The following is a 67,678-nucleotide window of genomic DNA, read 5'->3' as shown; positions in this document are numbered from 1 at the left end:
AATTGAAACAAAGATTTTGAGGAATATTATAATAAATAATAATATTGAGAATTATTTTCCTGCTTATGATCTGTGAATACTTTGCATATTTCAATACTTATATAAACACAAATTGTATACAATCTACACGTTGTTTGCTATAAAATAAAATGTTTAAAACCCGTATCATATATACTCCAAATCAGAAAGACTTAACTATTGATTAAAGGATAATGTAAAATTTGTTTAGTTATTGGGGTATTGATACTGTAGGTAGGTAGGTACGTATTATAATTTAAACAAAATTAGTAGAGATGGCTTAGATATTGTAATAGTTATTCCTGTAAATGCGAGCACGATAAAATAGTATAGTGAACTGTAAACTGTTTATACTTTGTGGTGGTTTAGTTGGTATGGATTAATGTTTATTTACCCTTATTATGATGTTATTTATCTTTGAAATTAAAAGCAAGTAGATATTTGAGAAGTTGGAAAACCTTCGAATATGAAATAATATTATATAAGTATATAATAATTTAATAATCTATAACAGCATTTTCCTTTGAATTAAAAAACAGTGTCTTGTTAATAAAATAATTGTATTTTAGTATTTGTCACGTAAAAAAAAAAAAATAAGTTTTCAATTATAACAAAATAGTCATAGAGTATATTTTATGTTTTATATTTGACTTTAACATTTATTTTTTAGCAACTTTATCAGAAATGGCGACAGCAATTCTACGAATTTTTCAGACATTTTAAGAATTTTTAGAGAAATTAGCCTAAAATGCTGATTCGTATAAAAAAAAGGAAATATTCCCATGTACCCAGTACATGAATAAATAAATGGTTGTATAGTTTAGTAACAATTATAAATTCGGTTAACTATTATATAGATTTAATATTATAAATAACACGTTGATTGTATTTGAATAGAAGTACCTATATAGATTCTTATAGTGATTACTATTTTCAAAAATGAAAAGCATTTTAACATTAATTTGAAAAGACAATCGTCTCACATTAATCACAATGTAAACGTTAAAAAATTCTAAAATTAATCAAACAAACAAATCAACTTATTTTAATTAATCGACTAACTGACGCGCGCATTGATTGATTGATCTATTTAAGGGTTAGGTGAGATGAGAGTAGCTTGGATGGCCTCAGATATCAAGAATGGTTCTTAAATTTATATAAATGAAGTCTCTATTGTAAATATATTATTATTTTTTAGAAAAATCACAATTTACGACAACTAATATGTGATAACTTGATAAATGACAACGCCTTTGGTCATATCTAAAACTAAATTTATTGTAATGTATAATTTTTTTATTTTTTACAGTAAATAAATATTATGCTCAATACCTAAATAAATATTAAAAATTATTGTTATTTATAAGTAAGATATATATATGTATTAATATAATTAATATATTTTATAAATCATATTTATATTTTAAAAGAATATGTTTTCTTAATTAGGTAATTAAAATGCCATCAATTTTTGTTCAATACATATTATAATATTTTGGGTGATTTTAAATTACGATGAGAGTATATGATTGCAGATAGCGTCATTTTGAATGTACCTATGTACCTTTTCTAGACAAATATAAACTGAATTACCTTTTTGTTGTGAGGCAATTAGACGTAACGAAAATGTCAATTTTAAACTCGATCTCGTAATAGTAAGTAATTATAATGTAGATTCGAATATTGATATCACAAATACACATTATTTAACTCATTTCAATATATTTCTTAATTAATAAACTACGAAAAATACAAACAGAAACTTAAATTAAGATAAACCATTGAAATATCAAACTAGTAACAATATAGTTATTAAAGCTAATGTGATAAAAACGCGTAGTCTTTAAAATAAAATATTATAATTATATACTTTAAACTACCTTACACCTTATTTTTATTATTATTTTATCCTTCAAATATAAATGCTGTATAAATATCACCGAAGATATAGTATGGGTAATGAGAATAGCTTCCTCCTTGATTTATTCTAAATAAACTTTTAGTAATAAAAATAGTTCATTCAATTAAAAAAAAAGAGGAGCCTACTTTATATATCTATAAGTAAATTCTATTTCAGTCACTTTTTGGTAAATTTTGGAAATATGTAAATTCTACTCGATATCAGCAAATAAAAAAGGCATTAATTATGGTAATTTGTAATCGATTATACTGACGATTAATAGCAGTGGCGTGTTCAGAGGTTTTAAAATATGGTATCAATGAGATACTAATTTTTTGCTGCATATAGATCCGTAATTATTTAGACATTTTAGACTAAAAACAATCCTTTGCATACACCACCTTTGTTGTTAAATACTCAAATGTAAGAATTTATCATTGGTTTAATATTTAAATAATAATATAATTTTATTGATAGTTTATTATTTTCATTTTTTCATGTTTTTTTAATAATAGTTTAATATGGGATATAATCACCATGAGTACATCATTTGTTAATAATAATAATATCATTAAAATATACAGTATAATGAGTATTATTGAGTGTCTATTGTACCTATATTATAGTTAAATAATAAAAGTTTAATTTAAACAATGGCAATGTTAATACAAAATTTATATCATAATTTTTTTTATTTTTATTTTCGAAATAATATTCCTCTGTCTAAACATAGTCATTAACTGAAATTGATTATTTTTATATTTTTAACATTATGTTTTACATGTGCTCATTATTCTATTTTTATTATTGTTAATTTATTTTTTGCATTATCTGTTGACTATTAGTCACCTGCGTGCTCCGTCTCCTTGGATAGTTGTTTGCAAATTGTGGATTTACTTCTTTATCTTATAGTTATTTCGCTTATAAAAATATGCTATAAAGTATACATACCTTATACCAACGCAAAATAATAATAATTTAAGGTGTTTATAAATTCTCATAAGTATACTTATAGATAATAAAAACAATTTTTTTCTCACATTAATGTCGTTATTCTTACACGCGAGAAATATATTATAATATATATAATATATATAATATATATAATATTATAACGTCGTTAAATGAATAACAATAATAATGATTATTAAACATCAGGCATGGCATTCTGTGGGTTTTCGCATCATACAGCCAATCAGCGCGCTACTAAATTACTATGCTACTTTTCTATTGGCTATTATTATTATTGGATGCGTTTTAACATATCTTAACTACTCGAGTCTCAAGATTAAGTACGTCAGTCGTAGTTAGAACGCAGTGATCTATACTTCAAATCCCATAGGACCGTTCAAAGCACCGAGCCGTTGTCACCTCATATGCGTCGACAGTAATAATTGATTCATCGTCGATTCTATGTACACATTTTTTGGTGAGTCGTGGGTGATAACTATACGCTTTAAAAAATTATTTTAATTTATCATAATATAATATAATACATACGTCAAAATTCAAATTTTACAGGGAAGACACAAAACTTATTTTGTGTAACACTTATTATGTTCCTTTTTCGAAATAAATGAAATAAATATGTACATATATTGTTAAATACTATAGGAATAAGTAAGTAGATGTGTTTTGTTTTCACAAAAAATAATGTGTACGGAGTGTATACACGCTGTGGATTTGTATGCGTGACAAAAAATCGGGACTTGCTTTTATAGTATTATAGATCTGTATAGACTATTTCGAATGGGATTTACACGTTTGAAATTGTGTGGGTAAATTAGAATCAGAATTATATATTTAAAAAATATATCTTAGTAAAAATAGTTTATTTCTGTGATTTAAAAACTAAATTTTGTATTTAGGAAATACTTGTTGAAACTTTTCATAATCTTCTCTTCAATTTACAAGTTAACCGAACTTTAATAATTGGCTTGCTTTATTAATTTAACAAGATGAGTTACACTGTGTTATAAATGTTTTACATCAAAAAAGAACATTTAAATTTATTTCATTTTGTTTCTTAACTATATACTATATACTATATACTATATAATAAAATTATTCAATATTGCGACTTGCATAATAAATAATAATCGATAAATTAAGAAATGACCTACGTTTAAATTTTGTTTATATGAAAAATGAATAAATAATGAATGTTTTTTTAATTAATACATTTTAGAAACAATGGTTATTATTTATATAAAAACTATATAACTAATAATTTAGTTTTTGGTTTTGTTTTTTTGGAACACATTTTTTAAATATTTTATTTATGTTTGATTATATATTATGTTACAGAGCCAACTGTTATCGGATACCAAGAGAAATTAAGAAAACATCAATCAATTTAAAATATTTTGAATGGACAGTTTGATATTTAAACATTATTTTAGATAACAATAGGTACTATAAGAAGTGCAATCTAACATTAGTCAATACCTAACTACTGTCTACTAATAATGTAACATTAATTTTTTAGAATGTGTCTATATGAAATACGTATTTAGTCCAAAAAATACTAATGTACCATAATATAATATAAACATTTATTATGATGATATCTTTTGGAAAACATCAAAATTATCAAGTCTTCTATAAAAACAGAACTACGTTTTTGCTTATTTAAAAGGTCTAAATACTAATCTTAAGCTTCCACACAATTTGATATAAACACTTATTAAATTTGTTGTATTATAAAAAAGTAAAAATTATTTGAAAATAGTATTTAATTGAAGTATAAATTAGGTACCTATTTCATTATATTATACTAAATTATCCTATCTATATAATCAATATTAATTTAGAAAAATAAATAAGTTATATATTTATGTATGACGTATAGTAATAAGTTGCTATAATCTTTAAATAAACATATTTAATAATTCTATGGAAAAAATAATGAAGTTAAATTAATAAATGAAGCGATAACAGCAGTTTTACGATAATTATGTGTTCTTATATTTTACATATATTTTTTTTAACTTTGATATAATATATTCTGTTAGAATGGAGATATTTAATTCTTACTTTGAGAAATAAAAAATAAAAATGTACAGTACTATTTTTTCGGAAAAATAATAAATAAATAAACTAAAGTTATAAAAGAATAAATGTAATATAGTAACATACTTATTTCAATACGTAAGCATAGTTTAACATAACTAATATTAATTTTATTAGGTTATACAATAAATAATTTATTTTTCATTAATAACATATTTTAGATAATATTATGCAAGGGCCTATCAATATTAGTTACTTTTACATTAAGAATACATTTTTATTCATTAATTCTTCGGATTAATAAATATAAAATTATAATATAGTTTTTCATGTAAATTTTGTTTCAATTAAATATGTATTTATATATATTTTTTTAAATTAACATAATTGATCAATAAAATATATTATTAACTAAAAACATTCCAATACAATATACTTTGAATGATTATTTAATATCAAGTTTCAATCATTTAAATAACGACGGACAAATAAATACTATCCAATAACTCTAAGATGAATGGAAAATAGAAAAAAATATATTACTTAAGACAGGGGAATTTATTAATGAACTTTATTAATATTTTAACAACTGAAACATTTATACTTTTCTTTATAGTTAATTTTCTTTCGTTTTATTGTTTTATTTTAATTATTATGATTTACACAGCATTATACAAAATTTGATGTATATGTTATGGTAGATGACAAAAATTGGTAAATGATGTAATTTATTAATATGATTCAACCATGCAAGTAAATTTTGTAAAAAAACACGTTTTAAACTTAAATTGACATCTTTAATCAGCTATTGGCGTAATTTATCAAGTTGACTACTGTCAATGATGTGATAAAATTCAAATAAAAAGTTAATTGTTTTGTAACCTAATTGATTATAAATTTTTTTTTTAAAAATTAGGTTAAAATTAACAAATATGCACAATATAATTATTTATTAATGCAATTAAAATAGTTATGATATTTCCAACTGCACAACATTTCCGCTGAATTGTAGCGCATTATTAGTGCTACAACTAGTTTTAAAGTTGCATCAACTGAAAACTCAATGACCAGCTATTCCTTGGCCTGTAGCTTAACGTAAAAGTTATTTTCCTATTTTTAATTTTTTATATTGTTTCAATGTTTCATCCTATTTTACAATTTTTTTTTGTTACATAAAGGAATTTGTGCTCTTAAAGTATATATTATATTTGTGTTTCAATACACATCATAATTCTGTAACTAATTCATATACATTCACGTACTTATTATTTTTATACACTTATCAATGGATATTTTTGAATGTCGTTCACAGCAATATAAATTAATTGAACATTATTCTCCAACTAAATTATAAATTCACATCAATGACCGGGGAATTTCTAAATGTATAACATTTACCACGCTTTGATCATTAATAGTAATATATACAAACTTGATTTGAATTTATATCGCATAAACCTAATAACTTTAAAATATTTTCGTAGTATTTAAGAATATCAGTTATAATATTGTAATTAAATAAATTATATAAAATATAAATTGCATAAGTAATTAATTTACGTATATAATGTAATTACAATGTTCTCAATAGTATTATATAGGTAATTTGGCTAGGGAAATATAATTTTATTACTCCCCCCCCTCCCCTAAAAAAAATAATAATAATGTATTTTATATATGTATTTTTAATAATAATAAGTTTTAGTTTCTCTCATTATATATTTCGAATTATTTATGTGTGATGTGAACATTATATTATTATGTACATACTCGTATAAGAATGTGGTGGAAAACCCTTTATTATTATATTTATAAGATGAACTCTACTTGAAATAAACATAGTACGAATATAACAAAAGGAAGTATGTATGCATTTATTGGTTGTCAAGAAAGGTATTACTTTGACAACAAAATATTTATTTCGTATTCCTTCATATTTATACGGTCTCGGTCGTTGTATCATTTAAATACGTAATTTTACATTTATATGTGTGCATATTTAAATGATGCAACGACACTGACTGCAAACACATGAAGGATAACAAAATTAATATTTTCTTGTCACAACATTACTATATGGACATTGGATAACCAACAAAAAACCCATGCTATAATGTTGTTTTCGTACTATGTGAACTCACAAAAAAATTTACACAAACAAAAATAAAATAAAAAAGTATTTTTCATCACCAATATTCATAAAAAGGTACGATAAATATTTTTGAATTAGGTCATTATTTACGGATGTCATTTTTTACATCTTCATCAAACTCCAATTCGAAACATTGATATTTCAAGAAAAATAATATATTTTCTAAAAAAAATAATACATACCTAATATCACAATCATATCAATATAAAATCATTTAGAACAGATGTTATACTTGTATATTACTCTAATTTCTAAATTTTTATCAGCACTTTGTTTAAGAAATAGCTCAGTAAGATAATTAACTATTATATTACCAGTGGCGAATGCTGACTCTGATGTATGGGCATGCTCATGTATCATAATGTATTATAGTTTTATTTAATTTATATTCAATAAATAATACACACGTTACTATTAATTTATAAATAAGATTTAAATTTAATATATATTATATACAATAGCACTTACTTAAATAATACTTTAATAATATTGTAATTGAGACTTGACTAACTCTTTTAACTAAAATAAAAAAATTGTCATTTACTCGTACATGTAAATTTTATAAATTACGTTGACGAAGCGCAACAGAATGAGTATGCCCCGGTGATTATACGCGGCTACTAGTAGAGGGGGTCTCGGAGTACTGTTTTTTTTTTTTTACAGCGATACCAATTAAGGGTCGTATAGCTTGCACACACATCTATCGCATGCTCACACAGATACCTAAGTATAACAGAAATAAATGAATTAATGTAACATATTTTATTTCTTTTAAAATACGTAATATATTATTGATTATATAATAATTTTTGTATTTTGATTAATAACGTTTTTATTTCTAAGCATGCGGCGCATGCTGAACATGCCAGGAGAATTCGCCACTGTATATTACCTAGTATACTTCATCAAACCAAAAAAATATCAATATTAATATTTTTGGCATAACATTCAAACTATATATGAAAATAAAAATTGAAATGCAAAAGCAATAATAAAGTTTCTTAGTGTTCAAATATTTAATCTTGTGGTTTAGCAAAAGCTATTGAACTGTGTCAAATACGATAAAATTCATCTCACTAAAATATGTAACATATTTCCTGATATTAACCTAACCATCATGCAAATTATAAAGAACTAGCTATATTACACTACTTAAACCAAAATAACAAATAAAAAATTATAAAAAAAAAATATAATTGATGTATTTTAATTTTAGTATACTTCACGTCTCCCTATTTTGCATTACTGTAGTTATTATATTTTTATTTTTATTTACTGATAGTCTAAATAATAATAATACATAATTGTTATGATTTTTTTTTTTTTTTTTGTGAACTGTATAAATATATGAATAAATAAAATAATAAATTACCTATCTTTATTTCTTATAATAAGCATATTAAAATAATATTTTTAGTATAAAATTTAAGAATCTGTACTAATTTGTTTCAAATTGTAAAAAGTTTTATAATTACACAGTTTCAAATGGGATAGTTTGATGTGAATATAATTATATTATACTAGTTCAAATATTTAACATCAGACAGATTTAAATCGATTGATATATTTTACATATATACTTACTTAATTAAAAGTTTTTTTTCCATATTATATAGGTCTTATTAAATTTAAAAAAGTAAAATAACCGTAATTTTTCATCACTTGATTATAAATATAATTGGATTTTCTTAGAATACCGTGTATAAACTTGATAGATAGTTCTATAATATAAACTCACTTGTTCTAGACATTTCTGAGAAAATAGATTTTATGATTTCAATGACTATGACGAAAAATTGTTACAAATTGATGCGGGTAACAATAGAGTAATCAATGTATGCAAAACTCCACAAATTCTTATGAATTTTAGTAAGACGAATTAATTGTGTAATGTACATATATTATTGTTTTGATAAATAATTCTTCTGTATAATTTATAAAATATATTTTATTCAATAATTTTATTTAAATTTTATTATAAAAGCTTATTCATACTATGAAATTTATAAAATATGAATCAATAAATATACTGTGTTTAACTAATACAATATTTTATGTATTATTATTATTATTATTAAATTTGTAAATAATAGAGAAAAATATTTTAAATGGGTAGTTTTATAGGAAATTTTTAATTACGTGATTACTTAAATTATATTTATCTACCTACCTTTAATCAACATACACTATTATACAGTTAGGTGTTCACTTCCTACAGCAATTGAATTGACGTATATTGATCAGTCGTGAACATCTCTGCGATGATTTATAATGAGGCTATTGTAATAACAACGATATAGTTGCACTGTAATTCAGTAGGAGGTTGATTGTCACGTGTCGTTCGTTTTCATTTATTATCATTCTCAACAAAAATTATTGTTTTGTCCTTAAAAAAAGTGTATGATCCTTTAATGTGTGCTAAAACAATAGGTACTCAAATTACTTACTCAGTTTTAAACGATTCCATATTTAAATTTCCAAACGCTTAAAATGCGCTCAACTCAGTTTTATCAAATTTAATGCTATAATTGACTATCATGTGTTATTAAAACATAACACAACGCATATTAATGTATAATTAACCTATGTAATGTGTCAGAAAAATTTAGAAACTCTGGCTTTATAATGACGTTATATTGATATATATTTTTTTAACATAAACTATAAGCTGACTTCTCTTTTTTTCCAAGTGTAAGTATACTATCAATTTTTGATTACCTTCTCATAGAAGTTATATGATACAACAGATAAATAAAAATGTATGACTAGTGTTATAAATGAGTAGGTAGTATAGGTAATATGTTTGGTAATATATGTGTATAGGTATATTACTTTTTGCAATATTCATATATTATATTAATTTCCAAACGTTTATCAAACAACAATTATGCCACATATAAAAAAAAAACATTTCGTAATACGTAATCGTTTAGACAAAAATAAATATTTTAAATGACATAGTATAAATCTTTTTTTTCATATAAATTAAAATTATGCTTTAGTAATTTTGTTTGAATATGTTTTGTTAGTTTATTGATTTTTATTTTTAATAACATTTTACGAATTCAAAAATAGGATTAAAAAATAACATTTACCGTATAATAGTAACCAAATTATATTTATAATATTATTTTACTAACATTTATTTCATGCAATGTTTTGATTTAATCGATAAAGATGTTAAAATATGAATATTTTTTAATACAATTTCATGAATTGAAATTATTCTATTCATATTTTAATGATAACGTTTTTTTTTTTTTAAAAATAATTCTTTATTAAATATCTGATATAATATAAAAAAAATAAGCCCAATTGATATAATAATATATAGTTTAAGAATAATAGATTGAAAAGACTTGGCAGAAAATTTAAAATTATTATTTTATATATTTATATGTATTTTCCTCTTATTTTAAAATTTTTTTTATTAAAAAAATCCAAGATTTAGTAATAATTAAACCTTTAAAGTAAGCATAATTTTTTAAATCCTTTATTTTTTTGAATTAACAATATTTAATTATTATTTTAAATTATTAACTGATGTACGGAAAGCATTGAATTAATAGGGTAAAGCATACATGTATGAAAATATACATCCATGAAATTTTTAATTAATTGGGTTATTATTGTTTTAAAAATTAATTAGTAATATGATTAATTTACATATATATCTATATTGTTTGTATTTACTTTCAATATTATAATATTAGCAAGATAAATTTATAAATATTTTAATATTTTTTCATGATTTATAACAGGAGAATTAATAATTTATTTTTAGTGATATTATACGAAATTATTCGTAATTATTCCCAACATAATTATTTCATCTTTTGTTCATAGCTCATGGTTTGATAACTACATAATTCACAATTCATAATGATCTATTATAGTCTGAATACTGAATATATAATATTATTTATACATAACTGATTACCGTGGAGACTCATAAGTCATAATAACCCAAGTTCTTAAACGAAAATCGTTCTAATTCTTAAGTACGTAAAGTATGTAATACCTAATGTGTATAGTAAAAATTTAAATATTCACAATGTGCTCTATATTCGTATTCAAAAATGTCCTTATACCTACCTATTTATGAGTTTTTGTGTGGACAAAAGGTAATTGGATAGTTCAAATGATTCAAAAGTATGGAAATGTTTTGTATGATGTATTAAGTGGTGCAAGAATATTTATATACACATATAATATACAGAGCAATGTCTATCAAAAGTTACATTTCGATTCAATACAATATTTAGATATTTAAAAGAAAAGTGTTGTGCTTAGGATCCATATCCATAATATTCATCTTATTATTTGAAGTTTGAATGATAAATATTAATTATTAAATTTTTAAAATCTATGATGACTTTGAACTTGACGTATATACTTTCTCATGGATAATATAATATAAAGTTGTATACATATTGTCAGAATCTACATTTGAAATAAGGAACAAATTCATTTTATCCTGAAAATTGTAATATTATAAATTATAATATGTATAAAATAAAAATACCAATTATTATCTTATTTAACTATAGAAACGTAAAGTAATTTGAAGTACCTGCTTATGAAAATGAAAATTAAGTGTACTACAAATTTAAAATATAACGTATTATTAAAGATTTATATATTTGAAAATACAAAAATATCTTATTATACACCTTATATTTAGATATACTACAATATAGACACTTCGTAAAAGTATAAATATAATCTGCATATTACGTGTTGTATTCTGTATAATAATGCAAACAAATTTAATATTAACGGTCGAATAAAACTGGAATGTAAATAAACGGTATTAAATCCTTAACCAGAATTACTTCAGTATTACGAATTAACAATAGAAGACATTTTATGAAAAATATTTTATACGCTTACAAATTTGATTTAACAATCAAAACAATTTTTAAATAATAAATAGTAACAATAATAACACAAGACCAGTGTGTTAAACGTTCGTAACAAACGGCGTTGATAGTTTTTAACTATATTAATAGCTACCGAAAATATAAAAAACAATTTATGTGTTCGTATTATTTAGTTATAAAAGTTAACTTAATTTGAATTACATTGAACTCTGTTTACATTAATTTTATTCGGTTAACAAAATGTACTGTACAACACATATTATGTAATGGTTTTTGTTTTTGATTTTTTTTTATGTTCCTCCGTAATTAATTTAAAAAACAAAAATAATAACAGAAAACAAAAACAAAACTTCAACAAAACACACACACATAAACGAACGCACGCACCTAATGTTGGAAGCATGTATTGCCGATTCCATTCTCTTGCGAGTGCATCTGTAAATAAAAGTCCTTAAAAAGAGTTCAGGACTTGCGCGGGGTTGTTGCAAGGCACCACAGTGCGATAGCACACGTTTAAGGTTGCCAGTCCGGTGTCGCCAAGCGGTTAACCAAAATGTTCAAAGCGTTTACATTCACGATCGCTTTTCTCGTTCCGTTTAATCATTTAAAATTACGAAGGTGTTTACTCGTCGAATTAATTTTTATTCATACATATGACATAGGAACAAAAGATTAATTGATATTTGATTTTAAAATGTTTGAGACAACAATCTACAGTCTACCAACGTAAGTAAATATAGATTTAAATTAAATTTATAGATAGTTGAACCATAGGTATTCTTATTTATAAAATCAATTGTATTAAGTTAACGTATCATGTTTTATTTCTTTAAAAATTAACAGTGTTTGAGAAATTTTAAAATTCAAGTTATGTGATTTTAAAAATTACATAAACTAAATATTTAAATGTTTTTAAATTGTCACCGATAACAAAATAATAAATTTAAACATCTGATTAAAAAAAAAAAAAAAAAATGTTAAAATACGGATAGTTTAAAATTTGTTTTCTGAATAAATCAATCTGCCAAACAATATTATAGTATTTAAATTAATACATATTTTTTAATACAATATTATTAGATAATTAATTTTTAGATTTGAAAAATCCATGAATTTCACTCTGGTATACAATAGGTTTTAAGTGTAGATACATAATCGTATTGAGTAGATCATTGAAAAATGTGTGTTTAACTCGTTATATTTGGTTATAAATCATAAAATATTATAAAAAAAAAAAAATTGAGCGGATATTGTATTTTGGCTTCTAGCGTTCGATAGATTAAAATCTTTTTGTAAAAAGTTATAACTAGATATTATCAATTTATTTTCTACTATTAATACGGCAGGTTCAACTATTTTTTCGGTAAAAAAATTTAGTAAAATATACCTATACAAATAATAATATTATGACATAACTTACCTAGATACCTATACTATTAATGGTATCGCTCATAAGTTTACGATCTTGCTGTAGCTTACAAATTTTATAAACACAATTTATTATGCACTATTTATTTTTGTCATCATTTTAAGTACAAATTTCAGAATTCACGAAATCTTAAATTTAAGTCTGCTATAACTTTATAACATGTATCATGTTTATATTCAACTATAAAACAAAAATTTATAATATTATACATTTAATTTTTTTTTTTTTTGTCTTAATAGAAAATTAAATTTTATTTGAAAATAATAAAAACTAATGAGTTATTTTTTTATTTTATTGATCATGTCGTTATTTAAAGCAATTACAGTTTTTAAATTTAACCAAAATAAAAATGCATTAAGTACGTAAGAAAAAAAATATAAAACTATCAAAAAACAGAAAAATAAAATATTAATAATATTTAAATATTTAACATAATATAATATCAAATATCTGGACTAGCATTGAGGTTATAATAAAGTCTATTAAATAAATGTTATTGTATGAGTGTTTTTGCGTTGTTAATTAATTTAATTGAATACTATAAATTATTATATGTATTTTATACTATAACTGTTAAAATAATTAATAAATCAGTAAATCTATGTTTTAAGTAACAGCTCTTATGTCATTAAATTATTTAGATAAAAATTATTTTGCAAAATGTACTTATCATATTTACATTTTTATTTTATATGTATTGACATTCATTATTAACGATCATATTATTTAATTTTAAATTTATTTGTAATCTAATAACATAAATACTTTAATATTTAATATCAAACTTAAATTCCTATTACTTTTATTACAATTATTGTATGCATTCAATTTAAATAATATAAGAATTACTCGTGAATTTCACGTGTCAACATGAATTCAACAAACTTTTATTAATTACATAATTTAATAAAATTCTTAATGTCATATCGTCTATTATTTTCTAATAAAAATTTATAATACCACTTAAAGTTAATTAATTCATTATATTCACTATTTTATTTAAAATATATTCATTTTTGACTAATCTACACTTAAATGTAATTTGGATAGAAAACTTTTTTGAAAAAAATTTAAAGGAATAATAATTAAAATAAAATAATTTAACAAAATAATTGTTATTTTAATTATTCACGTTTAACTATAATATGTCATACAATGTAAATTAAGCAAAAAAAAAAAACTATTATTATTTTTCTACTTAGAGCTTACTAAATTATTTTAGTAACTGTTTTTTTTTTTTCATCAACATTATTATAATTATACTATTGACATAATATTTGAGAAGCAGTAGATATTTTTTTTAAGACCTTTTTTTTCTATTTTTCATAATAATTTCACTGCATATAAGATTTTTATCCTTTATTTATTTTACGGTCAAACTACATATTTTATTTGTACTATATATTCATAAAAAAATACTGAATTGTAAACCATTCTAAATTATTTGAATTTATTTATTTCCAGATATATTATATAATAATGACATATTAAAACCTTAGTTATAAAATTGAAAAATATTTTTTTTAATTTTACGAATAATATTAATAAGAATAATATTTATAAGAATGTGAAACAAAAGACATATTTTTAAATAAGCTTTATCTCCAATATTTTAATAAAATAATAAATTATACTTTCAAAACGTTTACATATTTTAAATAAATATTGTACGTTTCCGAATATTTAATATTAATTTGTTCGGCTTTCGGGCATATTTGAAACATAGTATTATGTATCGACGCAACATTTGTAAAGTCAATATATATTATGTTATTTTGTTGATAATTGTGCTAATTTGGCATCATTTTAATATGTAATTTAAGGGAACAAGAAAGGCATTTTTAAAATTCTGAAACCATTACACATTAGTTATGAATATTGTCCTAAAAACAAAAATTGGTTTTTGTTGATTACTATTACAAACATAATACTCATACTGTTATCTATTATAATACTTATACTATGTTAATTTATAATTAAATAAATAATTTGTATTAAATTTATAATACTAGATAAATATTTCATAATCTCAATGTTTATTTAAATTAATATGTTATAGATTTATACATTCCCATTATATTTGAAAATAATTTTGTTACAATAATTTTTATGTTGAGTTTAAGATGTGTGACTAGAATTAAAAATAACCGATCAATATACTATTTATTTTTTTGTTATTGAGTTATCTTGACTTTTGAGCTCTTATAATGGATGAAAATTGTGAATCTTTTGACAGATAATTTTAAACTATCTAATCTACAATATTAACTAAATAAAACATAAAACAACTTTTAAAATTTATTTTTTTTATCGCCGTTTGAAAATATTTAGCAAAAAAAAATTTAAATCAAGATTAGTTTTCATTATTTTTATATTATTTTTCATTAAAGTATTTATTATTTATCCAGCAAACTTTATACCAACATCATTTAAAACTATTTGTTACTGAGTATACATTTTAAACAAGCCCACGCCTAATTTTGAAAACCAAACAGAATTAATTCTTAATGTAATAATTTACTGAGAAATTATCAATAATATTTTTCACTTTGGTAGTTGAAAAAATATTGAATTTACTTTAATTTTTCCAATTATTATAATGGTTTGTAATAAAAACTTTTATAAATAATATATTGTATATTTTATAATTTAATAATGACTTAATATAAATGTAAATATGAATGAAATCAATTGTTTTTATAAAACAAATTTATTTGTAATACCAAGTCTACAGTATTTTTTAGTTACTATGAATCATTTCGTATAATTCCTTGTTCAAAATTTTGTATTTTTTTCTTACAATAAAAATTAATTTTCTATTGAAAAGATTATTATAGGATGAGGATTATCATTATTTAGATTATTATTTATTGAAAAATAATTTATCTGAAATAGCTTTCTTTGATTTTTAATAAGAAAAAATATGAATATAACATGATATAATACATAAATATTAAATACAAATTATATGTAGTATACTGGGGACTATGAGTAATAATTTTTGTTATTTTGTGGTTGGTTGCGGGGATAGGCTAACGATTTTAATTTAATTTTCTTTTTTTTTTTTTTTGATAAATTAAATGATCATATGTTTCAAAATATAGTCAAGTTGCTCTTATAGAAATTTAAAAATATCAAAATATGTGGGAACAACATTTTTTCAACATTTTTTCTTAAAGTATGTGAAGTATTTTGACAATTGAACTACCTTGTATTCATTGACCGTCGTGATATATTGCCTATACAGAGAAGAAGCGAGGTTTCATCTTAAAAATATACATACTCAAAGGAATGCATGCTTTTATACCTGTTTCATATACCATTCAATAAGTTTTTTTTTTTATTAGAGTTGCCACTGCTTTGAAAACTAAATTGGTATCATCATTTTAATTTATTGAGTTATAGAAGGTTAAATCCTATGAGAATTTATTGTCAAGGTGTTGGAACTTAAAATCTATACATTTTTATCCGAATTTTGATCAAAAGCTGTTTGAATTATCTCTTATGACTAATAAAAATTATAATTTTAGGACACGTTTCATATATATTCTAAATAAGGAACAAAATATAATTTGCTTGTTTGTGTTTTATTAAAAAAAATTGATTTGTTTAACCAAAAAAAAAAAATTTAATGTAAGTGATTATTTTGAAAAATATTGTCAAATCAATACATTTTAAAAATGGCAGGTTTTTATATCCTCAGTTATTAAAATGATTTATTTTTATATAAAATGTAAATCAATAATAATTATAAGCAGATATTTAACCACTGAAACTTAAATATTTTTTGTTTCAAAAATGTATTAAATAATTTTTTTGGTTATTTGAAATGGGCATTTGTTATTTTTTAAATAGTACATTTTATATACTGAAATCATTGTTTAAAAGTGTAAATTGAATTTATCATAGATTTTAAATGTATTAGAAAGTTTATAGATGATAGTAAATATTGAGTAAATTTTAATTTTGTTTTATTCTCCCTGTTAGATTGGCTTATTCAAAAGTTTAAAAAAAGAGGATATTTTGATACTAATCAAAATACTATTTTTGAACTTAAAGATGCTTAATATATTTATATTTTGGAAATTTTGAAAAATCAGTACGATAATTCTCAAAACAATCATAAATACACGAAACCCTTTTTTTCTTAGATTTGTGAATTAAAATACATATATTTTTTTTCCTATAATCCATCCAATAAAATTAATATTTATAAACTATAATATTATGTGTATAATAACAACTAAATTATTTATTTTACCGTTATCTTCACAGCTCAGGTACATATTTTAAATTAGGGTGAATGAAGTAGATATTTTATTTTTATCTATGCACACGAGTTTATAGTAACTTGTTATCTATTATTTAATTATTATTCACCGATTTTTTATTGTTACAAAATAAGTTTTTTTTATTGTTATTAGACAGCATTAAAACGTGATTTTTGATTTAAATACATTCAATTATATACCTTATAGTACAGGGGTCTCAAACATTATTAGGTATCATTAGCAATAAAAAGATGAATTAAACGATTAAAATTGTATCATAAATATATGCAGTTCTAAACTAATGAATTTATGGATCAAAATAAATACATATATGGGGGGATGTGGGTTAAAGATCATTGTTGTAGTACCTACCTAGAGTCTAAGTGATAGGACAGGTAATTAATAATCAAACTTCAGAGTGTTTCTTCTCCTCAGAAGTATAATATTTTCTTAGAAATACTGTGTTCCTGTACAACATCCCCTCTATATTAACGAGATATTCTTTGTGATAGTTTGAGGTAGTGAATTTTTTTTAAAAATTAAGTGACATTTCAATCACAGTTGATGAGTGTCTAAATTAGTATGGCATTATAGAACATCCACTTATTACAGTGTATATATTTTATAAACATCATTTTGAATATTTTTCCATAAATTATAATTTAATATTTTTGGTAGATTGAATATTTGTAAATAATATGATTTCATAAATAATTTAAAATGCACTTATCATATTATTATCAATATATAGTTTTCATTTATTAGAAATCAATTTAATTGTTTGAATGTTAAATATTGTATTTTTATTATTTAATTATTTGTTTATTTTGATAAAAATAGTCATTATAATATCATGAAAAAAATTTAGACTATTTGTTTTACTTTTATTCTTTTTTAAATAATAATTTTATTTTATATTTTGATACCATTGTATACCATTTTTTTTGCTACTTTGTTTTTAGCTCAATTATAATAAGTTATTAAAATTGTAATTGTATCTGAATATTATAAGATATACAAACAAGTTAATTATAACTTATAACTTTACATTTTAAGTGACAATATGTGTGTACAATTTATTATTGTTGTATAAGTATACTCGTATTATATTGATTATATTATTTTTACTTATTATTATATTATACTTTTTCACTTTTATATTATTTTCTTATAACGGTTCTATAATAACAACACACTATTAAAATAATATTTTATAGTTTTATAAAATTTATTATTGTAGTTATAATAACTCAATTATAATTATTTTCAAACAAAATATGTAAAGAATTTACTTAATTCATTCAACAACAACTGTTTAACCAAATTACTTAAAATGAATTGACTAATAACAAAGTACCAAGAGATTGTAATTAAAACATCATTAAACAACGATTAAAATAATTATAATACCTTAACTTACGTTTTCATCAAAAGCCACTACAAAATAATGGTATAAAGATAATATGAGTAATGAGATCATATAAAAAATAAAATAATAATATTAGTTATTAATTCAACATTAAAATCAATTTTAAGTTATTTTTTAAACAATGTGTTTGTCAAACATATTTATTTTTTCTAATAAAGGTGTGTAGAAAATTTTTTCTTTAATGAAACAAAATATTTGAACTAAAAAATACTTAAAGTATTAAACATTTTTTAAAAAAAAATTCATTTTTCACACAACATTACATAGTCATCTCAAAATCATAAAAATATGACGAAACTGAAAAATGTGTCGTATTAGAACAAATATCTTTTTAAAACATTGGTTTATATATAACACCTGAGACTTGAGTTAAATAACTTTTACAAACAAATAATTCACTTCAATAGAATTCATAAATTTGATGAATCATTTTTTAGATGGATTTAACAGTGAAAACTTGACTATTCAACACATTTTCCCATTAACTTTCGCATTAATTTCATCCATAAGTTAACCTATAATGGGTAAATACTTAATTTCTCTTAATATTCCCCATAGAGGGCATATTTGAATTTATTCATAAATTTAAAATAATTAATTAGGTATGGACGAATATTGTTTGTCATGGGCACCTACATAATGACGTACTTTCATGTTTTTCAATTACAAATATTTAAGCGTGTAATTATATTATAATTTAAAATTAAATACCTACAATAACTAGAAACAAATTTTCTCAACTTGTTTAATAATATGATTTTTTTTTTAAAATTGAAGTAAAATATATTTTCATAAAATATAAATAGAAAGTACAACATTATCAGGGTTCACTAGTTTTTAATTTTTTTCTTACGGCTGAAATGACTGAAATTAAAAATTTCATAAAATATTAAAATTATAGTTCTATAAAAAAAAAAAATGTAAGTTTTATTAAAAATTAAAATTAAAGTACGTTGATTATGGTATATTTTTTTAATAATTGAAAGATAAAAGGTAAATTACTAATATATTTATAAATACGAATTATTTTATTTTATGTATATTAAGAATATGATTTTAGAGGGATTTATCATAAGACAAACACGAATACTTAAAATGGATATCTTTTAAATATTTTAAAAATTATATTATACAGCATACATAACATGTATTGAACTTTACTTCAAAATATTATGATGTAGTGTGTAGTACTGTAATCTTAAGGATCTATTAAGTTTAAAATTATTGAATATTGCATGAAATATAACATGCTGGAAAAAGATTTCAAGTGTAAAGTAGTAAAATATAAACATTTACTTTACTTAACATAATTTTCACAATTAATAATGTTATTAAAATATTTTGAATTTCAAGCAGAGCGATGAATGTATGGTTTTACAATGAGTAGTAAATAAAATTCTTCAATGTTCAACTTCCAAAGTTGTTTTGGATAGCCAGATGTATCTAGCTTATACTAAACAATTAAAAATCAAAAATTTCCATTCCTTTTTTTTAGGATCAAGAAAAAAAACAAACAAAAATTTAAGGGAAAACAGCAATTCTTACACTAAAACAATTTTAAGCTTAATTTATTTTTAAACTTTGTCTAAAATTAATAATCACAGAATGATGGAATTTTTATCAAATGTTTATGTATTATCATTATTTACAATGTATTATGGTAGTTTGTCAAAATATTTTGAATTTTTTGAGCTATCTATAGATTATTTTATAAACATTTTTGATTTCTTTTTGTTGTAATTCAAAAACAAATAATCTTAAATACTTGAAATTTTCTTCAATATTTATTTAAAATTTTTTTTAAATGAATTCAACATGCCAAATAAATCTTTATGTACAATAAATTAAAATTATTAACAATTCGGTCATAATTTTTTTCACAGTAACAAATTTAATTCTTTTAGCTAAGATTTGCATAAGTAATTTAATATTAATTCTTATACGTATTTTTATACTGAAACTAAAATATATGAAAAATACACAAACATATATTTTTTAGACTTTTAAAGAAAATAATGAAAAACGATGATAATTATTTATTATAAATCATTAACATTTTTTGTATAATTTTAAACTTTAACATTTATAATGCTATTAAGGATTTTACTATATGTAATTACAAAAAAATGTTATTCGATTTTAAGTTATATAAGTTAGTACAATAATATGGTATACATTCATATTTTTATAATAATTAAATACAAAAAATATAATAAATTACTGAATTAGCTTATTTAGGTATAAAAATATATATCATATAACCTAAAATTGTATATAACCTACTTAGTGATGTTGCAGGCTGTCAGAATGTTTTCGCTCAGAATTGTTTTTCGTGTTTAATGATATATGATTGAATTTAAATTTAACACACCTATAACAGTGACCCACTTGACACCTATTATAAAGTAGAGTGATACCCACTTGCTTAACGTTTTTATTTTGATAATGCAGTTTATAACGTTTTTGGTAACCAAACTGTAATTTCTTTATAATTGAATATAAGTTTTGTATTTTAAAATACATGGAAAAAATTATTTATTTACATAATATCCACATCAAATACACTTTAAAATAATTGTGAAATACCATAAAGGGCAAAGATATAATTTTCCGTAGGTACTTATATATAAATATATTTTTTTTTTATAAATAAAATTCCATTAAACAGTTCCCTTTTTTATGAGCTTATAATTTGTAAAATTGTATTTCTTATAATATCATGTTTAGTCTTACGTATTTTGAAGAATAAAGGTTCAATAGTCCCATTCATTTATGAAATGCTTCATGAACAATATATATATATATATGCCATTATACCATTATAAATTGTATGCAACCTTATTGTACAAAACACGTTAAACAGTAATACATTTCTGTTTTTCCTGATTATGTAATATTATCATACAAAATTCTTCATTATACTACATATTATATCAAATAAAAGTATTAATTTTTACAATAAAATATACATTTATGTATTGGTGTAATTAATAATATTAAAACTTAACAACTATAATGTTTCTAGACTATAATTATATGAAAAAAAATCTTTTTACCCAAAATCAAAAATTGTTTATTACATAAATCGAAAAAATATATATATATATACAATGTACATACAAGCATGGAAGGAGCCAAAACTGTTTCACAAACAAAAAATAAATTGATTTTGTTTAATTTTCGGTACCTAATATCTTTTATTGTTATCTATTTAGAAAAATATTTAAAATAACTATTATTTTGTTAAAATAAGCACATTTTTCTAAAAACATCAATATTTTTTGAAAAAATCAGTTTTTTCCTTTTAATTAATTTACCCACAGATACATTTAAAAAATATATACTACGGATTATTTATTATATTATCATAATAGTCCCTAAACTATTTGTAGACTTGAAGGAAGATATAGCTAAATAATTTGGAAAACAATAAATCATAAACAAGTTTTCTTTAAGTTTAACCCCAATCAAACGAATCACGTATTTTGTTTGAGTAGAACATATTATACCTTGAGACAATTTCTAAATGAGATAAGTCAAATACATGTAATTATAATGGTTATTTAAACGGAAGTCATATTTTTATTATCTTATTTATCATCTCTATGTGTGTAGCTATTAGATAATATAAGTTATTACTATAAAAACACGAAAACTAAGCTATTGAACTTTTTTTCCACATACTTACAAGTTTTTTGGCCAGTTACGACACAAGGCAAAATAGGTATTCAATACCAGGCTCTATACAATACGTACCAATTTAAAATCCAAACTTTCGATTCACACAAACTAATGTTATATAAATCTCTGTTAAGGTTCATTTGAAAAGATGGTGTACACATCTGGGATCGTATCAAACCATCTCAACGCTATGCTTGTACTCAGACTTCTATCTAACTTATTGCTTCTATCTCTAGCAAAATGTATAATGATTCTCAAGAGACTTAAAATATATAAAATTATAGAAACTGTTCACCGACTAGTAATAAAATATCGCAGAATATAATTTATATAACTTCAATCTCACTTTAATTAATTCATTAGCAATAGACAATAGTATTTTCGTGTTTAAATAATCGCATACACAGTTCTAGATATAATGAATTTTAAAAATAGTGCGTTCCAATTTATTGTGATTATTTGTTAAGTAGATATTTTAAACTTCAATAATAAATAAAAAAAAATAATTCAACTACAATTATTATAATGTTTGCATATTTTTCAGATTAATACAGACAAATAAAACTATTGATAGTAGAAGGAAACGTCAAAAGAACAATGAATAAAGTCTACATCGCGAGTCACTAAAGAGAGGTAATTCGTTACAAAATAACTAAAAATAATAATAATAATATACAATACGTAATTAAAAATTTCATTTATAACTTAAAAATATAATAGTTTAATAAATACATATGTAATTATTGTTAATGTATAAAATAATTCAAAAATAATACTCAACAAAACACAATCAGAGTATTTTAAATGTGTGAAATTTCGTAAATATTTTATTTTATTTATAAACACACAGACAATCAAATATACATATATGGAATATAGATATTAGATATGAATTTATTAATATGTTATTTTAGATTCTAACCAGAGCAATCGCTCTGTGGTTTTGATACATTTAGTGTATATGTGCTGTTTTTTTTTTTTTTTTTTTTTTGGTCAGTGGTTACATTAAATTCAGCTTTAATTCTTAACGAAGGAGGTTTTTAGGTCTCACAATGCACATAAGTTGTATTAAGTGAAATTAAAAAAATATATATATATTTATCTTACAGTCTGAAACTTGTTATAATTACATAGGCAAACTATTATTTTATATATACAATGGAGTTTTTAAAATGTTTGGGCTCATTAATTATGTTCATATGATATCACGATGTATCATTGAATTAAAACTTAATACATTTGTTAATCGTTAAAGTAACTTACTAAATAATGTGATATAATTAAGACTTATTAAACTACACTGTAGAACAACAACTGTTTTTTATTATTTTATAATGAAAATATCAAAAACGTAAATAAATATACAGTAAAATGTGTAAAAAATTAAATGACTCTGCAATAAAATAGGAATATGTTTTACAAAAATATAATTATTTTTTCAATTCTAGATAATGTAATATACCTAATATATTATTATAGGTAAGGTTAGGTTACTAACATCTATACTGATAATATAGTATGATTTGTTTATGAAAATAATTTTATACCGTTTCAAATTCGTGGAATATGTTAGCCTTTGTGAATACAGTTAGAAAATTACATTGGTTTTATAAGCATACATTTTTATTGTTGTAAAACACTTATTGGTGAAAAATGTTCAAAACTTCACGTAATATGCGATTGAAAAAAGTAGGTACAGGTATAAACATAGGAAATGTATGTTTGAATTATTGTAAAATAATGTGTAACTTTTCTATTAAATTTTAGATTTATATTATGTATTTTATATTTTATTATTGAGTAGTTTTACAACAATAAAACTCAATTATTCACATATTTATAAGATATATGAATTTATTCTTGTATTATATTTTTTTTTAAAAAAAAAGGAAAAACATTTAAAACTATTAGTAAATTATAATATGATAATAATCTTTAACAAATTCAAAATTATAAACATCTATAATACATCATCTGAATCAGTTATAAAATAGTTTTCTTGCTCAAAGTACTTACATTTAGAATAATATATATAAATATTTTTAATTTTTATTAAATATTACATCAATGGTAATTAATTTAACATAATTAAATGATTAGGAGGTACTCATTTGATGAATAAACACATGTTATTCATTATACGATATAATATAAAATATACGGAAAACTATAATAGTGTAAACAATAGCTTTAAAACTAATATAACTGATTTATTTCAATCTTTTTAACTTTCAAAATAATACAGGTATTTAGTGTTATTGTTATGCAAATAAATATTTATAGTAAAAAAGATACTTTTGTATTTTCAAAAAATTATTAAATAATTTTAATGAACATTAAATATATTAGTTAATTGTATCATACATATAAATAATTTGATTTTGACATAATATAAAATATTATTATTATTATAATATTAACATTTTGAAAATTTCATTGTAAAAAAAAAATAATTATATAAAAAATTTATGATTATTTCAAGTATCTATTTATTCGTTTTTAAGTAATTATTCCAAAACAACAAAATTGATTTTATCGGAAATTAGATTTATGTAAATATCCTAGTTCCTCTATTTTTTTTATGTTTTTCCATTATAAAATTAATTATTTAGAGAAATTTTTACTCCTGACTTCCCAATGTATCGAATAAATCCAGTTTTTTTACCTAGAACCACCCCCATTTTCAAAAAAAAAAAAAAAATTTACTGTCACAAAATGATTTTACAATACAAAATAAACATACATCAATATAAAATTTATACATTCATTGCTCTACTCAGAATTTAAAATTTATTTTTAATCCTATACAAAATTACCTAATAGCAAGTTGGAAGGAAACTACGTCCACATGGATAAACTTTTCACTAAAAGGTCTTTAAACTTTTTATTTTTAATTGTTTTATTATCTATATTAATTATACCCTTATTAAAAGTTAACAATAAACATAAAATTAGCATTTTTCAAGCATTATTATATTATATTATATATTATTATATTTTATTTAAACAGACGTGGTCAAATATATTTAAATAACATCAAACGAATTGTTAATTATGTTAAAAAATAAGAAATAATACATTTAATAAATTTGGCTAACCTTATAATTTATTACATAATTACCTCATTAATAAGTTATAATAATAAAACGTATACCTACCTGATTTGTATTTCTTTATTTAAATACTATTAAAATTTATAATGATTATTATACCTACTGTAAAGGTATTCTAATGTTTGAAAAATAAAACAATATGTATTTTCCAAAAAGGTATAATGTTATGGTGATATTATTCAATCAATTTTTTTTAAATGCACAATACGTTTATCCATCACTTACAAAAATAAATCTTTCGAACTAAAGTAATCCCATCTAATAATTCTTACATTATTATTAATTCTCAAAAACTTTTACTAATTGTAAAACCACAAGATTAATACACATCAATAATGTATACACATCATACAAAGAGCTTTCCTTAAAATCTTGTTTCATCGACAGACTCAATGGTTTTGTGAAAAAATTTAAATAATATGTTGGTTTTTCCTTACACTTTTTAATTCAGTATAATATATTATTAATTATGATAATATATAAAAAAAAAATTTCAGGGGAATTATATTACGTAATAGGTACATCCAATATTTTTTTTTTTACAAATATCACATTTTTTATACATAACATATTGTTTGTCATTTAAAGAAAATTATAAGCTTCTGAAATTAAAAATGATAAAAAATGTTATATTTTGTTGCGTAAAAAATATAAAGCTGTTTATATTGTTTATAGTTCTAAAGGAAGAGAAAACATACACAGACAAGCAACCATTTTAAAGGTTTTTTTTTTTTTTTTTACTCAAATATTTTTATACCACCATGAATAAATAATAAAATGTAAATTTATGCTTTCAACGAACTCGACCATTGACATTAAAGAACGGCCAAATATACTATCTACAACTTACAGGTGTATTTGATTTTATACAATTAAGATCATTTCGTTATTTATTTCCTACTAGGTATATCGAAATGGGAACTAAGTGTTAATTTCTTATAAATGTCTTCGTGGTTTATCTACCCAGTCTTAGAAGTTATATATGCCTACGTTTGACCTTAATCAGGATCAAACACAGTTAATGAATAAGAAGTGAGTCCATTCATAACCTATCATACGTAAATTATAAAATAATAATATTTTTGGTAAAGTCAGATTTATGGTTTTTTTACGTCTGATCACCAGATAAAAACATTTTTTAATGGTGATTTAATAGGAACTAATATTAGAACACATTGGTTTAAGCATTGTTGGTAGGATTATATCTGAAATATTATAAAAGTGTTAGTATATTTTATTATGTATCTAATAATTAATAATTCTTCAAATATCTAAAATTATAAATATAAATACAGAACTGTTAATCTTAAACATTATCATAAAAATAATTAATAAATATAGATACGTCTTAATCAAAAATATGTGTTTATTATAATAAAATGTCTTAATTTTAAATCAGTTCTTAAGATGTTAGGTTAAAAACCACATTTGAATACATCAATATTTAGTTTCCATATCGAACTTTTATTTTAGACTAAATATTATATTATATTATAGATGGCATTTAATCTGCTTTATGTTAAATTTAATTTTTAAACCGTTGATAAAAAAAAAAAAAATATGAAAAACCTTTTATTAAATTTGTAAACCTTAAGCCACATCCCCACGACTGGTGTACTTGTCAAGTACGCCAATAGTTGTACGTTCGACCAGTGCACGTGTACGGTGTTCACAGGAATGACGTACTTGACAAATAATACAAGTATATTAGCCGTTTCTTTGAATTGTATCACATTTACCAACTACCTTGGGGAACGGAACCAGTGACAAATAATTGTACAAGTATGCCGACCCAACGGCAAGGCAAGTAACCACCATCACCAAATATTAGCCTAGTACAGCAGTTGTGGGAATACGGCTATGTATAAAATTTAAACTTTAATGAATTTGATTTAGTTAAATTTAAAATATCCACAGTTATTTGTTTTTGAATTACAATGTAAAAATAATTTGGTAATAAAAACCGGTTTTACATAAATAGTATTATATATTTTACTGATGATTATTTTGAAAACACTGTGAAATATTTACTAAAACATTACAGACTAAATTGAATTATCTACTAGAAAATATATCCCACGCGAATTTGAGATCTGAATACACGTTCTACAATAAAAATTCACTATGAAAACTTACATAATATTAAAACCAATACTTTCTTCATCTCGCTTAAAGTTTTAAAGTATGTGAATATTTGATAAATAAGATAAATATTTTGAAAGAAAATGTTCAAAAGCTATGTTTTTTTAAATTTTCATAGAAATATTATATTCCATTTGTACTATAAAGTACACGATGTTCAGATGCCAGGTATTTTTATATTAATCTTGTTTGAGAAATACTATTTAATTGTCTCTGTATAATACGCGGTGGAACGGCACCAGTGATAAATAATTGTACAAGTATGCCGATCCGACAGCATGGCAAGTAACCACCAGTACCAAATATTGGCCTAAGTACACCAGTTGTGTGAATCTGGCTTTAAATGTGTGAAGACCAATTCACCACCATTCCTCATATAGCTTAACTTAACAATTATTTACTAAATTGGTAATAATTTATAATAAGTTTAATATTATTGATTTAAATTGAATTTTCTAATAAGTTTAAATTGTAACGCTAATTCATTATAGTAATATTTATGTTATATTAAATTAACCAAGGTAAAATGTACAACTATTTTTAAATTTATACTTAATTATTATTTATAACGTTAAACACATTAATTAATAAATGTAAGTAAAAAATATGGACACATTATGATGTTTAGCAGTTACATCAATAAAAAGTGATAAAAGAAAGTGAATACAGCTCAGCTGTACAGTAGGTGTTGAGTGAGTTATTGTAATGGAAGTGTTAAATTTGAATTCAGTCATTGTACCTATAGAAAAAATGAATGAATGTAAACCTCTATTATTCAGTCCATATCACCAAGCATACTTCAAGATAAAAATTTGCTTTTAAAAATTACTTATCAATCCAAAACTAACCTTTTCCATACATAAAAATGACATTAAAATAAGCAAAAAGTACTTTTTCCAGTTTTATCTCAAAAAGTACTATTGTCCAATATGCCCATATTAAAAGAATATACACCAATCATCAACTATACCAAAACGAATTATTTCTGTAAATTATCCAAAAATCTATTGCTTTTATGTTAAGCTAAATAATATTACTATTTTCCATGATATAGGTATAGAAGAATAAAAAAATCGATAAAAAAGTGTAAATTAATGAAAATAATACGTTTGGATCATAGCCAATTTTAAATTTTCAAAAAATCTATTTTATACTTATAAAATTAATATTAAAAAAAAAATTATACAACTTATTTACACATTACATATACTGATCGAACTACAATCAACTACGATTCTTTGCCATAATGATTTGGTACCTATTAAGTAAGTAAAATAATATTAAATGTTTCAACGAATGCATGGATATTTTATAATATCGGTAATCCATACATTTAATTTTATCCATTTTTCCATAGTACATAATATGCCTAAACAAACGTTTATTCCAAATTTATTTGTTATCGATATTAGTTGGATAAAAAATAAAGAATTTGTATGAACGTCTGTGGGAAAACACGATTACCAAGCCTCATAAATTACATTAGTTTTTCAATGATAGTGACATTTCTATTCATAAAATAATTGAAGTACCTATGAGAAATTTTAGTTAGTTGAAGGAACAGTAGGTAATATAAAATTATACATATAATTATTGAATTATTGGTATGTGTGTTAATGACGATTTAAATATTGGTATAAAGTGAAAAAAGTACATTATAATTTATTATTTATAATAAATCATAATTATCCACATTGAATTTCGTTAAATTACTGTTTTTGACGATACCCAATGACTAAGTACAATAAAAACCTAATATTGAGTTGAATGGATTCACCTTTTATTTTCAATATATTTTTTTATTTTATGAATTATGTCTACTCAATTTATTATTTATAATGTAAAAAAAAAATAACTTAGACAAAAAAAAAAAACAATAAAAACTGTGGTAATTTTATAAGTATTAGATAGACAAATCTGCTAAATATTTGCTACAAAGTAATATGTTTTTATTTCTTCCCACGCTCAACTCGTTTATTAAGGAAGTTAATCTTCAAACATTGAATGAAAATAAAATTAATCAATAGTGAGCTAATGGTCCTTAAACATGATTTAATTGCCAATAATTAATCTATTGAATTTTAGTGAACCATTAAATTAATCAATTTCGTATGCAATTTGACATAATTATTTTAAATACCTACTATAAACAGTATAATCGACATTATTTTAATGTTATATTATATTGCAGAAGTTGTGCAGATTATTATTTTTAGAATTAACACTCGAGATCAATAAATATAGATTACATTATGTATGTGCATATGAATATTGAAATAATACATTTTATTTATGAACAAGATTCTTGAATTATTTTCTAGTTTTCTTTTCAAATAGTAAGCAGTTACTGAAGTGAGATTTAATAAGCTTTGAAAACAACTATACATCGTATATATAAAATATAAAATACTTTTTAATATGAATCTTACATTTATTAATATTTTTATTCAAAAAAATTAAAGGTGGGTACCGTTCTGGTGTACGACAGTTTTCGAATAAGTCAGTAAGTCACTGTGTTGGATATGTTAAATTTGAATTTATTGATATTATCATAGTATACGAAAAATGTTCTGAGCAGTGATGGTTTATCAGCCTAAATTTTCTAATTAAGCAACGCACACATATTTTTAAAGCAACGTGATTAACAGGATTTTAATAATATTTCTCTAATAACCATTAACCATATTATATTTCAAATGAATAGATACCAGTAATATATTAGAATATAATTTGTTATTTCAACATAATTATAAATCTAAATATATTGTTTCTAAATTATTTATATACTTTTATAACATTAATGCAAAACATACATTAATCGTTTAGTAATATTTCAATACTTATATTGAAAAATCTCTAAGATAGCTAATTGAATTTATTTTAAGAAATAACCACTGAAATATTGATTCATATCAATTAAAAAATGTATGGAATCATATATGTAGAGATATTGTATAAGCGTTACTATATTTAATTTCATCATGTGACATAATGCTTATTTTTAATTCATTAATTGTAATAAAACCATTAAACTATTATCTTTAATATTGCACAATTTGTATAAGTTAGTATTACTCAAATATAAATTTAATAACTTAAAAGTTATAGTAATAATCATAGTCATAAGAAAGCACTTAAAATTAATTGTTGTTTTTGATCTATATAGTAAATTGTAGAAAAAGTGCCTTCAATGGAATGTTGCGATTCTATATTTTCAAGATAAATATTTGAAAGGATTGTCTTAATTTCTACAGCGCAAATTGACCGAACAACGGACAAGTCAATTATATTATTATGGAATTTAGACTTAACAGCAACAATAACATATTGTGATTGAACGAAATTGCAAGTGACAGATTAGGAAATAGTTTAATGGAAACCAAAGTTTTACTTCGAGCATTAAATGTTCATGTATTATTAATACATACCAAAATATCTTTGAAAATAATTCAACTAATTTACCAGTTTCTTGCAATAGATTTCATAAATTTTGTTGTATTAAAAGCATTCAATTTTTTCATTAAGGTAAAATACTGTGAATAATTCAAAATGTTAGTAATTTCATATATTTCCGATTTTAGAGGATATTTGTATCAATTTTTAGAATGCAAATTCAACAGTAGATTTAAACATCAATAATCTTGACGAAATTCAGTACATATAAAGGAAATCAGATAAACACTGTTTCATTACGGTTATAAATAAAAATCAGTATGGTAATACCCCTATTTTGTGATAGTACTACAACGTAGTTGAGGTACCTTCCATATTATCCATATATATCATGAGTTAGCTATTCCTTTTGTAAAAAAACATACGTTATCCTATCTCAAGTGGGAAAAAATGATGTGAGATTTATTTTACATACATCGTATTGGAAAACATTTATTTTCAGATTACAGAATGTCAATTCAGAAATACTTAAATTATCGAATAATTTAAAAATTTCAAATACTTTTATTTAATTAATAAGTTATAAATTTAATAGTCAATTCATCAATTTTTATCAGTGATTGTTTGAAATGTTTAATTAGAAAACAATTTTAGTATACTTTCTTATGAGTAGGTTTGAGTCAGTTTCCAATTCATCTACCAATATGTTGAAAATATTTTATTATTAATTGTATAAAATCAAACACACTTGATTCAAAATAACGCACATGAACACCAATACATACTGAGTATACATACTTAAGTCAATCAAACATAATTGTTAATTAAATATCAATATAATAAATTATGATAGTTAAACTTATAACTAAAACATGAATCCTTAAAGTAGTGCATTATGTTACAAAGTATATCAATTAGATAAACCAATTTTATAAAAAAATAGGGATGAACATATGTTTAAGTAGTGCCTTTAGATAGTATTTTTCTTGCAAAATTAAAAAACACAAAGAACTTAAAAAAAGAAAATATTTCTTAAAACAAGTTTTGCATTTTAAACCATTTTAAATAAGAAAATAAATTATCTTTAATATCCACAAATAAAAATAATAAGTCTATACAAAAAATGGCTGAAAATTATGTAAAATATTTGAATTGTTGTGTTTAAGTAAATTATTGTTTTTGACATTTTGATATTATAAAACAAAATAATTCTATATTAAAACGTTGAAAAAGTAATAAGTAAATATCATATTCAATAATATCTTTAAACTTAAAATAAAATATAATTTAAAACTTTCGAAATACTCGTATTATTATTTTATAATATAGACTAAGAGATATCATTAAACACAATAAAAAAATAATTACATAACATACTAAACATACTATATCTATTATATAATATATGTGTGTGTGTGTGTATTTATAGTGTTTATACGTGAGGTATGTCTAATAAAAAATGAAACCTCAATGAAATCGATGTTCTGAGGATTATTAATAAAAAAAAAAAACTAGAGATAGTATACTATTGTATAAAAGAAAATATTGATCAATTATTCATATTATACCATTGTACTTCTGAATGTTTGTTTAAGAACTACATCTAATATTTTTTAAAGTTATCAATATATACAGCATAATATGATGTTTATAAAGTTTCTAAAAACAAACGTTAATTCATAAAGTTGAGATTGCGTCATATGGTTAATACATAACTTTGAAACAAAACCAAAATTCAACCGGAATCTCAGAAATCAACTACCTATATAATTTTTTCAAAAAAAAAAAAAAATGATAATTTTAACCTAATTAAAATGTATGATTGTAAATATAAAAAACTTTAACCAAAATAATTGTAAATTAAAAAGCAAATTAATTATTAATTTATTAAACAATGTCATTTGTATAGAATGCTAAAGAAGAACAATAACAGAATTCAGTAAATATAATGAATATAATATATAATGTGTGGCATTTAAAATTGTAAATAAAGCCACAGTCGTATTTTCATTATATTTTACTAAATTTTTACCATCAATTTTAGTGTAACATGAAATAAATACTCATAATTTCAAAAACTTTTATTTTGTATTTGGAAAAATTTTTAGATTCGCAATATATCTATTAAATAAAATAAAATAAAAATATATAAATCCCTAGCATATACACGTGTATATTCATTGTACATTATATAATACACATTGCACTTATGCTAATTAGTATTTCAAACCAACTAAACTGAAATGAAATGCAATATATAATAAATGCTATATATAAAGGTACAGTTAAAATAAATAAAGATATTATCCATTTAATTTAATTTAGACAATCTGAAATTAATACACATACCTAATCCATAAAACATAAACTAACAAATAAATTAATTCTTTCTGTTTGTTTTTCATAATACATTAAACATATTATGATAATATTATTCCTAGTTGAGTTAAACGAGTATATAAAAAAATATAAATTTATATTCAGTATAACATTATTTTAATATGGTATTAGATAATTATTTAATAAATAAAAAAATGACAAGGGTTCTTATTTTCCACATATTATACTCGGTGTCAGACTATATATAATAGTAAAAATTTAATTAAAAACACTTTAATGTGTGAAACGGGCAAGGTCCATTGTTCGGTTCAGGTATTTGTTTTTTTTTTTTTTATCAATTTTATTTTTTGCGTTAATTGTAGCTCTGTTTCTTGATGTAGGTTAAAAACAATTAGAATTTTAAATGTCAAATTTCTTGTTACAGGGATGGGCCAAGTATAGATATGCCTGTCATCCTGTTTCCAGCTTTAATAACTCCATCCCAATTTTTTTCTGTGAATATCTCGAATCCGATAGACTAAACTAGTCTAGATAATCCTAAATTATGCGTTACTTAAACTAAGCAAGATCACCGATATAATATATTCAATACTTAGATGCCAATTTATATGCATACTATAATAACTAATTAAAACTCATATATTCTACTGATTCATTAAACCAAAACTAAAACATATCTCTAATATTTGTACGGTCATGCCAGATAAAAATAGTTGAATAGTAATTTTAAAATAACTAAATATTAATTTAGTTTGATATTACGTAATAAATTAACTTAATCTAAAATAATTATGTTTCAAAATAAACAGTAAGTTCTCAATAGTTATTACAAATTGTTAAAACAAACTTACAAACTATTAAAATATTTCATTGCTAGAAATATAATATTTGCGTTTCGAAGCTAACTCGTAACAAAGATTTCCACTTTGACTTTTATATGTATAGATTATCTACAAAAATGCTATAAATAATAAACATATGATAAAATATAAATTAAAAAAAAAAAAAAGGTTTTGTTTGAAATATATCGATTTAACTATAATGCTATAATAGGTTATAGGTTACCGTTACAAATTTTTAAGTTGCAATCGATTAGAAAGCTTAGATGATTATAAATGTCTATGTAACATAAAATGTTATAATTGAATAAATTTAAGTCTAATTTTTAATAAATTGATAATAAAATATAATATTTTAGGTTATCTAACTTCATATTATTTGGAATTTCCTTTTGAATTCAATTATACAGTTGTCAGTCACGGATTTCAAACATTTATCGTTACAATATAAAACAAATGTGAAGATAATAGCTTGGTTGTCAAATAAAGTAGATAAAAATGAACTATAAGTATCAAGTAGGATAAATAAATCTAGAACTAAACAAATATGTGAATATTGGCAATCAATAAGGTTCTATATAACGATCATATAACAAAATATAGAAGAGTTCTGGCAAAAGACAATAAAGGATTTAAATTTGAATGAACAAATAATTCCGATATTCCAGTACGCAAGATTGAACAATCCAGATTCTACAGAATTAGAAATGAAAATGATTGGAATAACTTAAAATAGATACTTGTTGTTGTTTCCATTATTTTTTTCCATTATCTTTTTTTATTATTATTGATTTTTACTTTTATTTTCGTTTCGTGTAATTAAATATATTGTACATAAAATAAACAATAATATAAACGATATTTTAATCGATAATCTCAGAGTTATAAATAATATTATACTTTCAGATATTACAATTTTTAACAAGTGTAGTTAATAAAAAATGTTTAATGAGTTATAACTTTTCAACTTTATAAAAGATTTATAAATATAAAACTTATTCAGTTGTTAATTACCAGTATGTTAAATAATACAATGAAATATATAGATTGTCTATATTAGCTAAATGTTGTCTCAAAAGCAGTACAATTAAACCATAATATAGACGAATTCATATTCTATTTATAGGTACTACCTATAGAAATAATTTTAACCAAAATTGTAATATAGTATTGTATTCCTTAATATTAAGCGTTAAGTTAATCATGTTAATGATATTATACTTAATTGATTACAAATAATAGGTGATACAAAAATGGGATTATTTATGCAATAGTAGCATTGTCATAATAATATTTTCTCGAATATAAAATTCGATTAATAAATCGATTTATATCAAGGATAATATTATAAAGTGAACTTTATTACAACATTTTGTTATTTTAGTTATACCTATAAATGATACCACTAAAAAAATGTATACTAACTTAGATCATATACATGTATATGATATGTATACTAATGTCTAATCGTTTTACTATTGATCATATATTTATAAAAACTGAATAAAAAAATATTATAGTAAAATAATCATAAAACGATTAATAATGAAAACCTACATTTAATTTTAGATTCCGAAATCAGTGATCATCATTCTTGTATTAAATTTTCAAGTATTTTGACTTAGCCAAAAAATATTTATCGACATTTATAAAAAAAAAAAAAACGAATATTTCAAATACCTATTAATAGCTTAAAAATAACCGAAATATATTTAAAATTAAATTATGTATAAAAAATCCCAATCAAAATAACTGCTGAAATTTTCAAGTATCTATGACTTATACTTTTTGAATAATAACAATAATCTTTAAAAATGTTTGATAATAAACCGTTATCGATCGCCATTTCATAATAATTTGAAATTCAAACGCACGTAATATTTTTTTTGTGTAATGACACGGGTTTTCTCTATAGCTACTTAAAGAAAACCTTGTGTTGAGTTTTTAACTTTAGATATACATACAACACTTTTTATAAATTTTTAACTACAAAATAACTTGCGAATTTTATCGATTTTAACATATTTTAAAAATGTGAACTTTAAACTCTTAGAAAAAAAATTGTGATTTATAATTTTTTTTTTATTTTTAAACTAAAATAAGAAAAACTTATAAGAAACCTTATATTAAATTTTCAATCTTTTTAGGCATCCAAATTTTTGTTATTGACATTTCAAAAACAAATACTTAGAAAAATCGAAAATTTTAGGTGTCTATAAATAGCTCAACAAAAGCCATTATACTTTTTATTTTAACCTTGTATAGATATAAACATTTGGTGTAAATCTCAAGTTTTAACATAGATTCATTTTTGAGTTACAACAATTTAAAAAAATCGATTTTGTCAAAAACTGGTTTTGAGTAAAAATTCCCGTTTGATCATCACTTTTTCGTGGTTTTCCCAAGCGCTTTTTAAGACTGCTAGAAACTTCTTTTTTTAACTTTTATAATAATGCATCAAAGATATTCAATTTTCCAGCGGAAATCACCTCTGAAGTTTTAAATTAAAGCATTAGTTTGACAAGTTATGGTGTACAGGCACAAAAAAAACATCATTGTGGAATCAATACATTCATCACTCCATTCAGAATGTAAAATTATACTAGGAAAAAAAAACTAAATATATGAATATAGTTTAAACTATTAATGCTTTACTGAATATTATACAATGTAGGTAATAAAAAAAAGTGTATCTTCAGGTTTTGATAAAATTTTATCGGATTTATTAGTAAAAATATCACTATAGCAGAATATATAATGGTAGTAGAACCTTGTAATAAAACCTCTCACTAATTTACCTTAGTTTACGCTACCGTAAGGTATAAAGTTATTTTTCCAGATATATATGAATAAATAATTGTAACTTCAATCTTTAAAACTTATGATAAAAATTAAAATAATTTACAAATTATAAACCAATCTCATTAGTTTCTATAATATTTAAAGTAATAGAAAAATTATCAAAAATGTATAGTTAAAAAACATGTCATAAATGATTTGATATTTAATAATTTCACTTGATTGTGGTTAATTATGTTTTGGTATATTTTTAGATACAGCACAAGCTTTTAATTCAGTATATCAGAATTATTATTATAAAAATCAAAAAAATTTATAGAAAAAAAGGGCGTTTATTTTTGGTTTAAATCATAGGTATTAATATAATATACACCAAATAGTAAAATAAATGAATTGGCAAATTATTAAAACAATTAAAAATACGGTATCCCCGAGAAACTGTTTTGGGTCCAATACTATTCTGAATGTATCTAGATAAATTATTAAAATTAGAAATAAACTGAAATCTAATTGCTTTTACTGATAATTTAGTTATACTTATTAAAGGTGATAATTGAAATAAGGTAAAAACTAAAGCAAATTTAGGATTGATAGACAATCATGATTGATATACCTACTAACAATAATTTATCATTTAATTATCAAAAATCCATATTTATTATATTTCCAATAACCAAAGGTTTACTCTTCATAAAATAATATTACTGTAACACCAATACGTACATTGAATATAATAAAAATAAGAATTAGATATCAAAAAAAAAAAAAAAAACATTTAAAATTATAAAGTTACATCCACTTAACATTTATGTGTAATATTCGATATTTCGATGAGCAATAAAAATAGAAATTTCAAACTAAAACTATAATAACAATTAGAAAATACTTTTATATTGCTAATGAACTGAGTAATATACTCGATATTAAAATTGTTTATTTTACCATTGTACAATAAATACTTATGATAATATTACAATATAAGAATCTGCTAAGAATAATGTACAATTTTTTTTTAAATATAGTACATATATGGAATAACAGTATAAATTATATTGAAACAAAAATAAAATGAAGAAAATATCAATAATGATCGGACTAAATTCCTTAGAAAATTAACCTAATAGAAATATTATATAATATATTATATTATGTTATGTTATATATTATATTATCAAAAACTAATATACATACAATGGAAAACCAATATTAATAAAGATAACTTATTGATATATCAACTCAATACGTGTGGCCATAACAAAAAGTTTTATAAATAGAAATAGATGAAAAAAAATATTTAATTAATTAGGTACCAATAATAATTATTAAATTGATTAATTGTAAAAAAAAATATAAATTAAAATATTGTATATTCATGTCTATTTCATAAATAGTGATATTTATTTATTTTTGTCACCATGCACACTGTTTAAATGTACATGGTATTGCTATCAAGATTTGCAAAATAAATAAATAATAATTGGACTCCCTGTGTGCTTATAGCTAGGGAATATGTATGAACATTTCTATTTGTTATATTAATTGAGCTATACATACTTGTAGTATTAATATTAAATATTTTTTATGTTAAATAAATAAAATACTAAATAAATTGTACCATCAATAATTAAAAAACTAATAAAAAAATCACAAATTTTCATTCAATTAGTTTTTTAAGTGATTTTTGGATTTAATATCAAAAAAAATTCACTGTGTGTACTATGTAAATATTCGATGAGAATTTCATAGAATGTACCAACGGACAAACTTAATTGGTTTTAATTTTCAGAAATAAAATAAATCCATTAGCAATCGTTATTCAACTATTAGTCAATATACTTGTTAAATAATTTCTGAGAAGTATTGATCCATAAGTCTGTCTTAGAATCGTACTCTAAAAAGGGAGCAAGATATTGGTTAAATTAAATTACTTTACGAGCGTACAGCAGCTGGACTTCAATTTCGAGTTCGGATCATTAGGCAAATAAAACTTAGAGTTGGTTAGTCTAATATTTTTAACGTTGGTTAAGAAATCCATTACCTAAGAATTATAATGTAAAATAACAAGTAGTTATTCATCGCACAACTTAAGCACGTATCTACATTATAAAACGATATAATGATGTAAGTACATATTGTATTATATTGCAACTAAAATCAATGAGGAATAGTAAGTTCTTACAAGAGAGTTAAGCAAATAAACAATTACATACATTAGTTCCAACAAATATGATGTGAATTTCTACATGAATATAAAAATAACTAATGTGATTTGTAAGTTCCTACATGGTAAAAAAGGTACGTATATTAGTTTTTACACGTTAGAAACAAGTACATGAGTAAGTTCCTACATGACGGAAAATATTATTAAAAAAATGTTCAAATATACATTAAATTAAAACTTCATAAATCGATAAATAATAATAATACAAAGTAAAAAATATATATACGTTTTAGAAATGTATTATACATTTTTTATTTTTTAATAATTTTTATTTTATATTATTTACTAGCTGTCACCAGCGTGCTTCGCCCCGTGGCTAGTTGTTTACAAAATGTGAGGCTGTTTCTTTGTCTTATAGTTATTTCCAATATAAAATGCTATAAAGTGTATATACATCATACTTACGAAAAATAATAATAATTTAAGGTGTTTATAAATTCTCATGAATATACCTATCGATAATAAAAAAAAAATTTTTCTCACATGATATTATCATAACCCTTTTATCCGGGAAATATATTATAATATAATATTAATAATATAACGTCGTTAAATGAATAACAATAATAATGATTATTAAACAATAACATTGGGCATGGCATTCTGTGGGTCTTTGCATCATACAGCTAATCAGCGCGGTTATATTTATATAATTATATTTTTAGAATATTTAAGATTGTAAACTGGGCATCATACCGAATTTTAAAATACACTTCTCAAAATGATAAATACATAACAAATCGTTTAAAATTATTATGTGTTTAGCTTAACGAATATATACGAGTATGTAGCTAATTTGACTATCTAACACGCCGTGTTACTAAAAATTATGTATTTTATATTTTAATATTTTTTTTTTGGTAAATAAATATAATATAAAGATGAATCTATGTACATATTTACATATATAATATTGTACAAAATTTTTAAAATTTTATAACACATAATTATACCTATAATACACATTGGTTATTTTTTTGTTCGATTTCTTATAGTTGGTTACTCTTTCTATCAAAATCGTCGTTAACGACATACTGTTAAAAAATACTATACTTTAATCTGAAACAATTTGATAACAAAAAAAAAAATATGAAAAATTATTTTAGGAAATCTCTCTGTTAGGTATGTTTTAATAGTACCTTGTCATTGAGTATACGAACTCGTATCACAAACTGTAATATATATATACTGTAATGTTATATTTTGATCAACATAATATGTGCGTATATTATGATCAATATTTTAGATTCCAACTAGAGGTAGTGTGTTCAACTCTATTTCTAAAAATATTTTGTAATAATACAGTTATTCAACTAACTAAATAACTCAAACTAGTTGTAATTTTGATGAAACAATAATTAAATCAGCATATTATGTGATATCATAATTTTATATTATATCGAAAATTGGAAAAATCAAATATCTATAAATAACTAAAAAATAATCAGAAAATACTAAAGGTATAATGTTTAGACACAATCATCAATATTTAGTAACAATATAGTATTTGTTTGTAATATATATATGTATATATTTGAATAACAACAAAACAGGAAGTTTTTTAAAACTGGTGTTGAGTAAAATATTCTTTTTTCTGCTGTTTTTCAGCTTAACATGCCTAATATTATAAAATGTCTATAGGGAATTTCTCAGAACTGGTTAAATACTATTATCTACTAAGACTAATTAAAAGATAAAAATTGTTATGTTTATCTTCTCATAAACGTGGGACAGATACAAAAAAATAAAAATATAAAAAATATACAAATATCATTGTAATTTAAAACCAAATCATTCATCTCTCTACATAAAATCTTAAATATATTTAAATATTATTTTTAAACGATTATTAACTTATGAATTTTCCAGTCGTAATTTCTATTCGATAGCAATATAATAAATACGTCTTTGTGGTTGAATATTTCAATTTTCGAGAATCGCAGAAAATATCAAATAGTATATTTTTTAAATATTACTGTAGTAAATTGTTATTTTTTTTTTTTACTAAACAAACAAAATTGAAAAGTAACCCGGGGTAATAGTTATTTTTTTGTGGATAAATATTTTCATCGTTTCAAGTATAAATGTATAGATAATGAATTTCAACCACATGATATCATGGGAATCGTAGCCCATTTTTAAAGTATATATTGCTTTATAGTTTTTCAAGATATGACATTAATTTTACGAGTATGTTATTTAAAAAATAAAAAAAACACGTTATTAATTTTTTTAATGATGAAAAATAAATATTACTTTCAATAATCTACGTTGTATATATATATATATAATTCAACATATCATAATACAAACGGTAAATCAAATTGTATTAGTATATTAGATTATAAAAACTTTATTTGAAATTATTGTTGTTTCTGTATTAGTTTATGATTTTATTTAAAATTATATTTCTAATCGATCATCCGTATTGGTCATAAATATAAACATATAAAAATAACTTAATATTTGTAATAGTTATATTTATTCTACATAAATACATTTTTTTACTAAAAACCTCGAGTAAAAAATAACAAGTATACTTTAACTATTATTATACCAATTCGAATTCAGTAGAATAATAAACACTTTTTTTTTGAAATATTTTTTTTATTATTATTATACCAATTCGAATTTAATATTCATAATTAAGACAGGACAACATCTGTTGAGTCAGCTAGTAATAAAATAATATGTAAAAAAAATGTTTAACCTAAACCTAACTTTTGACTGAAGATCATACAACAATATCGTGTTTAATAATCCAATGTATATAAGTTGATAAATTAAATTTAAATCTAACTATGTAGTAAATGCTACAAAATTCAACATAATTCTGATATAATAAAATAATCTTATAGTAAAAATAATTTTTTGTTAAAATCTAAATGTATAATTTTCAATTAATAAAATTATACAAAACAATAATATTTTGTTATTTCTGATAATAACATTTTATTTACTTGTATAAACTAAACTAATATGTTTATTATTATTATTATTTTATTCTTAATATTTTTCAATTTTTTAACAATGATTTAAAAAAAAAAAATTTAACTACCTAAGAATTAACTATTTACTATACTAACTACTAAATAGTTTGAACTAAACTTTAGTGCATGTATATTGTGTGTGTATCAAAGGTGACTATAAAGAATTAAAATTTAAGCACAACAATATAAAATCTTGTAAATCAGTACTATTGAAATAACTTTTAATATCACTCAACAAAACCAATGAATTTCATTAACTAAGAAATATTTTAGCTTTTGTTTAAAAAATACAAGACACAAGTGAGAATTCCTCGTTTATTGACTAATATTATTTCTGTCTAGACTTAAAATTAGAAACTTGTAGGATTGACTTTTTCTTTTATATACCACAACTAACTTATAGTATGGCTAGTACGTATTTCACTTAGTATACATATGATTATGAAGAAAATCATTCAAACTTCAAAACTATAGAAGTTTTGTTTTCAATAATCGAATATCTTTAAATTATGTAGTTTTAAGTTATTAGTTACAGTACATGGTTTACAAACCATACAGTTATAACTATGTCGAGAATAAAAATATTATTTTAATGTCAGCATATTTATTTTTATTTTTTTAGCATTATATACAATCTATGCCATTTTCTGGCTTTACCAATAATTTCTTCCACCCTTTAGTATTATACTCCTGGTTTAGGTCCTCATGTCAATCTGGTTTTAATTCTTTCAAGTCTTTATTGACTTCATCTTACGTATAGCAGCGGTACTATGGCTTTAAAGAATATAATATCCCTGATGTTAACAATATTATAATAGGTTATGTACAATATGACCATAGTACCCTAATACCCTAATTCGAATCACACAACCATAACATAATAAATTCTAAGAACGGATTTGCTTTAATAATATATGCGTGTACGGTAGTTAACGAAAACAAAATATATTTTCCAGCACACCCTCTTAAAAATATAAATTAAATTTTAAAATATTAAATATACTTTTTTGCTATGTCACTTGACAGAAAATATACTTTATTAGTTTAATGAATTTAAAAAAAATGATTATACTTTTGCTGAAATATATATTTTTTTAAGTAGTTTTATTATTCATTATATACATTTGTTATAAAATTCATATTGTAGTAGCTGGTAAATCAAAAACAATTTAAGTCTTTTGCATAAACCAATTTTTTATGTGACAAACAACCACTTACTTCAAAATATGTTGAGCTTTAAATGAATAACAGTTTTGCAAGATAGAAAAATATTAACATTATCATTTTGAACCATAAAATATAATACGCAATTAAAAGATACAATATTATCTTATTCTACTCGCCCGAATATACTATAATTCATTTTTATATTTCTAGTTGTTTAAATATTTAAATATGTTAAAAATAATTAAACATCTACAAAGTTTATACATCAAATCTTACCTTTTTTTTTTATTGATTTTTTTAAAACCGATAAGCATATTTTATTAAGAATGAAACTATTTTAAATTTGTAAATGTATATCGGTAATAAATGTAAATTCTATGATAAAAAAATTATACAGATTAATGTTTAACAGAAAATATCATAAAATCACGTATACAATAACTAAGGTGTGAGTATCCATCCAAGAATTTGATACTTTTACTCCTCGGGATAGGTTATGACCGGAATTCAAATTACTGGTGCCATTAGTTCATAATAGTATATAAAAGCAATACATATTTTAAATGCTCTCAAACCTAATACATACATATTATATACTATTGGCTGTAGAAGAAAATATTCACAGTGTAATTTTAATACAAATATAATTCCAGTTACAAAACTTTGTAAAATCATAATTATTTTTTTATAAAAATGTATTAGATACATAATAATTACTTGCTTTTTCATAAGATATTTGAAAATTTATAATAAATATTAAATTAAAAACATTTTCATTTTCAAAAAATAATTATAGATTTACTTGTTTGTTTTTATGTTTTAAACAACCAAATTTATTTTTTATTTTCACAATTACTTACGATTGCTTACAAATAAATTAATACGTATACCTACATAATAATGTAAAATATCTATAGTCATACTCAAACCGAAATTGTTAGCCACAATTTTCGACTAACTCAGTTTTCAAAAACTTTTCTAAATCAAAAATAAATACCATACATGCAACATTTTAAATTTATTATTAATGCCAAAATTACAAAAATTACTTATTCCTTAGAAGACTTACAACGATAATAATGTAATTAGTTATTTAGATGTAAATAAGACAAAAGACACTTTCAAAAGACGTGATTCAATTACATCGAGTTTAATAAGACTAATATTAAAATAATAAACGCACAAATATAGAATTTTTTCCATAAATTATTATGATTACCTACTTTTACTAGTGTTAAACATAATTTCATGGATCATAATAGCACACTAAAAACCTTTGCTAGAAAAGTGGTACTTTCTAAAAGTGTTAATCCTATTCTAAAAGTTGTAAGATTGATACTACCTACTCAAAAAATATTATGATACTAACCTCTTAATGCATATTTATTTAAGAAGTTGTATTGACTGTTTTGTCTTTAATGAATGTTTATTTTTGGCTATCGTATTTATAGTACAATAAGTTTAATAATCAAATATGATTTTCTAGTTTTCATGTAGAAATAATATTAATCAACGTCAAAAATCAATTTAAAAAAACAATATAACACTCAACTATAATACTATTAAAACAAATCGTTAACTACAAATATGTATAATTTATTTACAGAGTTGACGATAATTTGTATCAAGATAATTTTTTTGAGATATCTGAATACGTAGGTTTAAATAACTCCTATAGTTACTGTAACTTTTAAATATTTATGGTTATAATGTATAGTTTAATATTATTCAACTTCATAATAAGGATACGTTATTTAAATATTATGTTTAATTTGAATCAACTAGTAATGTTAAATAACTTTGGTTTCAGATTTATAAGAATTGAAAAAAATGGATGAAATTAATTACAAAATTGTATGCAATGAATCGCTGGATGAATATATAAATCTAAAGAGTAATAATTCGATAGCAATAGATAGATGCAATGATTATAGTAACTATACTAATCACACGGATTTGTATCTAGAAAGTGAGTAAAAAAAAATGTATCATTTATTATTATCTCAAATATTATTTTTTATACTAATGTGCACACGAACTACAAAATGAACATTTAATATTTTAAAAAAGAGTTAACTTTTTTCTACATATCCTTTTTGCAAAAAATCTTTGGCGTAATTATAACATTTTTAATATTTACTAACTATAGTGTTCTTGATTTAATTTAACTTTATTTTGTACCATAGGTTAGTTTACACATTACACTAATAGGTATCTTGGTTGTAAATGTCTAGTTATAAATCTCCGAAGACTCAAATATTGTCTGATATTCATGTATATATTGTACATTTGTTTGTACAATGACGTGTAAACTTAAAAGCTAACATTCAGTATTATGTTACCAAACATATTTAGTTGAAACTGAGTTTATGTATACCTCAAATTTGTTATTTATACAACAATAATATTTATTAATTATTAAATGCAAATAATATTCAAAACAATTAGAATTAAAAATTAGTTCATTTATCGAGTTCAATCAGTGGTAGATCAATTATAACTTTTTGTTTAATGTTGTAATTAGTTCATTTTTTATAATTCGCTAAACCATAATCATTCCAAGGTAGTCATTCGTAAAATAAACCACTGATAAGTAAATTAATTATTTAATATTTTAAGTTAGTAGCATAGGCAATCAAGAACTGTAGCGAACAATGGATTCGTACACAATTTAAAATCATTTAGAGAATTGATAAGAAATGAAATATCGTTTTATCATTAGTTTGATTTGTTTGGTAAGTTAGTTTATGATCAGATACAACTTAGAAATGAGATTGAGATGATTCAGTATCAGATGTTCGCTGCTGGGTTGTTTTACAATTAATATTATTATTCACATTATTTATAGGACTTATGTTATTAATGTTATTGCTTAAGTGAGTATTACGTACCGTGTTTGATTGGAATTGTTTTACAGAATTGTTAAAGTAATATCCACTATATCCAGGCATCCTTTGTATTTCATTAGATAATCTATCTTGTAGATAACACATTCGTCATTTGACTCGTTAGATCTATTGCAATTTATGCGTAGATAATTATCTCAGCTACGGGTACACGTTAGAGAATATGAACAGTATTTAAAAATTTTTTTTTTAGTTTTATAGTATCAGAAATATTTTTTTTAAATAGTTTGGCTCTACTTTATTTTAGGTGTAGAATATTGATTTTTCTTTAAATATATCATTACTTTTCATGTTTGGCTCAAGATAAAAAAAAATATTACAAGTTTAATTTTCACGGCTTTTAGAATTTTTATACTTTTATAAACTGATAAACCTATTTTTTGTTTTTTAATTAAATGTATATTTTTAACGGTGTTTTATGAATTATGGTTTTTATTTTATTTGAATTTGTCTTGTTATCATAATAATATTAACATAAACATATATTACAAAATATATTAGTTTATTCAGTTTAATATTATATAATATATAATATGTATTGTGTATAATGTATACGTACATATTTGTATTTTTTAAAATAGACCATTTTATAGTTGCATATAAACATTATTATTATTTTATATTAAAAGTACTAAAAAGTTTTTGAAAAATATATTCAACTGATCTTTTTTATAATAAACAAATGAGTTATAATATTATAGTTCTTGTACCACCAGATAAATTATAGTTAGAATATTGTCTTTAAATATGCATGCTTGTGAGCCAAGTTCCGAAGGAAAATAATACAATTTAAATATAACACGATAATATACAAAGCACGAATTGGCCTTTAAAAATCTTTGTTAGCAATTTTACGAGTACATAGTTTATTTCAGGTGAGTGTTTTGGTGTAGATATATTACTTACGTCTAAAGTAAAGACTGAACTCATTTGTCGATTGTGGTTCAGATAAAGGAAGTGACTTTTTTCTGTTATCGGTCGGAAGATTATCTTAAACGGATTCATGGACCGTAAACACTTCATAGTGTAGATTTCACATTGTAAAGAGAATTTAAAATTATAATAATATACCTCTATATATATAATAATAATAATTTTTCGTTCGATGTTACACTCTTGTGAATATTATAGATGCGATTAATTACGTGCCTATAATTCGAAAAAGGCGATCGGTCGTGCGTCACACCCCGTCATATGCTGACGGAAAGAGGGGTTTGTGGCAATTTCCGAAGACTTTTGTTATCATAACTTTTTTTTTCATAGATGCTGCTCTCCGATTCTGTAAAGTATCGTGTTACAGGTACTGTTATTAAATCAAAAAATAAAAAAGCACGGTTCGAGCGCGTGTCTTGAGAGAAAATAATATATAACCCGATCTCATTCGAATTCAACGCCAACAATATTTCCGTTTATTAGTTGGGCGCGATTCATTGACGCGTCACATGAATCATTCAAAGCCATTCTAGTATAGTACCTATACTAAGTAGTCTTTCATTTAAAACCGAATTTTTTACTCCACTCCTGGTTCATATATTATTGTATTATGTTCATATTAGGACCAATTGTTATTTTTTAAATCCCACACACAAAATTCCTACTGGAAAAAGTCAAACGTAATAATATTAACAATACCATTCCTACTCGAGAATTGAAAAGGCAAAACGTCTATAACAATAATGCACATATTATGTAGGTACCTATACCGCACGTGTAGTTAGTCTCTCATAATATGCATCATACTAATGGCGTATCCTAGGTAATAATAGTACCGTTCTGCAAACGGATAAAAAAATGTATTACATTACGTCATATTATTGTATTACATGTATAACATTATATTGTCTTCTACGTATAAGTATAAATATATTACATATTATATCGAGTAAAAAACATTGAAGTGCATCTTAAAAACACATTAATTAAATCGTAATGTAAACATTTTAGTCAGTCTAATAAATAAGCGAATGAATAAATCAGTCTTCTGTATTAAAAATGTACATTTATAGGTGTTGAAAGTTAAAAGGGATTTTTTCCCACTTCTTTTTACAAACAATTTATACATTAAAATATACGTTTTTTTTTGTTTTTATGTGAATCACATATCCCGATTTTCACTCTAATACTTCTTGTATCTATAGTGAATAAAGTACTTTTTGACCGTAAATATTTTTCTCGAAAAATAAGAATTGTATAATTCATCAGCGACTACTTATTTAGTTTTATTTATGTATATTACTGGTTGGCAAGTAGGTAGTTATACAACATTACCAACGTTATAATCCATCTTCTGATTTTGGCTTATAAGCTAAAAAAATTTTTATTTTTCAGAATATTATTAAAATTTTCCACTAAAACTTTCCATAAATATCGCTTTTTCAGATATGTTAAAAATTAAAACTTAAGAGAAATACAATAACCATTCAATACGATAGTCACTAGTCGACGTACAGTTCGCTTCTAAAAATATAGTGAAATAGCCGAATTTAGAATATTCTCATATGTCTATTTCACATAAGTCTGTATATAACTATAAGAACCATCATAATAATTGGTGATAACTTTACTGGTTCACGATATAATTTATGTAGGTAGGTATATTATACCTACGTGTACGTTGTACACGTTTTGTATATATCTTAATTAGGCTTAATAAAAACTTATAATGTTACGATGTTATCAACTGATAGGTACTCACTCGACAGTCACTTTATAATAAGGTCCACAACATTGGTACCGGCTTAATATAATATTTAGAGAAAAATCTAATTTAAAACTAATATACATAGGTAATAATATGTATTATTGAACGCATTTATTTGAACAATTAGGTTTGTTTGATTAGTACCTACTGATATTAAAATCCAATGTGACGTTATATAATATATATTATACGTGTATGTATACGTAATAAAAAAAAGGTCAATTCCTACTATATAACATATTGTCGTCTAATCCTATAGTAAATTACAATGATTTATGTTTTATTCCATAATGTTGTATAGAGTATTGTTATGATAGTATTCATAATCCAAATATTGTTCATTTAAGAAATTGAATAGATTTAAAACGGTTTCATATTATAATACAACACCTATAAATTATATTGTACCTAATTGTCATAATTTTGCAGTGGGGTTTTAAAGTGCAATATATATATACATTCAAGTACGACTCTTCCGGCTTTCATATATTATTATCACTTGAATAAAGTTATTTAATCACTGAACATTTAAGTAATATTTATAATACTATTACTGTAAAGTTTAAGTAGTTGGATCGATTTATGCATCCATACATAACAATTTATCAAAAAACCCCATTTACCGCGACACTAATGTAGTTTAACTCTTAGAACTGAATGACGTTGAATTCAGAAGTAACCCCTACTATGATCTTATTAATTTAATCTTAAACAATTGAACAATTGAATGATTCAATTGGATCTAACATGATAATATAAATTTCTAATTCAGTACGTGCTTATAATAATAATAATAATTCAAAAGATATTATTGATTAGAATCATTAATAAACGGCTTTATATTCTAAGTCTGATACCAAAGGAGGAACCTCATTGTTTTGTTTTTATAACAAATTTATTTAAATTCTAATATTTAGTATTTTTTAAAAAAAAAAACTATTAGCTAAAATATCACAATTTAAAAAAAAAAAAGAATTTTTTGTTTAACAATTTAAAAAGATAATTTTCATTTAAAAAAAAAAAGAAGGCTTTATCACCATAGAATATGCCTTAAATGATGTAAGAAAACAAAGTTGGTATTTAAAATTTAGATTTTATATTATGTGTATTTAATAATTTTAAATTACTGTCATTGTATTATAATATTATAATATAATATTGCAGTTTGAAGTATTAATAATTCATTATATGAAAATGTATTTAGCTTGTTAATAATTAACTAAAACAAACGATTATTATAATATACTTCATTATTATTTTAATATTATAGCTACATTTCTATATGATGTACCCGTAAGCATAATTGTCCTTCTATCAATGTTTTATGGCACGATTTCTGTCATGGCAGTGGTTGGAAATGCTTTAGTAATATGGATTGTGACGTCCAGTAAACGGATGCATAACGTAACCAACTTGTACATAGCAAACTTGGCATTAGCCGATATCGTTATCGGTCTATTTTCAATACCATTTCAAGTAAGTAATTTTATTGAACTTATTTTACAGATTTGCGATTGTTAATACTTAAAAAAGCAGATATTCGCTATGTTTAACTGTTTGTACTGCGGCATATCGCTATAAGTTAAAAGTACAAGAGATAGAAATACATGTACCTATTGTACCTACATCAGATCTACTGTTGAGCCCCAAAAAAAAAATATATATATAATATATATTATATAGGTAAGGTAATTACACATAATTCTATAAAAAAACGTCTTAACAACTTAATAACAATCTAAATACATATTTTAAATATTATTAAAGTTAATAAAAAATTTAACACTGCTCTTTAAAATGTATTGTTTTTATTTAGATAACTAGCAAAACACATTTTGAATATTCAAATATTTATATGAAACTTTATTTTAATTTTATTATTGTTATAATCATGAGGATAATATGATATTTTCACAAAATACTTAAATAGGTATATAATAGTAGTAATATTATTTTAGAAATCTTTTAAAACTGTTTATAAACCTTTTAAATTTTAGAATATAATATATTATAGTTTTTTTATTGTATTAATCAAATGAAAATTAATACAAAGTTGTTCCTCATAATTCATTCTTACAGAAATTTAATACTTGTTTTTAGTTAGTTTTAGTTGTTGATAGACTTAAAAAGTATCAAAAATGTGTATAGTCACATTTTTATTTTTATTTACCATACGATAAGTTAATAGTTATAAGTGTTATTTTTATTACAATTCTAAGCTTTAAAAAAATTTAATTATTTACTAATAATTGTGGGCTTAAAAAATGAAAAGCATCAACAAATAAATCAAAATGAGAAATAAATAAAAAAAAAAAAATAATTATAATAATCTGGGTAAAATATTATATGATATAATATACTATACATTATATTATGCTTTATCTGTAATATCAGTTTCTTTATTTATTTAGAAGAAATAAATCAGATTTTTTTTCGACTACTTGTCTGGCTAAATCAGATAGATACTGATCATCGTCATCTAGGTATATTGGGAAAAAATATTATACAATTATATTACATATTTATTTTTTTAATTAACTGTAATAGTTTTTTTTAATTATATCGTAAAATATAGAATAGTAATATCAACAATTATATTATAGACATTATCAAAGGTAGGCATATACTCCCAAGTCCCAGTAGATTGAATGGTATAGGTGTACGCATTAAAATATAACATCATGATCAATTAAACAAACGATTAATCCAGAAATACGATGGTAATTAAGTTCCAGGCTGCTCTGTTGCAACGATGGAATTTACCTGCTATAATGTGTCCATTTTGTCCGTTCGTACAAGTACTTTCAGTTAACGTGAGCATTTTTACCCTTACCGCAATTGCAGTTGACCGGCACAGAGCTATCCTCAGTCCGCTCAGGTTAGTAAGTTGTCTTGGTAAAAATAAATTGTATTACCCAACAAGCGACATAAATATAATTGTTTTATTTCAAAATGTATAAATAGTTGTGTTGTGTTAACAGTCATGATTTATTATAAGTATTATTATTATTTCGTATTGTTAACAGCGCAATACCGTCGAAATTCCGAGCAAAAATGTCAATAGCCACCATTTGGGTGATAGCTTTTGTGCTAGCGACGCCAATGGCTATTGCTCTCAGGGTGCAATTTATCGAATACGGAGATAGAGGTCAGTTGTAATTTTATTTATACGATGACTTTCCTTTTCTATTACAACTACTTCATCAAACAGTTTCTAAATACCCAGTACCATTGTTTCCGGTTGATATGGACAATATATTGTTTATAACACAGTCAAAGGATGTATCTCATTATTCAACCTTATTCCAAAACAATTTTTATACTTGGCAAAAAAACCGAATAGACTTTTATTAAAAAATTAAATTATTTAACCATTGTTAATTTGAATCAACTCATATTTGTTTATATTTATATTAGATTTATTGAATTAAATTCAATAAGCGATAAATACGTAGTTATAGAATTAAATGCTAAATATTATGTAAATCTCAGAGAAAATAATATCTTATTCTATCTAATAGGCAGATTTAAAGTTATTAAGATAGGCATAGGCTCTATCACACACTATTTTTATAATAGTAAATCATAATAATCAAAAATTTAAAAAAGAAATTAATATTGTAGTATTATTTTTATTATTATAAATGATAATTATATATGTAATACATTATACATACAATTCAATACATAGATCAATTATTTATAATCGCTACTAATAATTTTAAATAAAATTATTTAACTTACCCGAAGTCTATAATAATATTGCACTTCTTAATTAAAACATTTAAAATGCTATCAAACCTCTTATTTATTTCCCTTAATGAATTCTCATACGTTTTTAATTCAACGCGTGTTTGTATTTGAGTGTGAAGTGCGTTAAGGCGAAATAATGAATTAAAAATAAGTTTCAACAATTATAATAATCTATTGAAATCAAGGTTCTTAAAAATTTAAAACAGCGGAGAAACAACTACCATTGTTTTATTCACAGATTTCAAATATTGGTTTAATACTAAATAATGTATAGTCATCAATAAATTACAATTTAAATTAATGTAAACACTTAATTCTACGCAATTTTTGTTTAAACATTTGATAAATGAATATTCTTTGATCTTTATATAAATAAATTAATATTAATTAACAATAATATTATTATTGTTTTATGAATTTTCTTTCATATAATTGTAGACAAATATAACTACTTATTGTATATACGAATGTATTCACATATTAAGTAAAATATAAGTGTATAATACTGAAATATGTTTACATCATTATTAAAAATATGACATAATATGTGCAATTTTATTATTTTATAAATTGAAATACGAATTTTTAAAAGAATTATGGTAAAATAATGCCAGAAGGAACTTGGGTCAAGTGGAATAATTTACATTAATATCGCTGTACACTACTTTAACTTCAATTTTCAAAAAAAAAAAAAAAAAATTAATTAAATAAAAATGTTATTATTTATAATAAAAAAAATTCTTATCAAAAAATATGAAAATGTTTTAAAATCTCTACTTTATATTGCTACACTTGCTATAAAATAAAATAATATTAAAGCCTTTGAAACATAAATAACAAAAATTTGGTAGAATAAACGACATCTGAAACCATTCTAGGGACATATTTAGTTAAATGAATAAAATATTAACTCTATAATAATATTATACAGATGTTACACATAACTCTATGTAAAGCTAATGATCATTGGCTGTTCACAGAATATGGCTACGCACGCATTGACAAAATGTACAATTTACATTATTTTGTAAATTTTTAGAACCCAAAATATTTTTTTAACGCAGAGTAATTAAACCAAAACGTTGATTGATATATAATAATATAGACACAAATAAATTAGTTAGCCTTGAAATTATTTTAAATTAAATTTTAATCAGCGTAGATACGACGCGTGGTTGGTTTATAGCTATTGAGTTTATGATTAGTACCTAGTGTAAGAAAATCAATGTTTTATTTAAATACAATAATATTTTTTTAGCATTATAAACATTGATAACAAATACTTAATGTTCAACAACAAAATTAAAAAAATCATTTATTTATCAATTGATAATTTATAATATATCGATAGTTTGCATAAACAAACTGAAAGAATATCAATATAAAAATATCTCTTATAACGTATTTCTCTTAGAAAAAATTAAAAATGTCAACACACACACACACACACACACACAATATATCATATATAACTCGTGGTATGATATATACCTAAATAATAAAGTCATTGTAAAACAACAATTTCAAAAAAATAAAATTATACTTTTAATTATTTTTATCGTTATAGTTTTTAACGTATTTAATTAACTGTAAAAGAAGTAGTTAATAGTTTGATTTAATAAAGTAGTTATGTTTTTAATTTTTGATAAGCAGAGTTGGAGAATTTAATTAATTGTTTAGAAGAAATTTATTTTCATCCGAAATATGAAATTGAAATTGTATGTTGTTATTCAAAAAAATTAATTTTAAACATTTATAATGATAAAGAAAATATGTATCATTTTTTTTTTTAATTTTGTAAAATTCTGTGAAAATTATTTCTAAAAATTAAACGCTTTTCGAGAAAATAGAAGTTTTCTTTTGAAAAATGCATCTTGTTTGTATATAATACACCTACGTTATTAATAATTAATTTATTAAATTGATTAATAATTTATTATATTTTGCAGACGGCCGGAAGTTAGTTAAACCGTTTTGCTACAACGTCCGGCTTCCAGAGCGCTCTATGCTGTTCTACAGAATAACACTTCTATTTGTCCAGTACCTAGTTCCCGTTGTCATTATTACTGTTGTATATATGCGAATGGCGTTACGATTGTGGGGCTCACATGCACCAGGCAATGCACAGGACAGTAGAGACGCAAATTTAATGCGGAACAAAAAAAAAGTACGTGCCCATCGTATTGAAAATATAATATTGTTCAAATAGTCTGTTATGATATCAAGTTCAATAATTGCTTAACTCCACCTACAAGCAGTCAATAATTATTTTACTCTCATATCTTTTGTGAACACCTGATAATATGGCACTTTTTATCGATCACTAGAAATAATACTTACTGCTCTCTAAAAATTATCGATTTCACTCAGAATCACGATCATACATTTAAGGAAAAGTTTTATAGTTTCAATACTTCAAAGGTTACGTTCAAAATATTTATCAATAAAAGTTATATGTATTTAACTTCTGTAAAGAAAAATGCATGCATATAATATTTTATCATTAAGAGTATTACAAAAATATGAAAACAGAAACAGTAATGAATTTTTTGATAATATATTATGGTTTTAGTTCGTTAATAAATTGAGTTTTAACATCAAATAATAATGTGATATAATATTTTAGGTAACTGAATTTCGAATAAAGGAAAATAAAAAAATTTTAAAATTTAATTAACTATAAGATAATATTTTTCTCATGTTAATAATATTTATAAGATAAACACGTGGCAATTTAACTCAAGTATACTTTTCAAGAAAATACGTGAAAATTAGACCAACAGACTATAAAAAACAGAGCGATATTTTTAAGAATCATTGAACTATCTGGATTGTAGTTACTAGTTATTGCATTAGTTCCAGGTTATATGCAATCCACAACATATTTTACAGTACGGATAATGGCCACATTAAGACTTGTTTTCCCGTGAACTTTGGTTTATCAATTTTAATTAAAAAAAAATAAAGATAAATTAAAAACGTTTTGTTCTTTTCCACTAGAAAAAGCAGAAAAAGAAAAGTATTTATATCATGGGTTATTTTAATAAACTATTTATTCGTTTTGACCTATTTCAGCTGAGGCTGGTGTAATTTCTGCGTTTTATATGTATCATATAAGTATACGATGATACTTAGATCTATGAAATTCAATATCAAAATTGGATAAATATATTTAAATTTAAATTTAAACTAAAGTAGATAAAATGGTAAATTTAATTGTTTTTGAGTATTTGCCATAATTTTTAGAAGATAATAACAAATGTTGACAGGGATATAATATAAATATAACATATTTAGAGACGTCCTTAAACGCTTAAGTTCTTATTATTTTTGATTATTGATAGTATAGTATAGGGTTGGCTATAACTTTTATGGACTTTTGATCGACCTCTGAGTTTATTAAGCTGTCACTATCAACCAAAAAACAAAAAAAATGTATGTACCTATATTATATCAAAAAAATTTACAAACATTTTTTTTGTTATAAAATTACAAAAATGAATCCCGATCGACTTTTTGACTAGTTTGTCTGGTACTATACCATATATATTAGGTTATTCGAAACCATTAGAGTAAACTGAACAAAACTTTTTATTTTTAACATTTTGTTGATAGGAGGGTGGCAACCAGATGAGAAATTGTGCTTCTTTGAAAATTTTGGTTTTAAAGAATTGGCCTTTGGCATATTTTCATTCACAAATATTACGTGCTCAGACTAAATAATTAATATCTTATATATTGTTTAGTAAAACATTACGATTTTCATAGTAAAATTAAATTATAATTTCTGCTAACAATTTAATGTAGTTTAAGAATTACAACAATATACATAAAATATATAAATTTAGTAGTTTTCTATACTTTCTTATACCCTTTAAAATATATTAAAAATAATAATATCATTTTAATCTAAATCGTAACATAAAAAAATTAAATGATATAAACACTCATACAATTTAGATATAATCAACTATATTATATTATTAATTGATAATGAAACATGGTAAAAAAATATGTGTTGTTTGAAATATTATTAAAAAAAAAAAAAAAAACTGTGATTTGGAATAGTAAAAATTAGTTCTAAATTAATTAATATAATAAAATAACCATATAAAATATTAATATTATACACAAATTAATTATTTTTAGAGTGCCATATTTATAGTATGTCTCTATGTCTCTAATATTGTAATAATTTTAATAATTTTGTACACGTATTTATTTATTTAACATTACTTTCTTAATATATTTTTGTTGTTTCTATAAAGAAAACCAAAAAGAATATTAACAGGTAATAATATGAAATAGGGTAGGGTATGAAAAGCCTAGAGAATCAAATGAAAAAATTACTCACTGTGATAAATTCGATTTAGTGACGCTCAAACACGAGCCACCATATCAATTTAACTTCGATGCACTTTAAAGTATAATATCGATATTGATGTCAATAAAATATATGTGACCATGTCCACATATCCACGTTTCATTAATTATTTTCAATATTTTTATTTTATACCTACCATAATATGATATGATAAATATATTTGAATCGATTTTTTATGAAGTCGGTTAAGTAAAAGGTAAAATGTTGTATAATTGTATATGAATAAATAAACTAAAAATTTGAATTAGTATATGAAAATAACTATTATACGAGTTTATGTCCTTTCAAAAATGCATGACAATCTACAATTAAAGAACATTTATTTTTTTAACAATAATTTTTCTGAAAAATTATGATTTATTATCTTTCTTAAATAAATACCCAGACGGTATTTGGAAAAATGGATAGTTAAATCGCGGTTTATTATATTTACGATTATTAATAAATCAATTTTGGTACCTATGTTTATTTATATATTTTAATAGCTCCTTCTTTTATAGAACTACATGATATGTTAAGAATTGGGTACTTTACTTTAGATTCCTCCACACCAATTTAAATTTAATTCAACGCAGTTGGAGTGTGCTATTACTACGATTACAGACTCATTTAAAATGATAGTCCTTTGATGTCATTCATTTTAATACTCATGCAGAAAATAAACGCTCTTGAAGCACCTATAGCTATAAATATATACTATACACGGTTTTAATATAAATTTCTAACTACCGCTACAAAATATTAATAATATTTTAGTAAAGATAAGTTATGTTAACTTTTGATAATAAATCATTTTTACACCTCAAGAAAATAATTTATATCATATCATGTAAAATTTTAAATCTTATATTTTATACAATTCGATTTATTTTTTATTGTGTAGCTGTATAATAAATACAAAATTAAAACATTAAACCAATATTATTTTGTTTTCAAATAACAATTTAAAAAAATCCATTTTTAATAGCAATTAGTATAAGTGAGATATTGTTACTTTTTGTTACATAAATGACGAGTAATGTTTTATATATGTGCACGCCATAAATACTTAAATAATTATTTATTAATTCGATTCTGATTTTTAAAATAACCTAACTTATAGACCATATTTTCATTTACATAATTATTTAATGTATTCAATGACTTTTCTGTTCCGATACAAACTTAGGTTTCAAATGAAAATATTCTTTTTTACTAACAATATATTTCGAAAAAGATAGTTTTGTCAAATAAACGAAATGACCGAAAGTAACGAAATCAAAATTCAAATGAATATTGTCTAAATAAATTATTATACTCTGTTTATTGATTTCTAGAGTTTTTGAATACATTATAAATAAAATCCATTGCTATTTATAAACATGTACTTGATTTTTTAATCCATAAACATTGTTCCAGAAGTAGTAACTGACTACATTATAATTGATTAACGTGTATTATTTTAGGTCTTATGGAAACACCACATTGGAAGTTTTAATTAGAAATTACTATAATAATATTATTCTATGGTGTTAAAAGTTTCTTGATAGATTATTTAACAAATACATTTCTCACATCATTTGATAAGATTTCCTATACCTAATTATCTCAAAATGACAAAATTAATAAAATCAGTAAAATAATTCTATTAGTTTCTATTTACATTTTAAGCTAATAATTGTTATATTTTATAATTGTATCAAATTATGACAGGTATTTCCAAGCACACAGACAAATAGTTTAGTTACTATGCTGGTTTTCGATAAGTTACTAGTGTGTAATGTCTAGTGTATAGAAATAAAGAACTACTACCAAACATAATTTCTACTGTAATAATAAAATCAAAAGACGAAGACAGAAAATATTATCGTCAAAAATATTTAATATTGGATATTTTTGAGTTCTGCACATTTATATCCATTATCGTTTGTACCTATTTTTATCTCATTCATTACATTGTTGTTAATATTTTTTTTTTACATTCTTTTACATATTTAACAAACTTAAAAATAACATTAATAACTATAGAATTGCCAGGTATATTCTTATAAATACAAAACGTATTGAATCTAATATTATTTAGAAGATAATCACAGTCTTAAACAGACTATAGTCATCCACAATTCTAGGGCTAAATAAGTAGTACGTATCTATTACGTAACATTAAAGTATAACGTTATTTTAATTAAATAACCAATGTTATGTTTATTATAAATTACTTTTCCTTTTTTAAAAAATTTAAAGATTGCACCGAACGTGGTACATCGTTCAAATAATTATATGTGACCTGCACAACGCTCCCTACATTTACCTATAGTTTTTCATTAATCCTGATGAATATGTTATAATATGAGGATTTTTGAATCGGCTTAATATTTTTTTTTCTTATATCTGTTGACATTTTCAGTCAGAAAGATTAATAATTTAATACAAAATTCAACAAATTGTACTTAAAACTATTTAAAAGTATTACGAATACTTAGGCACAATTTTTTAATTCAACTTTTCCCCGTAGCTGATGTCTTATCAATTATATTAACTTTAAGTATTTCATTCACAGTTACATTTAATACCGAAATTCACAACCATAGTCAAATTCTACTGCGAACTTGGTATAATTCTAATTCCTGCATTATCTACCAACCTGTAAATCGGGATGGCTCCCTACAAGGCACTTAAAGCACTAGGTTTCATTAAACAAGTTACAAGTGAAGTCAAGATGTCTTCCCCCTTAAATTCTTTATATTGCAAAGTTGTAACTGAGTTGTAAGACTAATCCAATGTGTTCTTGTTCTATACGGTCCTTTCACTGGTTTCAGCTCTTGTAAAGTTTAACCTATTGAACGTAAGTTTTTAATGTTTACTATAGTAAATATATAGATATAGTCAATACTGAATATCGATATTTCACATCATGATTTTTCTTTAATACTACAAAATTTAGGTTTAATCTCTCCTACTGATCACAAGCATTCAAGAAATATAAAATGTATAAATATCCTCAATAACTGATCTGCTACTCGTTAAGGATAATATAACGAACCTCTTCGTCGTTGTATTTCATTAACTAATTTTAAGCTACTTTCTATTCTTTAAAGTAGCTTACAATTTAATCATCGATTTTTAAATAAGTAATAAAATATTTTTTCAATTATAATATATATTATTTTTTATCTAACTAAATTTTGAACCTATTTATAATATAAATATGATTAAAAATATAAACTGTCACATCAATCATATGATTTGTTTCGAACATTCAAAATATAAACAGTTACGATTTATAATTAAGACATATAGCATACCTACTTATTTATTAAACTTTTAAATTAATAATTTTACAGTGTACAACTTTAATTGATTCTGAGATTTTTGACTATAAGGTTAGTGTAGTGTAACCAACCATAATAATGTAACAAAAACTTATGAGCGATCTATCTCTAAGGTATTTCTATATCTAGAAAGCTGTCTGATACATTAATAACATATTTGATAAGTTCGACTAGAAACCGTCAGACAATATTTTAAAACTTTTAACAAGTACGAAATCTTTTGTAAATACGTGCATTGTCATTAACGGGTAAGTGAGCGCTTGATTCAATAAGCCCACTGGGTCATTTTAAAACAATAAATGAATTTTAAATATAATAAGGTAAAATTTATCCAAAAAAATGGTTAAAAATATTTAAAAACTATATTCATAAGTAGTTTTATTATTTCAACTATTGAATGTTTTGATAAATGTAATATCCAAATATTCAATAAAAATGTACATTGTAAGACATATAATTCTCTAGTTCCAATTTCATATTATATAAAAATTTAAGCACGATTAGACACAAAAGCTGTGTTTCTTCACTCTTATTTCAATAATAAATTAGAACTATACTATTATTATGATGAATTCATAAAAATAAAAACAAATTAACATAAGTACAGTACTATATGGTTTTAATAATGTGTAAAGACGTGCATATCTATAATTGTCCGTCGCTCTATAAGTGCTCACCTAATTCATAATTTAACTATAGACTCTTAATAAATTATCAAATCAAATATATTTTTATATTTTTCTCTATAAATATAGATAATTTTTTATTATTATTAGAATATAATATAGTATTATGGTACTGAATATACAAATTAGGTTTTCAATTATTATAGTTGTTTAAAAAAATTAAACCAACTTTTAATAATAAAATATATAATATATCGGTATGAAAAATTCCACATTTTTCAAAATCACATAATCATTCTCTCAAGTTACAACAGTTGCATTTATATCAGCATTCTTTTAAATTGTTAATTGATTTTTTGAACCAAATAATTTTGTTAAAAGTCACAATGGTAACAATATACTGCATATTTAACATACTTTGTCAGAGACTATTATACACAAAGTTTTAAAAAATCTGAGTCTATACGATCAAAAACTGCATACTTCAATGTTGAATTGAAATGGAATTGATATCTCAACAAGCTTACATACTTTAAATACTTTCACAAAATTTATATTTCCCATTCTTATACTTTTTTCATAATAATTTAGTATAAGCTACTAATCGTATACAAGAATACAAGATTTTATACATTCATCGTATAAAATGTAATGAATACTTTCACAATCATTGATCTTTTTAATATACATACAAATTGTATAATTATTAGAAATATCAGTTTTAATTTTAATGATAGTACTTTTTTTTCATAGTACCTACTGTTATATCTACTATATATACACAACATATTACAATGAGATTTATTATTAACATTTAAGTACCATCGATAAACAATTAAAAAAATATAAATTACTTGAATTTCTTATTAAACGTACTTAATATGATCACAAAATAAAGCAAAATCTCATTTCAAAGTAATTCAATCAATTTTAACTATTCTACATTTGTAGATAAAAATAATGGATCTTAAGTGGTAAGTTAAATATTATAACAAATCACTAGATTTACAGGTATAATTATTTTTATTTTAACACTAATTTAAGATGTTCTATTTAAGTTCAAAATTAAATGTAGTTATCTATTTGTTGATGTTTTCCAGGTGATAAAGATGCTAGTTATTGTGGTTGGATTGTTCGTTTTATGTTGGTTACCATTACAAACGTATAACGTACTTCAAGATATATTTCCATCAATAAATCAGTAAATTATTATTACTTTGTTGGTACTTAATTTCTGAATTTACAAGTAATTTCAAAATTTACGTTATTTAGATTTCGCTATATAAACATTGTGTTCTTTTGTTGTGACTGGCTTGCAATGAGCAACAGCTGTTACAACCCATTTATCTATGGAATATATAACGTGAGTACTATAAGTTATTATTGTATACATATTTCAGTAATAATAATGAAAAGTGTTGTCATAAATGTATTAGAACATAAATTATTACGTTTTAAGTTTATGACATATTAATATAATATAATATATTTATTATATTATATATCGTCGTTAGCAGACGAATATACTTTACTAAAATATATGACAAAGCACATTCATATTAATTTGTATGAATCAATATTATAAAATATTCTTCATCGAGTTTCTGAGCGGAGCAATAATTCAGATAATTATAATTGATTTTACAACGAAGCGTGTGTATTATTTCTGTTCGGCATAAACCTTAGGGCAGTTTCTTTGATTTTCAGCTGTGAGAGAGAAGCCTTATACTAGAATTCCTTCTCATTAGATCTCTCTATCTCTCTCTTATCCAACTACAAATCTGAAAAAAAGATAAATTTGGATGTAATTTGATCTTTAAACGATGAATAACAATATTGTAGTTTTTTTAATTTTAATTTAAAAATATTATTTTTAGGCCCTATTGAAACTTTTAAAATATATTATTATGTTATAATATACATATAATGGCATTTTCAAATGCAACTTTGTTAGCAAAAAATAATTTATTATAACGTAATTTACATTAATAATTAAATAAACTGATTTAATAAAAATAGAAATAAGTCATAAAATATAATTAATGCTTTAATAGTAAAATTGATAGACCGTCTTCGATCAAAATCATTTTCGTTTGCAATGATTTTCATTGGATTTAAATTTAAGAAATACATTAAAATAATGACAAAGTTGTACACTCGATGCCTACTATACTGAAAATCGGTTGCCTGCGTTTCCTACTTTTTATGTATTACACAATTATTATAACATGTTGTTAATACGTATACCTCAAAATATGGACAGATGTGATAAAAATAAGTCTCCAAATGGTGATTCATTACCTTTTGATTTTAATTTTAAAATATTATAAATTAAATATTAATTTTTTTTTAAAAAAAAACTTGAAAATCTTAGCTTTAGAATAAATAAATACTTTAAACTGCTTATACAGCTTATATTACGAATTTATTTAGATAAACAGAAAAAATTTTGTAATATTATAATATTTGTTTTACATTTATATGTAAATATTTTATTTTAAAAATGTTATTGAAAAATGTTATGGTACGCTTTATAATACAAAATACAAAAAAACGATCTAACTTTACCAAGATGTAGTTTAATTTGGTGATGCATCATAAAGAGTTTTATTTTAAATTATTGAATTTATTCAATTTAAGGTTAACAAATATAATAAATAAACGAAATAAAGTTCATTTTGAAATTTTACATTTTAGTTAACTTTTATAATATATATTATAAAAGAAAAATTTTCTTGAGAACTAATATTTTAGACGTTTTAACGTTAATGTTTAACACTTCATAATTCTAGATGTTAATTTAAGTTATAAGTTTAAAGCGCATGCTGTTGTTTATTTATTTTTTACGATTTAACTACATATATTTCACTTTTTAAACCAACATTTTCGATTAAAATTATTTTTTATTGGCTATACGTATTTAATTGCTTGGTAATTATTTATATATAATACCAAATTTGGGGCACTAGAAATAATAAGACAGGTAGCCTGTTAACTTCGATTGTGATTTATTAGGCAAACTTATGTACACTATTTTAGTCATCTGTTATTCACAAAAATATGAATATTTAACGGACATTTGACACGACCTGGTTGAATATTGATAGTAAACCATATATTTTGATCATACAATAAACATAATTCGAATAATTAATGTAATAATAAATTATGAATTTCTATATTCGTTTTAAAGCAAACAATATTAACTCACACACCTGGTGCCAAACTATAAATGGAATAATACTTGTTTTAATATGTTATTCATCACCGTGATTTTAGTAAGGTAGTATAATATTATTATGAAGTTATCGATTGAAGATTCTAGGATATTATTAAAACTATGTTTATTCGGATGGTAGGTAAGTGTCGCAATGTTGACGTTTCAGGAAAAATTCAAACGCGAGTTCCGCATCAAATTGAGACACTTCCGACGGTTTCGTGGCAAATCAAACTCGAATCATGGTAGGTTTGCGTCGATGCGGTCCACCACGCTGTCCGAGTGGAAAAGAGGATATTCAACACGGTGTACGGATCGAACGACGGCGAACGGCGTGTGCGCGGATAGCCCGCCGCCGAGAAGGGACGAGCTGGAAATGTTCGTGTGCAAATCGGGCAAGATCACGTTGATAAAGTGTGGCAGTCGTTCGGACCTTGAAGAGCTGTGCCTGTAAAAAAAAATAAATCGCGTCTTTGCCGGAGACAAATTGTATGTATCGGTAACGTGTTACAATGATTTGTGATTATTACATACTATATAGTGTTATACTGTGTTTATATATAGTAATAATAATAATAATATTATAATGACCCCTCGAAAAACGTGATGAAGATCGCACCGAGCTGAATTCAGTGGTGTACGTCATAGGACAACAATAATAATATTGGGTATTTAGTTTTAATAATGATGCCACCGTGTTTGTTCTTATAGTTTGCAAGAGCAAAATAACACTCATTTGCCCAGCAACATAATACCATGATATATTATTATTATTACCATATATAGTTACACCGTTCTACGTAATATTTAATTACAAAATATAACATTGTATAATAACTCTGTTAATAATAGAAACGAATAATAACGCGTTTAACATTGTTGGAAAGTTTTTATTGTATATTATAATAATAAACAATATACAGGATTAATTTCCAAACACAAACATTTCCATTTTTTTTTTTTTTTTTTTTTTAATAATATGTAATAAATTCACAACAAAAATTAATAAAACATAATATGTAATATTAGATTTAGTATTAATTATACTCGGATATTTTTACTTATTATAAAACATTGAATACTGGTAGATTAATACCAAATACTAAACTGAAAACTTGATAATTTGAAAAAACATCATAGCCCCCATATTTCTTACAACTAAAAATTACTTGTTAGGATTTCGATTTAGATACAGAAAAAGTATATCTAAATAAATAATTACAGAAAATAGGATAATTCTCATTAAAAATAAATATATTAGTTCGCCAAAGAACTTTTTTAAATTGATATAAAAAATGTAGTTAAAAGTTTTTAAGAATCAGAAATCCAAAAAATAAAATAATGGGAGTGTAGAGTGTTTGGTGAATAGCCCTGTATACAGTATGTATATACTATTATATATTATCATATAATGTTATAAATGTTATAATATTTCCTACTGTCCATAATATTCATTGTATACCATTTAAATACGTATAGTTTAAATGACTAAATATATTAAGTTAACTGCTTGAATAAAATTATTTGTAAGAGTTAAATAAATAAAATATTATAATACGATATTGTACTATCTACCTCATAGTGGTTTACTTGAATGAAATATCAGACCAACGTCTAATTATTCAAATCGCCTGTATTAACATATTATTTAATATCGAACGTGTTAATTATATGTACCTGCCTATGTACATATTATTTAGGTACCTACACGGAATAATAATCATGAACTTAATATTGATCTTATACTTCAACAATGTAACTACAATATCTATAATACATTATAATATATTATAAAATTTGCATAATATATTAAACTATCTAGAAACATGAAATAATGTAAGGAATTGTTCTTGTTTATTATTTTGGTATAGGTACTATACAATTAACTAAAAACGGTTTTAGGGAAAAACACTAGTAAGTTATACAAAAAATATTAATGTATAACTACGTAAGAAATACATATATATTTTCCAATATTTCAAACAGATGTTCAATAGAAATATAATTAGATATAATGTACAATATTAAATATATATATATAATAACATGAAACAATTTTGGTAACTTTCAAAAACAATTCTGAATACCAAACACAATTCACTTGAATAAATATATAATTATATAAATTACACGTTTTCACTGTATATTCAGGTAATAATATTCCATTTGATGATAATCAGAGAACAATATAAAATTGTATTTTTTATTGTAATATTTTTAAAGTTATTGTAGCTTCACATGTCTAAAATAATATTACAGTTCTATCTTTTCTAATATTTTGGATTTTATGGCCACAAAACATGTAAGGTTTGAAATTACTCTCATCAGAATTTCTTTCAATTTCTACAAAAAAAAAAAATAATAATAATAATAATATATAGTTACATAATTACTGTAGTTATCAATTTAATTTATTTTGTATCATTTTTTAATAATTCAATACTCTGCTTATGTTTTTTAATTCATAATCATTTTAATTAATCTTAACTAGTGTAACTTCAGTGAATTTTAGACATCTAAGTAATCTAACACTAATGAAATAATATAATTTGGAAAATTAAATATAAAAATAAAAAATATTTTATTTTCAAAATCGAAACAAAGGTGCCTAGTTGTTAAGCATCTCTAATTGGGCATCTATATATTTTTACATCTAATGAATCGTGTTGTACATACACATTTTACACGCATTCATATTAAGTATAATTTATTTGACATACATTAATTATATGATATAGTAAAAAGTGATTGATGTATAAACAAGTTCAGTATCTACCTAATGGGTTTTATGAGAAAAATGAAACCTTTGGAAAACACTTTTCAATGCATTGCATGCATTACTTTATTAAATATTCATAATATAATGCAGTGACAAACGTCAAATTATGAAGTTAAATAGGAACGTAGTCACGCTTAAAATTTTAATTACCGGTTTTATATCGGTAGGTACATTAAAATTATAATAATGTAGGTATTTCATTATTTGCCAATTATTAACAGC

The 67,678-nt window shown here is 22.6% G+C and overlaps 1 protein-coding gene across 1 annotated transcript; it reads left to right on the top strand.

Moving 5' to 3' along the window:
* Positions 1-12,421: 12,421 nt before the first annotated feature.
* Positions 12,422-66,237, top strand: LOC114123050 (RYamide receptor). The gene is made up of 10 exons (XM_027985906.2): positions 12,422-12,691; positions 23,320-23,408; positions 45,590-45,748; positions 50,657-50,862; positions 52,116-52,264; positions 52,413-52,534; positions 55,089-55,306; positions 62,561-62,661; positions 62,733-62,823; positions 64,847-66,237. The coding sequence occupies exons 3-10, from the start codon at positions 45,610-45,612 to the stop codon at positions 65,129-65,131; spliced, it is 1,311 nt and encodes a 436-aa protein (XP_027841707.2). The 5' UTR covers positions 12,422-12,691; positions 23,320-23,408; positions 45,590-45,609; the 3' UTR covers positions 65,132-66,237.
* Positions 66,238-67,678: the final 1,441 nt, after the last annotated feature.

Source organism: Aphis gossypii, chromosome 2 (assembly GCF_020184175.1).
Source record: "Aphis gossypii isolate Hap1 chromosome 2, ASM2018417v2, whole genome shotgun sequence".
Taxonomy (NCBI): domain Eukaryota; kingdom Metazoa; phylum Arthropoda; class Insecta; order Hemiptera; family Aphididae; genus Aphis; species Aphis gossypii.
This window is presented reverse-complemented; position numbering and strand designations above follow the sequence as displayed.

What these genes read in the sequence shown, in the direction of transcription:
- LOC114123050 (XM_027985906.2), top strand. Translation starts at nt 45,610, where the DNA reads ATGGATGAAATTAATTACAAAATTGTATGCAATGAATCGCTGGATGAA. An exon ending in ATATTTCCATCAATAAATCA is followed by an intron (nt 62,662 to 62,732) that starts GTAAATTATTAT and finishes TACGTTATTTAG; the next exon opens with ATTTCGCTATATAAACATTG. An exon ending in TTATCTATGGAATATATAAC is followed by an intron (nt 62,824 to 64,846) that starts GTGAGTACTATA and finishes TTGACGTTTCAG; the next exon opens with GAAAAATTCAAACGCGAGTT.